Here is a 72,089-nt window from a genome sequence, read left to right on the forward strand (position 1 = left end):
TCCAACATCATAGCTCAAATCTGGCCTGGTAATAGTCATATAAATCAAACTTCCTACTATGCGTCTGTACATAGTAGGGTCTTCCAGAAGCTCACGTGCATCTGCACTCAGCTTCACATTCTGCTCCAAAGGAACTGAAATAGGCTTACAGCCTGTCATCCCATATTTGGACAGCATGTCCAATCCATACTGCCTTTGCAAGAGCCGTATCCCACTTGGTGATCTAATCACCTCAATGCCCAAGAAATAACGTAGCTCTTCCAAATCCTTCATCTCAAACTTCTGCTTCAATAGCATTTTCACATGAAGGATATCTTCATTACTATCACCTGTCATAATCAAATCATCAATATAAATGACAAGTAGCATAATACCTTTCTCTGTTTTTCTCACATAAAGTGAGAAATCTGCCTTGGAAATCTGAAAGCCAATAGTGACAAGATATTATCCTATCTTGTTAGACCATGCTCTAGGTGCTTGCTTCAAGCCATACAAGGCTTTCTTCAACCTGCAAACAAACTCAGGATGAATAGCATGCACATAACCTGGTGGCTGCTCCATATAGTCCTCTTCTTGCAAATCACCATGCAAGAAGGCATTCTTTACATCCATCTGATGTAAAGACCATCCCTTTGATGTAGCCATAGCAATGATTGCTCTTACGGTTGCCATCCTTGAAACCAGACTGAATATTTCTTCATAATCAATGCCATATGTTTGTGCATACCCCTTGACTACTAATCTTGCCTTGTATCTGTTCACAAAACCATCTGCATTGTGCTTCACCTTATAAACCCACTTACAACCAATTGCATTCTTATCTTTAGGCAAAGGTACCAATTCCCATGTAGCATTTGCTTCCAAGGCATCAATTTCTTCATCCATGGCTTTCTCTCATTTTTCTTTTCCCATAAAGAAGTGGGTTCTGGTTCCTGTATCACTTTGACCATATAGGTATAGTGAATGGTTGTAAATCCATCATATTTTAGCCTATCCATAGGATACCTAGCTCTGGTAGACCTGCGCAAAGTAGGTTCACTCCTAGGTGCTCTCAAAACAAACCATCCACATAAGAGTGACCTACATTCACATCAAACATGGGCTGATCTACCTTCTCTTTACCTTTTCGTGAAACCTGCATACCACTATCTGCATTGCTTTGAGGAGATTCTCCTTATCTCAATCTGCCTGTCCATGGCGAAGAATGTGAACCATTGCTAGAGGACACTCCAAGTCTACTAATCTTTTGTGACTGCTGCTGTGAATTCTATGCAACATTACCATTTTGTGCATCTACATCATCAATCACATTTACTGGTTTATACCAGCTACTCATCTCATCAAAAACAACATCTCTACTCACTGTAAACTTACGAGTAGAAGGGTTATAGCATCTATACCCTTTCTGCTGTAGAAAGTAACCAATAAAGATTCACTTCTCAGCTTTTGGATCCAACTTGGATCTCAACTCATCTGGCACATGAACATAGGCAATGCAACCAAAAAATTTCAAATGAGAAATATCCGGTTTCCTACCAGTATACCTCTTCTGTGGAGTCATGCCATGTATTGCTGCAGTGGAAGTCATGTTCATTATGTAGACTGCTGTAGCAACTGCTTCAGCCTAGTAAAAATTTGGCAAGTCTTTTTCGTTGAGCATGGCACAAGATACCTCTCCAATATGCCTGTTTTTCCTTTCTGCAATTCCATTTTGTTGTGGGGTATGACTGCATGACTATTGTTGCTTTATGCCATGCTCCTGCAGGAACCTTGCAAACTCATTTGAGAGGTACTCTCCCCCTCCATCTGATCTTAGGCATTTTATTTGCAGACCTGTTTCTTTTTCAACCATAGCTTTAAGAGTTTTGAAATGCCCAAACACTTCACTTTTCTTTTTCATAAAATACACCCAAACTTTTCTGCTATAGTCATCAATAAAAGTGACAAAATAATGATAGCCTCCAATAGATGCAGCTTTAGTAGTCCACACATCATAGTGGATTAATTCCAATGGCTTCTTACTCTCTTGAACATGTCTAGGAAATGGTTTCCTTGCCTGTTTTCCAAATTGACAGGCTTCACATACCTTATGCATTTCTGCAACCTTGAATTTAGGCAATCCTGCAACAATATTTTGGGCCTGCATTGATTTAAGTCGTTGTACATTAACATGACCAATACGTTTATGCCAGATATCAATATCTGCAACTACACCGATCCCATGTGCAAACATTGCTGCACTCAATTCAGGCATGTCTGCATCCAACGTAAACATTCTACCCTTTTTCTTTCCTTTTGCTATCAAGCGACCTTTATTTTTCATATCCTCAACAAAGCATCCATGAGGTTTAAATCTGACCTGCAAGCCCTGCTCAACCATCTGACCAACAGAAACTAGATTCTTGGTGATATTCGGGACATGAAATACATATGACAGGTATTTCTTTTTCCCATCTTGCATAGACAAATGAATTTTTTCAATCTGCACAATAGGATGTGCAGTATCATTACCAGTCTCCACAAATCCTAGTTTTTTCATTTTCCTTGTATCCTGCATCCATTCTGCATGACCTGTCATGTGGTTTGACGCACCTGAGTTAACATACCACACTTCGTTGCTTTCTTCTGCACTTGTCACAGAATTATTCATGTGCTGCACCATAAACAAATGCTCATTTCTGTCATCACCCTGTCTACTAGAAGATGCATAATTCCCTTGTTGTAATTTTCCATTCATGATGTCATTCTGCTTTTTATAGCAGTCTTTAGCTATATGACCCATTTTACCATAGTAGTAGCATTCAACATTGCTGCTTGCATTTTGGCCTCTTTGCCATCCACCACGACCTCTTTGGCTCCCCCTGCCTCTAGAGTTACCACGTCCTCCTCCATAGGACTGGTTTTCTTGAGTTTGCTACATATTCTGATTTCTACCACGGTCTCCAGATCAGCCTCCTCTACCTCTGCCTCTACCTCTTCCAGCATTTGAGTAGAAGACGGTTTCTTTTGAAGTTCCTCCTAAAGAAGATGCACCACCATTTCTCTGCTCCTCAGAAATTAGAAGAGCAATCAACTCCTCAAAATCAGGAAATCTTTCACGGACGGAAATGGATGTTCGGAATTGTGCATAATCCTTTCCTAGACCATTCAAGGTCACAGAAACTAAATCATCATCTTCCATTGGCGACCCAATGGAAGCAAGTGCATCTGCAATCTTCTTCACCTTCATGTGGTAGTCATTGATGCTCATACTTTCTCTTTGCACATTGTGCAACTCTTGCTTGAGCTGCATTTTCCTGGCTTGTGTATTTGTGCTATACATTTTTGACAAAGTATCCTATGCCTCCTTTGGCATACTTGCATCCTGAATATGCACAATCATAGAGTCTGAAATACTGATAGATAGCCAGTACATAACTTTTCTGGCTCTCTCATGGCATCCTTTAAATGCCTGCATTTGCTGTTGATTGGGAACATCAGGAAGAATTGGTTCTTCTTCATTTCCTGCAACAAATTCCCAATATCCTTTTCCCATGAGGAAATTCGTCATTCTAAACTTCCATGCTTGGAAGATGTTCTTGTTAAGCTTTTCAGTGACAATCTGTGAAAGAGAATCAAACGCCATTACAGAACACTGCAAAAAATTCTGTCACTGCAAAAAACACAGCTTCAGCCTCACAAGGGCAAATCTGCAAAACTGACGAAAGTGGTATTTGACCACACAGTTACTTCCTAGTGACGATTTTGCATCAACAGGAAACAAGGATGATTCTGTAACTCCCAATGTCTCTGCGCACAGACATACGATGCAATTTCTACGGTAACTTTTCATTGGCATGTAGAACAGTGGTCGCACAGCAAAAAAAAGGGCCTTTTCCTAAGTGCGTGCCGAAAACTTCCACTCCAAAATAGGCCCCGAAATGGCCTTGAATAAAAAAAAATAGGGCAACCGAGGGCTAAAGCCCTCACCCCTAGCATATACTGCCCTCTTGCTATACCGCGAAGGGCGTCTCAATCTGAGACAATGCACTCTTGCACTTTCCGACTGTGCTACCTGCAGAGACTTGCTCCCAAACTCGAAAAATGAAAGCAACACTGGTCCTCTTACCAGAACACCGCGAACTTGGTTTGCTTTCTTGAGCTCCTTACCACGAACCAGGCTCTGATACCGTGTCAAGATTGTGGGAGAGAAGGAAGGAGTCTCACTTGTAGCTTTCTCACTTACACAATGGGGGAATACACACAAAGATGGAGGCTGAAAACAGTTTTCCTCTTCTTAGTTGTGTAAGCCAAAAAGAACTCTAGTACAAAGAAATAGAAGAACCCTATATATGGGTCTCAAACCAAACTCAACTAACTAAGGTGGCATACTAACTGAGCCACGAACTAGAGTAGATAAGGATAGCTGTCATCTAGCTATTATTCATGGGCGGTGTACCAACCGCATCTGCAGCTAACAAGTCGGTGACATAAATGTACAACTGTCACCCTGGCATATCACGAGTGGAGCTCAATATTTCAACACTCCTCCTCCTCCGCTACCACTTTCTTCTTCTTCTTCTTCTTCTTCTTCTTCTTCTTCTTCTTCTTCTTCTTCTCCTCCTCCTCCTCCTCCTCCTCCTCCTCCTCCTCCTCCTCCTCCTCCTCCTCCTCTGGGTGGAGAGCCACCCCTCCTCCTCCAACCCACTAGTTAGTAACTAACCTAACCTTAGTCACAACAGTTAAACTAACCTTAGTTAATTTCACCTTGGTTAACTAACCTAACCCTAGTTAGTTTCCCACTAACCCTAGTTAGTTTTTCCACTAACCCTAGTTAATTGACCCTAACCCTAATTAGACTAACTAACCCTTAGTTAGTCTAAACTAACCCCTAGTTAGACTAACTCACCTAGAGTTAGCCTACCCTCACCCCCAGTTAACTTAACTTACTCCCAGTTAATTAACCTTACTGTAGTTAACTTAACTCACCCACAATTAATTCACCCTCACCCATAGTTAACCCACAGTTAATTAGCCTACCCATAGTTAGCCTAACTTAACACTAGTTAGTCTAACCTAACCACAGTTAGCCTCCCTAACCCTAGTTAGATTAACTTACCTTTAATTAGACCCCTAACCCTAGTTAGACTTACTGAACCTAGTTAACCTAACTAACCAGACTTAACCTACCCAACTAGACTAACCTAATTAACCTAACTAACTAGACTAACCTGATTTAGTGGACTTAACCTAAGTAACCAGATTGACCTAACTAACCTAACTTAACCAACTAACCTAACCTAACTAACCTGATTGATTTACCTCACTAACCTAACTTAATCAACTTTCTCCAACTAAGCTCACTTACTTCACTTAATCTACTCAGTTAGCCCCCATTTCTTCCTTTTCTCTTCCGTTGTTTTCCTGCTGTGTACGGGTGTGCTAGCGGGCGTTCACACGCGAGGACATGCTTCCGACTTGTCCATGCCGTGGAGTATTGCAGTCACCCGTTCACACACAATCATCCTTCACTGTTCACACGTAGCCCGGGTACCACCTTTTATTTTCCAACCCACAAATACATCAAGATGCATAAAAATAAATATAAAACGCATAAAAATTTCAAAAATTCATTTAAAATTCAAAAAATTACATAAAATTTCTAAAAAATTACCAATATTGCTAAAATTATTTGGAATATTTTTAAAGTGAAAAGGTAAAAAAATATATTACAGATATTTCAAAATCTGAAAATTCCTTCAAAATTACATGTAAAATGACTAAAAATTATTAAAAAGTAGTAAAAATTTAGAAAAAAATTCAAAAAAATTCTAAAAATTTCCACAAACCCCCTTACCTCTTTTGCCACTAAATTCTCAAGTAAAAATTCTTTCATAAAAGGAAACAATATTATTTGAAGCCAAAAACTCCTAATTTTAATACTATATTAACACACATTGTTGACACTTGCTAGATTGCTGAAATTTTACTCTTATACTTTATAACATATTCATATGTCATATATTTTGATTTATTTTTTAATTAAAAAACAACAAAAAAAAACCAAAAAAACCAAACCAAACAATATACACAAAACATAAAATACAATTGAAATTTAAAAAAAAAACCATAAACAAATAAAATTTAAATAAAATAAAATAAAAATCAACACAAACATTAAGGTGCTTTATTTTTTCCAGTAAGTGGTGTTTGTTTTTGTTTGACTGGATTTCTTGTATTTGGGACTACTCCGTGCGCCTTCAGTCCATTGCATACACATCCCTACCAAGTATTTATTTTGTCAGCTTCATTTATTTTTATTATCCCTTAACCACAATTAATTGCTAAAATGAATTATTTTTTTCACCCACATTTTTCATGCGCATTCGCGCTGGACACACAATTTCGAATAATTTAAAAATCAACCACCCGTTCACTTTGCATGCACTACGTGCGCTTAAGAGGCACCTTAATTTTTAATAAAAATGAACCAGCCATCATAAAAAGCACGCGCTAGCAAAAAAGCGCTCCACATCACTATTAATTTTTAATTAATGAATTTGCATTTAGAGACCCAGTCTGGGAATTGTAGTCTGGGTTCCGATAAAGCACCGTTTCATCCTAATAAATTGTAATTAAAATTTTAAGAAGGAACCGCCGTTTTCTTATTAAGATTTATAACCTAATAAAATGTCACCCATTGTTAATAATTTCTTAAAATGAACCCTTCATTAAAATAATTTCTCCTTCACTGCACTTTTTTTTTCTTTTTAATAAACACGCTTCGTGGGATGGGCACGTAAAGTCCTCTTAGTTGAACTTGTTGGTCAAGGTTATGGTTAGGTCCTGATTTACATTTTTATGGTATTATGGTTTGTCTATGTGCTACGATTACGGGTACGGTTTGTAGTTTTTTCTTTCTTTCTTGCCCGATACGGGGTTTTGGGTGCCTGTTTGTTGCATCGCATGAAGTTTTCGGTCGCATATGTGTAGAGGTCATGCCGAATTTTTTCTAGGATGTGGGTTGTTTGGGGTGGTAAATTAGTTAGTTATGTCTGTGTGTGTGTCCTTACTTTGATTGATTTCTTTTTTATAGCCCTTTGGTTGTTTTGCAGGCATTCTTTGTGATTGTCTGTGTTGTGGTGTGTGTTTTCCATCTGAATGGTGCCTCATGCTTCTTCTCCTATCTAGTATGTCTTGCTGGTCAGTAGGGATTATTCTTCCCTACTAGATTTTGAGCCTATAGCGAAAGCCGAACTTGCAACTTTCGTGGCTGTTTCATTCCCACTAATTCTAGATGATCCATCCCTATGTGATGAGTTCCTTGCCTCATACAGTAAGAAGGTGGGCCTGGTTCATTGTGCTTCCATGATATTGACACCCCGAGGGTTAGGGAAGGCTTTGTCTCTTCCCTACAAAGGAGAGCCCTTTGTTATAACTAGACAATTATTCTCCAACGATGAGATTTTCAAGCTGTTACAGAAGTAGACCAAAGAGATTCTGGATGTCAAGAAAGTGATAAACACTTCAAGAGTATCTTTTTCCATGATCATTGATCCCCTTTGAAAGTTAGTCTGCCAGTTTCTCCAAGACAGGTTTATGTCTGCCAAAACACCATCCCATTACTTGTCCAAAGAGCTCTTCACAGCTCCAAGATGGTGTTAAAAGGAGTGACTATTGATTGGAGTACTTACCTGCTTACAAAGATGGACCAACATTTTGTCAAAGTAACCAAAGGAAATGTCACATATGGATCCTACTTGTATGCTTTCTTGACATACTCAGGCCTAAAGAAGGGTGTGCTACCACCTCCTCCATCTGATCCAGTACCTCCCCCTCCACCTTCAGAAGAGTCAGAACCTATTGACATAGAGGATCTTGATTCCCCTCCTCCAATGGTCATTCAGCGGAAGCGCTTGAAGCGTGTGGCAGATAAAACTCCTTCAGCTCTTCCTTTAGTCACAATTCCTGCTACATCTGGCAGTGACCTCCCTGCCTACCTCACATGTAACAATTTGTTCATGGCACATAGAGAGGGTTCCTTGGACATATCAGTCCCTTCACTAAACAGTTTAGTATCGGGAGATGCCATTCCATTCCTCTGTAAAGACATCCAGAGTTCGATTGAACTTTCAGTGCTCAACAACTGTATGCTTCTTTCTATAAAGAATTGATGCAGTCCAAAGACTAGTTGCATAAGGCAACCTTAGAGTTAGCCTCTGCTAAAGACACACTTGTAGATCTGTTTAAGAAGATGGAGCAACAAATCCAAATGATTGAGACTCAAAGAGAAGAGATATCTTCTTTGAAGATTCAGTTAACAGAAGCTTAATTAGAGGTCACTAAAGTCTCAGAGGAGAAAGAGAGGATGTCCAAAGAAGCTCAAGAGTTTCAGACTCTTTTAGATGCAAAACTCTCAGCCTTACAGACTGCTCATGACACAGTGGAACCACAAGCTTCCAAAATCAAGCAGTTGCAAGACCAATTGACGCAATGACGGTCTATTCCTCCAGGCCCCAATGTTCCTCTGATTCCTTCTATCTCTAAGCAGGACTTGGTAGTTCTCCAGAGACAGGCCACATTGTGTCCCTTGTTTCAAGATAAAGTGGAAAGATTGCAGTCCAGGATGGATTTTCTATGGTCGACATTTGAGCACTTTCAAGAGTATGTTCCTCCAGACCATTCTTTCTTTGTCCACTATCAATTGCAGTCCAGGATGGATTTGCTATGGTCGACATTTGAGCACTTTCAGGAGTATGTTCCTCCGGACCAATTCTTTCTTTGTCCACTATCAATTGCAGAAGTTGTCCTTTTATATGAAGCTTTCAACGATGGATCTTCCTCTTCCAGAGGATGGTTGGAGTGGGGCTTGGTCTCCTAAGTTGCTGACAGAAGTGGTCCATATGGTGTTTGAAGATTCTGTGAGACGACGGATACCATGTTGCTGTCTTACATGTATCTGCGAGGTGATCTGTTGATTCCAAATGAAGTAGATATGGCTTGGTATATGGGGGATGTGGTTTTGCAAGCTATCTTGTATGTCAAGTATTTGGAGTTGCGGATAGATGACATGTTCTAGTGTTATGCTTCAAAAATGGCTACTTGCCCTGACAATTCATGGCATTCAATGATTGATTCTGTGATCCTGAATCAATGTCAGAATACAGCTTTTATCTATGTACAGAGCACTAACCAATTGAGGGTGAATCTCTTAGCTCATCTTTCTAAAAACCATCCATTTGATTCAACCTTTTTTTATGCCCATCAAAGAAGATCTGTCTTAGGTCCCTCTGTTCCTAGCCTATTGTACTACCAACAAATGGCTCATTGCTATGATACCTATCTTTTCCTTTATCAAACCAATTCAGCAGCAATCTTACCTCTTCTTTTCCAACCTCAATCTTTTCCTCAAATTCCTATATTTACCTATTGCTCTTTTATTGAAGATAGAGTATTTTCCCCTTCTCCACCATGCCATTCACCATCTATCCATATACCTTCTACTTTTCCTGTTTATCAATTAACACCTTTCCTAACTGATTCCCTTAAATTTTCAGCCACTCCTTCTTTATCTTATTCCTCCTTTTATGATTTTTCCTACCCCTCTCTTCATCCTCTTTTACTTATTCCACTTCCATCTCTTGCCACTTCTATTTCTCAACCCCCTTAGTTGGTTAGTGAGTACAAAGGGTTTGATCAGCAGATTCCTAGAAGAAGAGGATGGAGCTCGACTGATTCTCTTACAGGATCCTAGATAAACTGGCCAATAATTCCAGGAGATTGGACAACTGCCAGTCAAGCATACCAGAATTACCTTCATTTTGCTCACCAATATTCACAATCTCTAGATCCTTCAGTGAGATTGACAGCTCATTTTGCTTGGTATCTAGCATACATGCATAGGCATTCCCATAATGATCAAAAGGCCATTCCAAAGCTTTGTATGAATGTCAATGTGAACATTGACTCCCACCAGTTGGATGTCCTATATTTTCATGCCCTATGTCTACTTAGCAGATACCTTGTTTTGCTAGAAAGGATGTGCTGCCTGCAGTTCTTTCAAAATCCTCCAAAGACATTTGTAGATGAATCCTTCTCCATGGATTGTTTTTGAAACCACCAAGCCTTCAAAAGGGATCATCTTCATTGATGCCTTTGCAATGTATTTTGGATGATTCTTAATTATATATATATATCTCTTTTTGAAGGTGTCATTCAGATGGTTGTGCTCGTGTTTGTGTGTGTAGTAATAATTGTATGTGATGGGTTCATGCTAATTGAGAATAATTTGTTCGAGAGCTCTTTTCAAACTATTGATGGTGGATGGAAGCCTATGGTGGAAAGCTGAAGAAAAACCTCTCATATCCTTTACAAATTTGTTATGGCTTTTAAATGATTATCAGATGAGTTAATGAATAACGAAGTTTTCCTTTAATAGGTTTTTCTGTCAGATACAAGTGATAAGTTGAGGTCGTGGTTTGGTGAGATTATTGAAGATCCTACGGAAGATAAAATTGAGCTCTTTAATGAGCTTATATTCTTCTTTTCCTTAGGTCGCGAGGATGCTTCCTTTCAAAGTTGGAGATATGTTGAGAGTAAAAAAGATTGAATTTTTGATTGATTTTTGTTGTTTTTGAGGTCTGAATGAGTGATTTTTTATGGATTTAGAGTGATGTATGGTTGTTAATGAAAGTATTTGAGAGTGTTTTGGATGATATTGATTATTTTTTGGAAGTTCATGATGATTCTCAGTAGAGATATGAAGCTCTGTGATGTTCTGATAGGTTCTGTTGAGGTTTTGATTGGTTCTGTATAGCTTTTATTTTGTTCTGATTTTTCTTCTGTATGAAGCATGGATTGATGATTGATGAAGATTGAGATCTTTTGGAAGCTTATTGAATAGTTTTTGATAGTTTGGAATGGTTTGAGTATGAGTTATGAGGTTCTGATGACCTTCTGATAGTTTGGAATGGTTTGAGTATGAGTTATGAGGTTCTGATGACCTTCTGTAACCCTCTATAGAGCCTCTGTCTTTGCTGTGTCTTTATACTGTAACTGTACTGTACTATTCTGTAGATCTTCTGTAAGTGTTCTGTATAATGTATGCGTGACTTTGGAAAATTTTTCTAACTTTTGGAAAGGGTGAATCTAGGTTCAAAAGAGCTAAAACAAATGGAAGAAGCAACTGCTTGCTGAAGACTGAAGAGAAGATCGAGTGACAGTGATAGTAGTGAGCTGTGAAAAGACACTGTAGTGGTTCTCGTGACTCTTCATATCAGACATACCTCTTGGGAGGTGCATCCACGACCTAAAAAGGATTATTGAGAGTTATTATGAGAGTGTTGTAGTGAGGATATGATGTACTATTGATAGAGAGAGAGAGAGAGAGCTAGAGATAGTCAAATCTATTAGAACAGTGTAACTGTATATGAGAGATTGAGAGAGAGAACTATGAAGACATTGAAGATGAATACTGTGTGATTGATTTTCATTCAAAGATGGTGTATTCTTCTATGTTCTTTGCTATATTGATGGATTCTATGAAGATGTTGAAGATCATGGTTGATTCTATCAAATCTGTGAGAGATATCTACTATGATGCTGCATAAAGATTTGTTATTTTCTTTGTTTTGATGATCAAAAGAATGAAATAAAAGCTTGTTGATGTTACAAGATAGATTTTCTTGCAATAGAATCCCCTTTTCCTTGGTGTTCCTCTTGGGGCTCCACATGGTGGCGGTGCATTTGGTGTCGAGAGTCCACCACGGGGGTAAGAGACAACAGAGTGATGGTAGATTCAAGGAGAGGAGTAGACGGAAGAGAAGGGGTTCGAAGAAATTGAAGTTGCAGAAGAATACTCCAAAAAAGAATTAGAAAATGTAGAAGAATACTAACAGAGATGAAGCCTGTCAGTTTATTCCTACATTATGAGAAGATTAAACTGTAATAGACAAAAGCGTGTATAAAATAATATCTTCCTCTACGCTACTCAAATCGCCAATCTCATGCTCCCATTGGCTCCGAAAGGGAGGTAAAATATCAGCACACCTAGCCATAATTCTACCACATCACTCCTTCATTCCACTTCGGAGTGTTGTTCACTGCTTGAAAATAGCGATCGCGCATCGCACGATTTTGCTAATCTTTCTTTTTACATAAAATCCTCTCAAAATAGCTAAAACCTACATGCTTTCTTTTACATGTTATCCTAATCTAGAAGTTGTCTACAGTTTTATGAATTTTTACAAGTGGTAATATCTAAAATATCAAAAATTGGCAAAAACTTGTCCAAAAATCTAATATTTTTGAACCATGGACACTAACACTAATGTCTAAAATGGCATTGGCTCTCTAAATCAATAAGAAAGCCACACTCTAGATTTTTTTACAGGGTGTGCGCATAGTGGAACGACAACATCTTGAAGACCATAAAATAGATTTAATCCCATGTTCTCAACCACCATGTAAAGCACCTTATAGACACAATCAGATTAAACAAAAAGAAATCCAAACACAAGTTAAGAAAGAAGGACTCATTAGGCCTAGTAGTTCTCCTTTTGTTGTACATATCCTGTTAGTTAAGAAGAAAAGTAATACCTATAGGATGTGCATTGACTATCGTGCCCTAAACAAAATCACTGTTAAGAATAGATATCTGATCCCTAGGGTAGATGACCTCATGGATAAACTACAAGGGGCTATTGTTTTTAGCAAGATAGATCTCAAATCTGGATATCATCAAGTACGCTTGGATATACTTGAAATTTTCAAGACTGCATTTAGAACTTAGTTTGGTCATTATGAATTTCTTGTTATGCCTTTTGGATTGACCAACGCAACAGCTACATTTAGTCGTATGATGAATTGTATATTTTTGAAGTATCAGAATTGTGTGATTGTTTTCTTTGATGATATTTTGGTTTTCAATAAGAATGAGAATGAGCATTGTGAACATCTATCTTTAATTTTTGAAAGAGAATCAATTATATTGTAACCCTGACAAGAGTGAATTTTTCCAAACCCAAATTGAATACTTAGGTTACATTGTTTCTTCTGATGGTATTCACGTTGATCCTAAAAAGATAAAGGCAAATTTGAATTGGCCAATCCCTAAAAATGTGTATGAGTTATGTTCTTTCTTAGGCATTGCCAGCTTTTATAGAAAATTTGTGAGAAATTTTTCATTGCTTGTATTGCCTTTTATGAAATTGTTAAAGAAAGGTGTTGTGTATCATTGGTCTAAAAACCAGCAATTTTTTTTTGATTTGTTGAAACATGCTTTAACACATGCACTTGTCTTGAAATTACTTGATTTTAATCGACCATTCTTCCTAGTAGTCACTGATGCTAGCAGATTAGGAATAGAAGCTGCCCTCGTGCAATATTCACATCCCCATAGCCTATTCTAGTTGAAAACTTAAACCTTCTGAATTGAAGTATTCCACATATGATAAATAATTGTTAGATGTAGTACAAGCTTTACATCAATGGAAACACTAACTGATGGGATCCGAATTTATGATTAAAACTGGCTAGCAAAGTATTAAACATCTCCTTAGTCAACCACAAATTTTTGACTATCATATTAAATGGGTTGCTTTCATTCAAAGTTTTCATCCACTTATTCAATATCAACCAAGAAAAGAAAAGGTTGTTGCCGATGCCTTGAGTAGAAGACCAAGTATCCATAATACTTTCGTTCTATCTTTTGATTCTCTTACTCCTATGAAGGATACCTATGACTATGACCCCAGTTTTCGAGTTGACTGGAACAAATTAGTCGCTAATAACTAGATTCCAATTGATTCTTTGTCTTCTTTTGGTGGATTTATGTTTTATGAGAAAATATTGTGTGTCTTTGTTCAATTTAGATTATTTGTATTGCACGAAATTCATTGTTCTCCATATAAAGGTCATAGAGGTATTATTTTCACTTTAAGAATATTGATTGAAAATTTTTACTAGCCGTAAATGGAATCTGATATTTCTAACTTTGTTTTTGAGTGTTTAATTTGCCAAAGAGTCAAGCGATACCATGGTAAGCAATATGGTTTGTTAATGCCTTTACCGATTCCTGACCGACCATGGGAACATATTTCAATGGATTTTATAATAGGTTTTCCTAATACACAAGCTAATCATGATATGATTTGGACTATAGTAAATCGATTTAGTAAACAAGCATATTTTCTACCATGTAAGAAAATATTAACTGTATCTCAAGCTACACAATTATTTTTGAAAACTATTTTCACTAATCATGGTTTGCTAAAAGTTATTATTTTTTATCATGATTCTAGATTTTGTAATAATTTTAAGACTACTTGTTTGCTAATTTGGGTGCTATGATTGATTTCTCATCTACATTTCATCCTAAAACCAATGGGCAAATAGAAGCTACTAATGGTACAATTCTAGATCTTTTGCATGCATACACAATTTCAAAACCACAAATATGGTATACACATTTACATCTACTTCAATTTGCATACAATAATACACCACACACAGCTACTCATAAAGCACCTTTTGAAATCATTTATGGATATATATTGCCTACACTTGTCGCATCATCGTCAAACAAAGTTAAAGCTGCTAATGATATTGCCAATACACATGCTATTATTTTTGCTCAAGTTAAAGACATGATTGTGAAAGACCAAAAATCATACACTAAATAAGCTAATAAGAAAAGACAAGCAATGAGTTTCAATATTGGTGATTATGTTTGGTTACGCATTGAAAAGAGAAGATTGCAAAGTGTTGAGAAACACCCTGTTGTTAAATTAGCACCTAGGTTTTATGGACCTTTCAAAATAATTCACAATATCAATGAAAATTCATTTAAATTAGAACTATCCAAACATTGGAAGATCCATAATACTTTTCACATCAGTTTGTTACAACCTTTTGGAGGCGAATTACTTGTCCACCCTGTCTATGAAAACCCTCCTTTGTTAGAAGAAGAAACTGAAATCCTTGAACTTGAAACTATTCTAGACATTGACTTTATGACCACCAGAACTGGCTGTAGATATTCTAAATATTTAATTAAGTTTAAAAATCATCATGTTGAAGAGGCCCAATGGATGCACACCTACAACCTAAGTTCTTACCCCTCACTGCTCGCTCCACATTGAGCTAATAGCAATCGGCGACAATTGCTATCCCACCCCATGGGTATGATGCCAGGAGGCATATTCCACGGTGGATTCTATGATTATATTTATTTGATGAGGCTCGTACACAAGGTGGATTCCTTGTGTGAGAAGTTGACGGGGATGAATGTCCTTTTCGGGCATCAGATTAATTTAATGTGCACATGGGTGATTCCATAGCGCACGATTCTGTAAAATATATATTTAATTAATATACGCTTACGAGTTTAGAGTGCGCACTCAAATTAAATTAAGGTTAGGATAGAGTTTCAAACTACTTAATTATTTTGTAGCTGAAGATTGCTAGGTATTCACTTTTATTGGGTTTTATTTAATTATTTTCTAACAATTGTGAATGCTTTAGTTGATGTGTAGAGTAGGCGGCGGTGGCGTTGGGTAGCACCAAGTGATAGTGTGAATGCAAATGCCTAGAAGAATTAGTATTTTTTATGGACACATGCCTTATCACTAAAGGCGTGGTGCCAATATTTATTTAAGTGTGCTTATTTATTAAAGCACTTGACAAAATATTTATCATATTGAATGCGCATAGGTGCTCGGTTAAATATTTCATTATTTGATATTTTTATCTGGGCATAGCCCTACTTTTGGATGCCCAAACGCCTTACTCTATAATTGGGCAAAGGCAAATACAAAAGTAAAAGTATGCTTTTTGTAAAGTGGGCTTTTTTTTAGCTTAAAGATAAATAAATCTATAAATACATGCCTTGTGAAGCGCTCACACAAGGCATGGGAGGAGATTGTACCCAATTTGTCTTTTTTGTCTCATGTTGGGAAAATTCTCTTTTACTTTTGAAGGTTTTGTAGAGCTCTTTGTTCTTGGGGACCTTCTGACATTTGCTACGCATACATACAACATCTGATATGCACACCATTCATCTTTTAGTGTCACTGGAAAAGTATGCAACTTTTGGTCATCACCCACCATCGCATTTGCTACACAAGTAACCTCGAACCTTTTCATATAAGCATTGGGATTTTCATCCCACAATCCCCAAATCGGGTAAAATCAACTAGTCTTATAGGATCACGAGCCATTGTTTCTCTAAATAACACCTGTAGCCCGAAATCTTGAGTAGAATCAACCCACATAGGTTCTTTGGGCGCCTTAATTAGGGATCTCAACCCTAGATTAGCTATGACTTGCAATAACTCTTCTTGGTAGGGAATTCTAAATAAGAACCGTAATCCTAGATCTACTTTCCACTCTATATCTACAATGAGGCCTCTACCGACTCTTTAAATAATTGGCGAAAACTGAAATTTGACTCTAAGTTCCAATCAATGGATGATTCATTACTTTCTATTGTAGCATTAGCTTCACTTTCTATACTTTCACTATTTTGTCTACTCCTCTTCCTAGTGGGACTACTAGTACTTGAGAAGAATTCTTAGTTCCATTGATATGAATCTTCTTTGCCTTCTTGTGATGGGGTTCCACATTTGAGCTTGACATAACGTGTATTCCCAATTTCAGTAAAACATTCACCCTTTCCAGACTCTCCAGCAACCAAGCCTCTTGTCGAGCTACTCGCTTCCTTGCATGTTGGTCTTACGCTTTAGTTTGTTGTTTTTGTCTCCATCTATTGAGCCTACAACTCTAGGAGCTCAACAATAAGCTATCACTGACTCCCCAACAATGTTAAAATCTCTAAGGAACCCATCCCTACATGGGGAAGAGCCAAAGTTATCAAATACCTATAATACTACACAATCCAATGTAGAGGAATCCAAGAAGGAAATGAAAAAAGGCTCAATCATTGATGTAATCAATAGTTAGATCTAGGTGACAGTCCAATTGAATGCCCCAAGTCTCCTAAGTCCAAATAATTTTCACCTAAAAGGAAAAAGGAAACAAGACAACAACCAAATCATACTGCTACTAAAGCTGCTACCATGGATCCAAAGGTGAACAATATCAAGCAAGTAGACATGAAATAGAAGAATTCCAAGTATATTCCCAAATGCTCCAAAAATAATCAAACATAAGAATATTTCCAGTGAGTCCTGAGTTCCTATGTTGTAGTTGCCCATAATTGCCAATGTAGCAAAGTCCATTAACTTCATAGCTACTACTTCCCAACCTAAAGTGGAATTAGAACAATTTCACACACTTTGGTAGCAACAACTGAGAACTTTGTCCAATAACTAATGCTTCAATGAAATAGGATACACATATGAATATTGACAATGCCATTGACCTAGCTCTTGTGAAATAAATACTATTCTTGGCCAAAACCTCTTGTGAATTTGAAGCCTAAGCAAAAAGAAAAAATTATTATGGAAATGGACAAGGAAAATATGCAGAAGGAGAATCAACCAATGATTGAATAATATCATCAAGTTGAGAAAAATATAAAATTATTTTCATGTGCCACTACCCATGTGGACATTGGAACATTAGCTAATGAGTACCACACTTATCTATAATTGCCATTAACATGGAACAAGCAAGAACATATTTTTGTGTGCTACCCAAAAGCGCTTAACTTTCTCACATAGCATATGTTTAAAACTAATCGAGAAGATATTTGCTTGATTCTTTCATACCACATTGAAATTTTCAAAAGAAGCATGGAGGAAGTATATATCCTCAAGTTGAAAGCCCAAGCACAAAGTGATTTTGACAAAGAATGGTCCATTATATGAGCTTCAATAGCCAAATTTGGAGCTCAACTAATGACTCTCGTTGAGGAAATATAGGCAATGTGAAATTCCAAGAATGATCCAACATACGTAGCCCCCACTTCTCTCCAAGTACCCTCAATTGTGAAGGATAGAGAACTACCAAAAGTAGTGCTATTCAATTACCCTCTATTGAACAAACTCCTCATAGAGGAAGAATTCCACATTGCTACTAGATTAGGTGAAGTAAGTTTGGTCCTTGACTTTATTTCTTACGTTAATGATTTTTGAAAGGTACCACAATTTCTCCATGCTATGCACTCCAAAATGACATCAATTCAACAAATGGATTGTTTCTCGAACTGAGTGATGTTATACTATAGCAAATTGCATAAATAAATAATCTATTGCATTTTTTTGTGTAAATGACTCTAAGTAGAAAATAGAAAACCCACATACACAACAAGAACCACACCTTGCAATACTTGGAAGCATTGCAATATCTTTCATGTAGGAGGGGAGGTGTGGGAGGGGAGGGGGGAAGCAACCAACAAGATAAGCCATTAACAAGATGGTACAAAGTGGTATTTGGAGATGGCATTTCTTCCCACCTTCATTAACAAGTTCATTGCTTCATTCATAGAGCAAGTCATTACAAAGAAGCAATAGAGCCATCTTCCCACCTTCACCAACAAATTACTTGCTTCATCAACCAAGGAATCCCAAAGAGCCAATAGAACTATCTTCTAACTAAGTAAATACTTACATATGCACATGTAATCTATGCACGGTTTGGGTCCTCCAGTGTACAACAATAATCTAGGTTTTCTTGGAGTTTGACCCATCTCCCAAATGAATAGATGTGTCCTATGCATGAGAGAGAAGACTAGCAATTCTACTAGGGAGAGAACATACTAAAGAGATTATCTATTACAAGTACAAAATATTGTGAAGATTCTTATGCCATCACCTACAACCCTAACTCTTCCATATTCCATAATCTACAATTTTGTTCCCATGCCCACTCTAATCTATCCATCAAGGGTAAAACAACCAACAACTACAAGCTCATCAACAACTCTATCACTGACCACCACCACCAATTATTAAGTACTAAGCAACACTCCTCATTAATGAATACCACCACTCCCCCTCGGAAAAAAATCTAGTTCCCCAAGAATTTCATGTCTTTGGCGCAAGCTGAAGCCTACTACCTATGACTTGAGTGCCAGAGGATTGGCACTTGTATAGGAGGGTGGTAAATGTTAAGTGCTAATGGCAAAGAAGGATACAAGTCAAGTGAAGGTGTAAATACAATAATATGTCATATAGATGCAATGGCTCAACTCTATGAGAGATAGTGCTCAAGTGTGAATGCATTGTGTATAAGGAAGTGATTTGTAACGAATGGGATACATGGGAACTAGGGGCTAGACACCCAATCACAATGACTGGGGTATATAAGGTGTAAGAGTTCTAGTTTAGGGCATCTAACTATTATCAAGAACATACTCTTCACCTTCATCTTCAACTTCCATGGCTCCTTCCTCCTTTCTCCCCTCTTTTTAGTCTTTCTCTCTACTCTTCTAGTCTTTCTTTCTCTTCTTCCTTCTCTCATTCTCTCTCTTCAGCTCATTCTCCTCTCTCTTCTTAGCTTCATTCATTACAAGTGGTATTAGAGCATCAGTCTTTGGTCCTTTTCTTCTTTCCTCTTTCTCTATCTAGTTTCCTTTTCAAATCTGAAACCCTAGTTACTCAGGTCACAAGTACAGGGTACAGTAGGAAGGACCACAATTAATTTCAACTTTTTGCAGCAAGCAAGAGCTATGCTTGGAGACTCAAACATATTTGGAGGTAAAATGGCTAACTTAGCAGGTCACCGCTCCTTTTAATGCAAATGTCAAGGATTCTAGAGCCAAGGTTAGAGACTCGAGAGTTAGAAGATGAAAAAATCTTAGTTACTTTTTGCATCAGCCCTCCTCTCTCTCCTCCTACAAGCTCTCATGGTTGCTAGTTCCTATAATATCCAAGAAATTGCTCCAGCTTCCCCAAAACACCAGCCAATATTGGAGCTCCATCCTTGGCACTTTAAGATTCAGGTGGTAGTGGAGTGGGTGGTTGCTGCCTCCTAAGGCATGCATGGCAACCTCGCAATTTTTGGTGCAATTTGTATTGTTTCCCCTACTCTCCTCCTACCCCTTTGCCACTTCAATCAACCTCTTCCTTGGCCTCCCTGATCCGTAGATAATTGGATGAAGCTCCTAAGCAAGATTTTGACCTTCTCTCTCACACACATTTGAGCTCCCGCATGTGAAAACCTTGATATACACTATCTGGAGTAGTCATTGAAGCTCAACCCAAGCTCTCAAATCAGCCCACAAACTCTAGAACCTCATCCCTCTTCAACCCCTTTTGCCCTGCAGCCAATCCTCCAGTGAGGCCCTCTCCCACCATTGGTAGAATCTAGCATGGCTATAATGGGTAGCATAGGATAAATACACAACATGGTATGTATGGACAACAAGGTATGTATGGCCATCATGGTATGTATGGACAACAAGGCCCTCATGATCTCTGTGAGACAAGATTGTTCTCACTAAGTACAATGGGCAATCTCCCTCACCATCAAACTTGGAAGAATGGACATCCAAATTAGTGTCCTACTTCAATGTCTACCTCCACATGGATGATCAAAAAATTATATTTACTTCTCTCCACTTGGAAGGATTTTCCCACACATAGTGGTGCTACATCAATTAAGAGAATCATCAGTTCATTGATTGGGAAGACTTTAAAATGCATATTGTTCAAGTATTTGTATCCCCCATGGAAAGAAAGTAGTTGACAAAACGATGATACACTCTTGACCAACATAATTTCAATATACAAGAGCACATAAATTAGTTTATGAACTTGATCATGTATGTGGAGAGCATTAGTAATGATGCCAAATTTCAGAAGTACACCTATGGGTTGGAACCAAGCCTATTGACGGATGTCATGGCTTAAAACCCTACCACACTATTTGATGCAATTGAATTGGATGAAAGATATGCAAGAAAGTACTATAAGAATGAGAGTTTTTAGCAAGGTTATGGACAGCCCCGTATTCCATTGAATTCAGTCCCATATGGGGGTGGTTTTAGAGGCAATTCCATGCCTAATAGCAATCCCAAAATACCCACTTACCCCAGCTTTCGTGCTAAAAGAAAACATGGCACTTTTGGGATAACACTTGGCTGTAATGAGAGTAAAAATGTTGAAAATAGATACTCCACTACATCGCCCTCCAATAGCTCAAGTGGCCAAAGGTTCATTTCCTTGGATGTTGACGGCCTCCTAAGAAGCCCCCAGATAAGTAGGAAAGATTACTATATGTGAAGTCATTGTGTTAACTAAGGATTGGAAGTGGAGAAATATGCCTCCTTTACCCTCAAATTATCAGCATAAAAGTCATTATATCATTTCGTTCCCAGTCCAACTATCAGCCTATCTAACAGACTCCCTTAACATACTTGCAATCTCTTAAATATTGCTACTTAACCCTTCATTTTGAACTGCAACCCTTAGCATGTTAACCCTAATATTCTCAACATTTTAACCAAAGAAATAAATCATTTAAAAACTCTTAATTCACCCTTAACTTCTACTAATACTTCAATACAACCATTAATATTCACTAATCATTACTTCTACCCCTAAATAGCATTTTACAAAGAAAGTGTAAGCAAATCAACTCCATTATCCATGAAAATTCAACAAAAAACTCTAAAAATAAAATAAAATATATCCTTTTCCATTTCTTGCACTAAATTCTTCATTATCAAAAGTTATTAATATTTCTATATTACTACTCAAAAAAATTAAAAATATTCATAATAATTATATCTGAGCATAAAACATAAAACCCTATTAATAAGATATTTTCCATAATGAACGTAGTTTGTGTACCATTTTCCATCAATAAATTCTTCCATTTGTCATTAATATTCACTAATTACTTCCTAAAAATACCCAAAATTTTATATTTTTACTCTTAAAATTTATATAATTTTAATTTTAGAGATCCATTTGAGTTAAGAATTGATAAAAAATCCATCATGATTTCATTCAACTCTATTTTAAAGTTTCATCCTTAATAACTCATTAATATTCTTAATTTTTGCTAATTATGGTAAAAAACTACCATTTTTGTGATTAAAATGCATAAGTCTCTTAATAGATTCATCTACAAAGGCTGAAATTCCATTCCTAGGTTCATTTAAATATGTTTTAACTCTATTTCAATTTATTTCTCATTAATGGTATCCAAAATTCTTAATTTTTCTTAATTATGGTCTAAAAATGCAAACTTTTGGTCTATTTCCTATCATTTCTTTATCAATTTGATGCATCCAATGCAAAGAATAAAAAATTTTCCATTTATTTGACACTAAAAGATAAAAAACTTAATACATTCAACCATAAATCATTCAAACTATGCATATTTCGCTCAAATTTTGATGGAAATAGACATACCCAATTAAGGAGATAACAAAAGATCTTCAGCCGTATTTGGGGGTGCTGAGCTTGTTGCTCCTCTTCCTTCATGCTCAGAAATCTTCAAGTCTTCTAATCTCTCATTTTTTTCACTAATATGCACTAATCTTCCCATAATCCTACTTAAATTTCCTCTCTCTACACTCAAGAATGCTCTCCAAGCATGGTATGAGGATGGAGATAAAATAGATTATCATTTGCAACCAAAGCATGCTGAAATTGTGTCCAAAATCTATAGCAAACTCATCAACATACTCATGAATGTTGGCACCGTGTTTTCTTGTTGTTCTCTCTCTTTCCTCAACTCGTCCTTCACATGACACACGGGGGAGTCACTAGTAGTAATAAGGAGGCATCACCTGCGTGCAATAAATATATGAAAATACCCCTTATCTACCCCCTATTTATGGAACCTTACCTTATAAAATGTACCTTCCTTCCCTTAAATAACCCCCCTCCATTACACTCAAGTGGTACCATACGATAAACCCTAGTGGACCCCCCGGGACATGACATCCCCCCCTCCCTCAACTTCTTGAATAACCCCTTTTCAAATTTAAAGGTTTTTCCACTTGAACCAGAATTTTTTGACACATTTTCACATCTTTGGACTTATTTTCTCCCCACCACGGCTTCTTGATCCAAACTCCATGTATGCATGCTATATTATATCCACATTTCTTCTGGTCTTCGAGATGTCTACAGTTTTTTACTAAAAATCCTTCCCTGCATCCGCCTTCTATCACTTATTATTTTTCCACTCCCTAAATTCTCCATCGAAAATATCCTAACTCTCTACTTCTAATTCGACCTCAGCAAACAGGCCAAATACAGCTTTATGATCTTATTTTTATTAATTTTTTATGAAAAACAGTACATAACACAGAGTCAAATCCCTTCAATTTGCATGAAAATAGTGTAAAAATAGCTCAAAATAAGCAATTATCATTCCTCTCTCACCAGCTTTAGTGAGCTCACGTAAACTAACAAATAGATAACTGCTCCAATAATTAAGAATGACAGCAACAACTTTAGCATCCATCCAGCCAATTAAGTTGGGAAAAGTAATAATAATAATTGCTCTCCCCCTCCAAGCCACAAGCATCCCATGAGCACATATACATCTCCAACCATCCTACAAGGAACACAAAGGAAACCAATATATTCCAACAAATAATAATTGTTTCCTTCTATAGTTAAGAACTAACTTAATGTGGCAATAAAACTAGTTCCTAAACCACTTGGTCCACTAACGTGCATGGCATTGCAATTTCCAAGTAAGAATCCAAGCAAAAAGAAAACCATAAGAGCTGCTAAGAAACAAAAAACCTCTCAAAGCAAAGAAATGCTATGCTACTCTCCTTCTAGATATCCATGACAAAGTCTTTGCTTACTCTTGCAAGACCAATACTAGACCTCAGCAAAACTAATGTAGGACACTCCACAAGATAGAGTCTCTAGGGCAGAACTAGTAACCCTCTATGAAATAAGAGACAATGTATCTAGCTACTAACTGGTTATAATATATAATATAATTATTATTATACCTCTATCTCCTTTTATCATAGGTTTGTTTGTTTGTTTGTTTTTAAAATATTCGTTTTCAGCCATGCTCAAAAGGTCCCACCCCAAAGAGATACTAGGCATTGGATGTGAAACCCCTATAAGTGCCTACCAAGACCTCAAAGGCAATGGATATCTTCTTTTGAGAGTTTTTTTTTTCTTTCTTTCTTTCCTTCTTTCTTTTCATGGCTTTGTTTATTTTTTCTTTCAAGTCTTGAGTTTGTTGGGTTAAGTATATTTTGAGTTTTTTTTTCCTTGTTCATTTTGGTGTTTTATTTTGCTCTTTTGGGGGGAAAATTTTTAATGGGATGCAGGTATGGAGATTCTCTAGATGGATGCTCTTACTCCTCACCCTAATGTTGATAGTCTTGATTCTACTCATGCTCGGACCTTATAGTATTTCACGATTTCAAACACATGATAAGTGTTTTATGCTCCACGGGGTGAGGCATGTTGTGGTACATCTTTTGTGGTTATCTTTTCTTTACAGTACCATCCTCAATTTAGTTTTCGGCCTTGTCAACGGCATCTTTATGTTCATGCCTAGCTACTATGTTGGAAGTGTCACACTTATTTTCGATGCTATGGTACCAATGTCATGCAACAAGCTATTGGGTATATGTATTAGCGCCACGACTATGATAGTGTATTTTCTCCTAAGCGTGGCATTGCCCAATATAGGGTGGATCAAGAGTAGTAAGAGTTTGTTCGCTATCAAGGTGTTGTTTATCGTTTGACTCCCTCTTATCTATATCTCAAGTTGAACAATAGTTGTCCATAGTGGGATTACATTTGTGCTCACATGGACTTAATTGAGGATAACACCTTAGAAAACCTGCATGTGCTATTTTTACACTATTTTTCATGCAAACTAAAGGGCTTTGGCTCTATATTATGCACTATTTTTCATAAAATTTTAATAAAAATAAGATCATAATGCTATATTTGGGTTGTGCTAAGATGGAATTAGAAGTAGAGAGTTAGGATATTTTAGACAGAGAATTTAGGGAGCGAACAAATAATAAGTGATAGGAGGCAAATATGGAAAATGCTTTTTAGTAAAAAAATCATAGACTTCTTGGAGACAGGAAGAAATGTGGGTATAATTTAGCATGCATATATGGAGTTTGGGTCAAGAAGCCCTGGGTAGGGACAAAATAAGTCCAGAGATGTGGAAAGGTGCCAAAAAAATCTAATTTGAGTGGAAAAACCTTCAAATTTGAAAAGGGTTTATTCAAGAAGTTGGGGGGGGGGGGATGTCATGTGAAGGAAGAGTTGAAGAAAGAAAGAGAGAGAACAACAAGAAAACAGAGTGCCAACATTCATAAGTATGTTGATGAGCTTGCTATAGATTTTGGACACAATTTCAGCATGCTTTGGTTGCAAATGATCATCTCTTCCATCCTTATACCATTCTTAGAGAGCATTCTTGAGTGTAGAGAGAGAAAATTTTAGCATGATTATGAGAAGATTAGTGCATATTAGTGAAAAACATGGGAGATTAGAAGACTTAAAGATTTTTCAGCATGAAGAAAGAGGAGGAGCAAGCATTAGCACCCCCAAATACGGTTGAAGATCTTATGTTATCTCCTTAATCGGATATGTCTATTTCTATCAAAATTTGAATGACATATATACAGATTGAATGATTTATGGTTGAATTTATTAATTTTATAATCTTTGAGTGTCAAATGAATTGAAAGGATTTGAGTCCTTGCATTGGATGCATCAAAATGATTTAAAAATGATAGAAAACAAGCTAAAATTGCATTTTTAAACTATAATTAAGGAACATTAAGAGTTTTGGATAACATTAATGAGAAATCAATTGAAAAAGAGTTCAAAAACATTCAAATGATATTAAGAATGAAATTTTATCCTATAGAGATGAATCTATTAAGATATTTATGCATTTTAATGACAAAAATGGTAGTTTTTGACCAATAATTAGTGAAAAATAAGAATATTAATTAGTGATTAAGATTGAAACATCAAAAAAGAGTTGAATCACATCATGATGGATTCTCTTATCAATTATTAGCTCAAATGGATATTTGAAATTAAAAATATATAATTTTTAAGAGTAAAAATTGTAGTTTTTTGTGTTTTTAGGAAGTAATTAGTGAATATTAATGACAAATGAAAGAATTTATTCATGAAATTTGTACACAAACTACATTCATTATGTGAAACATTTAATTAATAGGGTTTGATGTCTTATGCTAAAATATAATTATTATGAATATTTTTATTTTTCAGTAGTAATAGAGAAAAATTAATAACTTCTAATAATGAAGAACTTGGTGGAAGAAATGGAAAGAAACCATAGTTTATTTTATCTTTAGAGTTTTTTGTTGAAATTTCACGGGTAATGGAGTTCATTTGCTTATACTTCCTTTGTAAAATGTTATTCAGGGCAAAAGTAATAATTAGTGAATATTAATGGATGTGTTGAATTATTAGCAAAAGTTAAGGGTGAATTAAGAGTTTTTAAATGATTTTTTTCTATGGTTACAATGTTAAGAACATTAGAGTTAACATGATAAGGGTTGTTGTTCAAAATGAAGAGTTAAGTAGCAATATTAAGAGATTGCAAGTTAAGGGAGACTGTTAGATAGGCTAATGGTTGGATTACATAAATAAAGGATAGAATGACTTTTATGCTGATAATTTGAGGGTAAAGGAGGCATATATCTCGACTTCCAATCATCAGTTTAACACAATGACTTCACATATAATCATCTTGCATACTTATCTGGGGGCTTCTTAGGGGACTGTCATTTTTTGTGTGTTTGCAGGAATTATATTGCTTGGAAGGCAATATAATGTTGACACAATTCACGTTTCATGCCTTTCAAATCCGCATAGGTCCATGTGAACACATGAGAATATTTCTTAAGTACATTATGTAACTTCTCCAAATCTAAACCTTGTAATTGACTACCCAATAGTAAAAATTTGTTAGGCGCCACTTCAGAACGCATCATTTCAATTTCTGAATTGCGTACATAGGCTGTTTGGACCCTATTAAGCTTGATAATCGGTACATCAATGGATTTCATCATGGGTACATGATATAACCGATTACCCACTCCCATATTTTGCCCATCATTAACTTCAGATGGTGGATATGAGATGGTGATTTACAAGATGTTTGATACACAACTAATGCACTGGAAGGCTTCTCTGGTGGAGAAAACTCAGTGATCTCAACCATATAATGATCTAACGCATCTTGCTTCCCCATTAATGCTTGCAAGTCCTTTGAACAATACCATGCACTTTTGTTTTTAATCTTACTTCGATCATGTAAATCTTGGCGATAACGTCACAAACTATGATTATGAAACTCAAGGCATTGTTGATCCTGGAAAGTCCACTTCAATCTCTTACGCTTCAGCTTAAGTATCAACAAGTGAAGATTTTCATTTTCTTCTCCTTGTATGCGACAACCTAAATAGTGAATAATTCTCTTTAGCTCTATGAAATTTGTTGGAGCCATTGGTTCATGCCATGAGAAATGTGGTTCAACCCCATCACCATAAACGGTAAAGTCCATAATCTTTTCAGTTGGATGTGATAAAATATTTTTCCTACCACACTCTCACTTATGCATGAGGATAAATTTTCCATCCTAGATCTCAAAGGCACTCCCCATTTGGGATTATCTATTCAATGTAGTTGATGATAGAGCCAAGGGACATTTGTAGCCCCTTGTCCCCTAACAATAGACACTAGGACTCTTTCACCTTTTCTCTCTAAAGACAAATTGTTACTAGATGTCAAGCTCGCTCCTCCTTGCAAAACACTGATGGTTGCATCCCTCATAGTTAATTGTTCCATCAATTGAGATTGTACTTGCTCCATATGTCGCTTCTCTTGTAACACTTTCTCGGCAAAATTATTAGTTTGACTTATAATATCTTCTAAATGATTTATCTCCTCGCTATGATATAATTGTAAAGATTGAGCCAATTTCTTAGTCTTTAATGCTTCATGCTCTACAATAGCATTATCTATTTGTAGTTTAGTGATTTTATTCAGCAGCGGTTGAATGAGATCACTTTCATTTGCTATCTCATCTTTATTACATAAAATTGCCTCCTCCAATGCATATTGAGTAAGATACATTTCCTTGAGACATCTATATGGCTTTATTGTGATAACTAAGCTCATCCCCCCACGTCTCTTCCCAACCTATCATGGTAACATAACAAGAGACAACTCCACCATTAGGAGAATCATCATCATCTTCTTTACAAGATAGAGACTAGAAAGACATACAACTCCTATTACCATGGGATTCTCGTATTCTTTCTCTCCAATAATGGAAGTAGAACTGTTAAATAGAAAAAGATAATTGATCAAACCCAAATGGAATCTTGTCCATCTCCAAAGGAACAAATGTAATGGTGGGTAGATTCTTTGTTTCCATTTCATTAACCTCCAATATTGTTGTACATTCTTCAATTGATGTTTCATCGCTTGTCTCCTCTATTCCATCCTGTGATTCTTCTTCTTGCGTAATGGCTCGAGAACTCAAAGAAGAAATCTTGGAAATGATCGTGCTCTTGTATTTCACTAACATTTGGTCTCAGACTCTCCCTCACTAAGCTTCTAGCATCTAAATTAGTAATCTCCCATTCGTCTCTAGCACTTTCCTCATCCACAAAAGCTACCAATAGATAAAATAAACTACTATCAAAGGTGGTCAACCAGTTAGCTATATCGCTATCACTATCATCTTCTGAAGAATAGTGCACAGAATATTTTCCCATTCCCAAGGGTTTTGCCGCATTCTTTTGGTGCACCATATGACTATTATCTTATCCCTGTCTAATGAGATGCAATGACACAAATCTCTATATAACCTAGCATAGTTTTTCTTAGTCTCTGAGATATCATTGAATTTTTCCTTTGTTCTAAGGGCTTCAAATCGATTCGTATCCGTACTCTCCTCCATAAGTTCATGCAAAAACTCCCTAGCCAAACCACAACTCTCAATTGTACCCTATCATGGTTGGTCCTATTGTTATAATGCCTTTGTGCCAGCTTTGGTCGAACATCGGGATTGCAACAACCAAGGTCTGCCCAAAAGAAGTGGATATGAAGTAGCTCCTTGGATAGGTCACACTACTAGAAAATTACTGCTAAATTCCAAACCTACAATCATAGTTGGAATTTGACATAAGAGACCTAAATGTGTCACTTTTTGTTTATCAACTAAACTTAGAACAATACTTGTAATCTCATTATTGTTTAATCCTAACTTAAGTATTGTCTCTTCCATCATTAAAATCACTACTGCTCCGCCATCTAGCTGAGCCCCAAATATCATGTGCTTCATCACCCTCATATCTACCACGAGAGCCCCTGGATCCAAGAATAAATCCATGATTCTTATAGAACAAATGTATGTATTTGTATTAGTATTATCGCTTCTTGTATTTAGCAAGACACTCATAGGATTTCTCCTTTTAGCCCTTCATCATACTAATCTATGATATATATCTATTCTACAAGTAGGAGAAATTTCAAGAAATTGTCTCAAATTAATAGACAAGTGTAAACTTTCTAGTTCATCCCATGCATAACAAGATTTTATCCTTGTGGATAATGGTAGTACTCACATTTTTGTGAATAAATCAACCATTGATTAGTTGAAATGCACCCCTACGGAATTATAGGACTATCCTTGTCATTATCTTTAGTTGCTTTTGATCCCTCAATCTTTGAGGAAATGGAACCACTCTCTCTTTAATCTTTGGAGAACTTAAAGGAATGGGAAAAATGGGCTGATCTTCCAAATTAGGTGGCAAATATGTCACTTCATGTTCTATGTTATGATCTTCCAAGTGATTTGGTAAAGGTTTCTCATTAATGAAGTCTCGGTCTTAGCACTATTAGTTTCATTCAACCCCAACCCTATTACTTCTCTAAAATAATTGCTGGATTTGATTGTGAACGCGTGATTGTCCCAATCATTACATCCGAGTTAAAAGTGACCTATTTTTTATTGATCGGTCTCACTTCCAAGTCCTCTATGATTTCTACTAAGTTTGCCACCGAATCAACAATGCTTTTACCCTTTTCTTGGCTTTGTGAAGATGTACTTCCTCTTGGACAATCCTTTTCATAATGACCCTCACGACCACACTTGGCACACAAAGGAACATGATCCTTTCTCTTCTACTCATTTGGAAAAAATCTGGTCACATGTCCTTAGTTATTGCTATCCCCATGGAAACACTTGATCCCAACTTATTCTCCTGAAGGTTTTGCACGCTTCTCTATAAAACCAATCATAATGTTGTTGCACACCAATGGTATTGAGTTGGATTTCATCAACTAACTTAAAATGTGATTCTAATAACATGGTCCCCCTTGCTTCATCTTGGAATATCCAATTCCAAGTACACAGTTGATCAACATCGACCCACAGCTGGGGTCCAAAGTATCTTCACCAGTCCACTAGGCAAGATGACTATATGTGAAGTCATTGTGTTAACTAAGGATTGGAAGTGGAGATATATACCTCCTTTACCCTCAAATTATCAGCATAAAAGTCATTCTATCATTTCTTTATGTAGTCCAACCATCAACCTATCTAACAATCTCCCTTAACTTACTTACAATCTCTTAAATTTTGCTACCTAACCCTTCATTTCGAACTACAACCCTTAGCATGTTAACTCTTATATTCTCAAAATTTTAACCAAAGAAATAAATAATTTAAAAACTCTTAATTCACCCTTAACTTTTGCTAATACTTCAATACAACCATTAATTTTCACTAATCATTACTTCTGTCACCTCAAATAACATTTTACAAAGGAAGTATAAGCAAATGAGTTCCATTACCCATGAAATTTCAACAAAAAACTCTAAACATTGAATAAAGTATAGTCCCTTTTCATTTCTCCCAACTGCATTCTTCATTATAAGATGTTATTATTTTTTTAATATTACTACATAGAAAAATAAAAATATCAGAGCATAAACATCAAACCCTATTAATCAAATATTTCCCATAATGAATGTACTTGGTGTATCATTTTGCATCAATAAATTCTTCCATTTGTCATTAATATTCACTCCTTAAAACACCCAAATATTGCTATTTTTACCCTTAAATTATATAATTTTAACTCCAAGGATCCATTTTATCTAAGATTTGATTTAAAAATCTATCATGATTTGATTGATTTTTTTTTTTGAGGTTTCATCCTTAATCACTCATTAATATTCTTAATTTTTATGAATTATGGTTAAAAATTGTCATTTTTATCACTAAAATGCATAAATCTCTTAATAGATTCATCTTTAGATGATGAAATTTCATTCCTAGGTTCATTTGAATGTGTTTTAACTCTGTTTCAATTTGTTTCTCACATTAATGCTATCCAAAACTCTTACTTTCTCTTAATTATGGTCTAAAAATACAATTTTTAGCCTATTTCCTATCATTTCGATGCATCCAATGCAAGTCAATTTCTTTCCATTCGTTTGACACTTAAAGATCAGAAACTTAATACATTCAACCATAAATAATTCAAACTATACATCTTTCATTCAAATTTTGATGGAAATAGACATACCCAATTAAGAAGATAACAAAAGAACTTCAACCGTATTTGGGGGTGCTGATGCTTGTTGCTCCTCTTCCTTCACACTCAAAAATCTTCAAGTCTTCTAATATCTCATTTGTTTCACTAATATTCCCATAATCCTACTGTAATTTCCTCTCTCTACACTCAAGAATGCTCTCCAAGCATGGTATGAGGATGGAGGAGATAAAAGATATTATCATTTGCAGCCAAAGTATGCTGAAAGTGTGTCCAAAATCTACAGCAAACTCATCAATATACTCATGAATGTTGGTGCATTGTTTTCTTATTGTTATCTCTCTTTCCTCAACTCGTCCTTCACATGGCATCTCCCCCCCCCCCCCCCCCCCCGCCCCCCTCAACTTCTTGAATAACCCCTTTTCAAACTTGAAGGTTTTTCCACTTGAACAATATTTTTCTGACACATTTCCACATCTTTGGAATTATTTTCTCTTTGTCCACCATGACTTCTTGATCCAAACTCCATGTATGCATGCTATATTATACCCACATTTCTTCCGATATCCAAGATGTCTACGGTTTTTTACCATAAATCCTTCCCCGCATCCACCTTCTATCACTTATTATTTTTCCACTCCCTAAATTCTCTGTCTAAAATATCATAACTCTCTACTTCTAATTCCACCTCAGCAAGCACAGCCTAAATACGGATTTACAATCTTATTTTTATTAAATTTTTATGAAAAATAATGCATTGTTAACCCTCAAACGAACAAAGGTGGAAAATCTGGAAAAGCTAAAGCAGAAGACAAAGACAAAGGCCAAGGCAAAGAGAAACGGAAGACAAAGATGCATAAGGAGAAGAGTCCTAAATAAGGGAGAAAGGCGCACAAGGAAAAGCGCAAGTCAAAACTTTTGTAAACGAGCGCAAGCGCATTATGGTTTAATTCAAGGAGCGCCGGGCTCTCACCCGTGCAATTTGTAAATGTAGATGGGCAGTGGAAAGGAAGCTAGGGAGAGAGAAGGACAATGGAAAAAGGGGCCTAGGCTACGGCTCGCCATGTAAAAAAGGGAAAAAGGGGATGACTACCCAAAAGGGATTCAGGGTTTTGTATATAAAGTTGAAAAGTGAATGAGAAGCTCATTCTTGTGTGTGGCCAAAAGTAGCTCTCCTCTTCTTCTTCTTCTTCTTCTTCTTCTTGTTTGCTTGAGCTTGTGCTTGAGAGAGGGAGTGTGAGAGTGTGAGGGAGTGAGTGTGTGAGGGTGAGGGACCGAGGAGGAGAAGCTCTTCATCTTCTCCTCTCTTCTTCTCTTCTCTTCTCTTCTCTTCTCTTGCTCGCAGCAATGGAGCTTGGAGCGTGGAGCTTGAGGATGGAGCTTGCTTGAAGCTTGCACTTGGATCATGGAGCTACCGGAGTGCTCGGGAGAGGAGGTGACTAAATCGGCATGGAGGTAAGCTCACTACACCCGTAGATATGGATGGCGCGTCGGCTATGTGAGAGGTAGCCATTAGTGCTCGGCTTGGAACACTTGAAACAATAAGCGGTCCGTGGGTCTGGGCGGTTGAGTGAAAGCTCCCACATTTTGGTTCTGTTTGCCGGGACAAACGGATTCAAGCCTTGAGTACTTGCGCGCTTTGAATCGAGCATCGAAGTAAGGGCTTTCCCCGAACCGGTGCCTGAGATAGGTAGGAAGGGAGAGGGTTGAAGATGGTATTTGATCTCCTTGGCAAGTAGATTTTTTGCCTTTTTGAGATTTATGTTGTGCGATGGAGTAGTGTAGGTATTTACTTTGTGATTTGTATGCATTTAGGATAGGAAAAAACAAAGAAAAGGAAGCAAACAGTAGGGTTTTTTGTTGTTGTATAACAGGCTAAAATAGGAAAATAGGGGCACAAAGCCTTGGAGTGCCATTTGATTCGAGCACCATAGTGATTCCAAGCGTGTCTAGCATTTCCTTGTAGTGTTTTGCACCTATCTGGAAGGCGTTGGATGATTTGGTGAGGTAGACGTCAACCTAGAGGCATCGCGTGCAACTCACGGGCCGTCGACTGCGTAGTTAGGCCGTCCAAGTCCCAGAATCGGACCAGTCCCAAATCAGACCAGTCCATAATCGGACCCCAGTCCAGAATCAGACCAGTCCATAATCGAACGCTCGACGATCGGACCAACCTGCCTGACTTGGACACTCGGACTCGGACACTCGGACGCTTCCAAGTGTCCGAACGGACCAACCCGTCCGACTCGGACACTTGGACTTGGACACTCGAACCGCTCGAACCAACCCGTCCGATTTTGGAAATCGGACCACTAGGATCAGACTACTCCAAAAATCGGACCACTTTGAAAATAGGACCACCCTCTTGGTCTGATTTCCAGAATTGGACCACTAGGATCGGACCACCAGGATCGAACCACCAAAATCGGACCACTAGAATCGGACCACCAAAATCGAACATTTTGGAAATCGGACCACTCGGACACTCAGACTTGGACCACTCGGACCATCCTCTTCGATCGGATGCTCGTCCGATCGAAGCAATCGAACCACCCTGTCCGATTCGATTCCCAGAATTGAACGTGGCCAAAATCAGACCACTGGGCCGATCGGACCACCCAAAATCGGACATCCGATTCTGATAATCGGACTCCTAAAAATCGGACGTCTGAGAATTGGACTGAAAATTGTCAAAATTGGACAGGTATCTAGAACACAAATTTTGACATAGCTAAACCCCAACCCAAAGGCTATGTAGAGCCAAAGGCACATCACAGGTCCATCACTAGGCTGAAACTTAGAGCAAGTAGTTCAAAATTTGGCTATAAACGGTCCTCCAAATCTCACATGGTGTTTATCGTAACGGCCCTGTGGGCCGGGGGGGACTGCCCCCCCTCAGACCCCTGCAGAGGGGGACTCTGCCCCTTCCGCACCTCCCCCAAGTAGATTGGAGGGAAAACGCGCGCCGTGACAGGTCCTCCAAATTGGACCCTCGTGTAGTAATGGCTCTACACGAGCATGAATTCTCACTTGCAAAAGAGCAACCAAAAGCCCATACCCAAACAGAGAGAAACAGAGACCCTAGAACATCAATGGGCCAATCTAGCCATCAAGGGCAAAAAGGCCACATCATGAGAACACAAAGACATTGTGTTCAGACCATGTCTAGTCAGAGCGGAATGCAACATTAGCAAGCTAAAAATGCCAAGATGACTAGACATGACACTCTTGATGAGAGATGTACCTTGAGCAACACTGCCCAAACAACCCAAGACATTGGTGGAGAATCCACGTCTGGTCATGTAAGTGGGGACTCAAGGGCATTTGTCAGAAGGCTTAAATTTACAAGCCAAGACCCGGAAGATGAAGACATAGTACCACCTGCTTATCTTGGGGTCAAACTCACCGCAAAAAGAGAGCATAGTGTTGATGCTCTCATTGATGAAGGAGCAGATTTCAATATCTTGACTTACGAAGCATGGACCCTACTAGGCCAACCAGAGCTCACATCGACTAGTGCAACTCTTAGCCCTTATGGGGGACACCCACAAGCACTCATAGGGAAGTGCAAAATCCTTGCAATAATTGAAACGGAAAGCTTGCCTATCCTATTTCATGTTCCTCCAAATAGTGCTAGCTGCAGGAAAGAAACCCTCCTAGGAAGACCCTTCAAAAGGGCGACTAAGTGTGAGGCCGACTATGTAGCACAGAGGATACACCTAACACTACCGGGTTTGAGGATAGTTACAACCTTTTGCAAGGGTGACCTCAGCAAACCTCGAGGGAAAGGAAAGGAAGGTGCTGACGTAACAGTCAAGCCTACTAACGAGAGCAAGGACTTGTTGGAAAAATCGATACAAGCACAGGTCGAACAACGAGAACCAGTGAGTGAGGCCAGGCCTAAAACAAGAAGGTCGAGAGACAATGCCAAGGATGGGCTTTGGACTTTCAAATATCGTAGAAGACCCCAAAAGTAGCCCAAGCCTTATAGACGAAGGCATCGATGGAGGGTTAGCACAACGCCGCGATGGATATCCAAAGCATTGCTACGTGCTCAAGGGTACTACGCAGGTAACCAATGGATTTGGATACCGAAATCCCCTGCTAAACCGCCTCTATCAGCTGGAGGCCAGAGTGTATCAAAAGCAATGAAGCACATGAGGAAATCTAAGAGAATCTCTAGGTCTCAAGGCAAGAAACCAGTCATGATTGTTCAAAAGAAAGAGTCTCAACCTAGCATGCTAAATAGACAGATGTCATATGTAGCCATTGAGCATGCACAAAAATCATTAGTGCCCAAAGAGCCTTTGATTTTTCAAGGGGAGAAGAAGCATCATAGGCACAACAATGCTCAGGTTGAGGCTGATTGCTCAACAAAGCTAATGACAGAATCATCTAACAATCACAAGCAAATTCTTCAGGCAGTGCCAAGACCACGTAGGAGCTTCAAATCTCCTATATCCTCTTTTCCCAAACAGACACAGGAAGCACTACAGTAGTTGTCAAGGGTGACTGCTCAATTCCAATCTCTATCTCCATCTAAGCTTCCAAATGTCCAAGAGGTGGGACATGACGCCACCTGTAGCTCTCGACCCAAGGATATGCTTGAGCAACCTAATGTGACTAGATCAACTCATGCTCGATCTACACAAATGAGTGCTCAAAGGGCAACAAAAGATACGACCACTTCCGATCGCCCTAGGGACTTGACACCACAATCCACCAAGGGTAGCCAGCTCACTAAACTAGCTGCTACTACTTCCAATCAGGGATCACAACAATCATAGCCCTTGGTCGTGACAATATCCCTTGCGGAACGTGTCCTTAGCAGTTCACCTAAGGACGAGGTGCTGCAACTAGTGTCCTTGACAACTGCAGCACTTTCAAAGTGTCAAGATTGTGGGAGAGAAGAAAGGAGTCTCACTTGTAGCTTTCTTGCTTGCACAATAGGGGAATACACACACAGGTGGAGGCTGAAAACAGTTTTCCTCTTCTTAGTTGTGTAAGCCAAAAAGAACTCTAGTACAAAGAAATAGAAGAACCCTATATATGGGTCTCAAACCAAACTCAACTAACTAAGGTGGCATACTAACTGAGCCACGAACTAGAGTAGATAAGGATAGCTGTCATCTAGCTATTATTCATGGGCGGTGTACCAACCGCATCTGCAACTAACAAGTCGGTGAGATAAATGCACAACAGTCACCCTGGCATATCACAAGTGGAGCTCGATATCTCAACACTCCCCCTTGAGCTCAATCCCAATTCCTGCATACCAAGCAGGTCTCTGAACTTGCGCAGCTTCTTTGCGCCCAATGCCTTCGTAAATATGTCAGCTACTTGATCCTCTGTGCTGACATAAACTAGATTAATAAGACCTAGTAAAACCCTCTCCCGCACATAGTGATAATACACCTCAATGTGCTTTGTTCTAGCATGATAGACTGGGTTATTTGCCAAGTGTATACTACTCATGTTGTCACAATAAATGACAACTGGCCCATCTGTAGGCTGATGTATATCATAAAGTAGCTTATGCAACCAAGATACCTCACATGCAGCCATTGCTACGCCCCTGTATTCAGCCTCTGTGGTCGACAAGGCAACTGTAGGCTGTTTCTTGCTGCTCCAAGTGATTGCAGCACTCCCAAAAGAGAACACATATCCATTGGTAGATCATCTATCAGAAATACTACCATCCCAATCAGCATCAGTGTATCCATGCAACTGTATCTGAACCCCAGTCTCATAAAGTAGTCCATACTGCAATGTAGACTTCACATACTTGAGTATGCATCTAGCCGCATCCAAATGTGGTTTCCTTGGAGCCTGTATAAACTAACTGTAATAGTCATATAAATCAAACTTCCTACTATGTATCTGTACATAGTAGGGTCTTTGAGAAGCTCACATGCATATGTGCTCAGCTTCACATTCTGCTCCAAAGGAACTAAAATAGGCTTACAGCCTGTCATCCCATATTTGGACAGCATGTTCAATCCATACTGCCTCTGCAAGAGCCGTATCCCACTTGGTGATCTAATTACCTCAATGCCCAAGAAATAACGCAACTCTCACAAATCCTTCATCTCAAACTTCTGCTTCAATAGCATTTTCACATGAAGGATATCTTCATCACTGTCACCTGTCATAATCAAATCATCAACATAAATGACAAGTAGCATAATACCTTTCTCTGTTTTTCTCACATAAAGTGAAAAATCTATCTTGGAAATCTGAAAGCTGATAGTGACAAGATATTGTCCTATCTTGTCAGACCATGCTCTAGGTGCTTGCTTCAAGTCATACAAGGCTTTCTTCAACCTACAAACAAATTCAGGATGAACAACATGCACATAACCTGGTGGCTACTTCATATAGACCTCTTCTTGCAAATCACCATGCAAGAAGGCATTCTTTACATCATTCTGATGTAAAGACCATCCCTTTGATGCAGCCATAGCAATGACTGCTCTTACGGTTGCCATCCTTGCAATCAGACTGAACGTTTCTTCATAATCAATGCCATATGTTTGTGCATACCCCTTGACTACTAATCTTGCCTTGTATCCTACATTGTGTTTCACCTTATAAACCCACTTACAACCAATTGCATTCTTATTTTTAGGCAAAGGTACCAATTCCCATGTAGCATTTGTTTCCAAGGCATCCATTTCTTCATCCATGGCTTTCTCCCATTTTTCTTTTTCCATGGCTTGCTCAAAAGAAGTGGGTTCTGGTTCCTGTATCACTTTGACCATATATGCATAGTGAATGGCTGTAAATCCATCATATTTCAGCCTATCCACAGGATACCTAGCTCTGGTACACCTGCACAAAGTAGGTTCACTCCCAGGTGCTCTCAAAACATCCTTGGTCTTCCTTACTCCAGGTGTAACAATAGAAGGAATACCCAACTCATCATCAATGCTCTGTTCTGAGCCACTGGATTTACCATCCACATAAGAGTGACCTGCATTCACATCAAACATGGGCTGATCTACCTTCTCTTTTTCTTTTCGTGATACCTGCATACCACTATCTAAATTGCTTTGAGAAGACTCTCCTTATCTCAATCTGCCTGTCCATGGCGAAGAATGTGAACCACTGCTAGAGGACCCTCCAGGTCCACTAATATCTTGTGACTGCTGCTGTGAATTTTGTGCAGCATTACCATTTTGTGCATCTACATTATCAATCACATTTATTGGTTTATACCAGCTACTCATCTCATCAAAAACAACATCTCTGTTCACTGTAAACTTACGAGTAGAAGGGTTATAGCATCTATACCCTTTTTGCTGTAGAGAATAACCAATAAAGATGCACTTCTCAGCTTTTGGATCCAACTTGGATCTCAACTCATTTGGCACATGAACATAGGCAATGCAACAAAAAATTTTCAAATGAGAAATATCTGGTTTCCTACCAGTATACCTCTCCTCTGGAGTCATGCCATGTATTGTTACAGTGGGAGTTCTGTTCATTATGTAGACTGTTGTAGCAACTACCTCAGCCCAGTAAAAATCAGTCAGGTCTTTTTCATTGAGCATGGCACGAGATACCTCTCCAATATGCCTGTTTTTTCTTTCTGCAATTCCATTTTGCTGTGGGGTATGACTACATGAATATTGCTGCTTTATGCCATGCTCCTGCCAAGAACATTGCAAACTCATTTGAGAGGTACTCTCCCCCTCCATCTGATCTATTTGTAGACCTGTTTCTTTTTCAACCATAGTTTTAAGAGTTTTGAAATGCCCAAAAACTTCACTTTTCTTTTTCATAAAATACACCCAAACTTTTCTACTATAGTCATCAATAAAAGTGACAAAATAATGACAGCCTCCAATAGATGCAGCTTTAGTAGTCCGCACATCAGAGTGGATTAATTCCAATGGCTTCTTACTCTCTTGAACATGTCTAGGAAATGGTTTCCTCGCCTGGTTTCCAAATTGACAGGCTTCACATACCTTATGCATTTCTGCAACCTAGAATTTAGGCAATCCTGCAACAATATTTTGGGCTTGCATCGATTTAAGTCGCTGTATATTAACATGACCAATGCGCTTATGCCAAATATCACTATCTGCAACTACACCGGTCCCATGTGCAAACATTGCTGCACTCAATTCAGGCATGTCTACTTCCAACGTGAACATTCTGCCTTTCTTCTTTCCTTTTTCTATCAAGCGACCTTTATTTTTCATATCCTCAACAAAGTATCCATGAGAATTAAATCTGACTTGCAAGCCCTGCTCAACCATTTGACCAACAGAAACCAGGTTCTTGGTAACATTCGGGACATGAAATACATCCGACAGGTATTTCTTTTTCCCATCCTGCATAGACAAATGAATATTTTCAATCTGCATAATAGGATGTGCAGTATCATCACCAGTCTCCACAAATCCTGGTTTTTCCATTTTCCTTGCATCCTGCATCCATTCTGCATGACCTGTTATGTGGTTTGATGCACCTGAGTCAACATACCACACATCATTGCTTTCTTCTGCACTTGTCACAGAATTGGTCATGTGCTGCACCATAAATAAATGCTCATTTCTGTCATCACCCTGTCTACTAGAAGATGCATAATTCTGCACCATTGCTTCCACCAAAGTCTTGCTTCGCTGGTAAGCTTCAACTTGGCAGGCATTGCTTGGTTGGCAGATGCAGTACCTACTACTTCGAAGTAATCCTCCATGGATTCGATCCAGATTTCGGCGTCAAGTTGGATGGTCCTTTCCTTGCCATCAAATTCTGGTGGCTTGATTTGCTTGAGAAGAAACTTCTTCTCCTGAATCACAGCCGTACTTGGTATAGGGGTCGGCGGACTAGGAATCTACACTTGAGGTTGTGCTTGGGCATTGCAAATTCTTTACTTTAAAAACTTGCTAAATGTTTCCCACATTTTATTAACATGCCCAGCTCACCTTATAGTCAAGTGACCTAATCACTTAACTTCTTTACCAACACTCACAGCCAAGACAATCATTGATTAAAAAATTCTATTTCATTCATATGGGCATAGCCCTTTTGAGTACAATTATTTCTGGGAAGATGGAACAAGCTGATACATCAATTTGGGGACAATAAGATTGTGTTACATTTAGCTATGGGAACTGAGTAGTAATATGGATTGGGGTCATGGATTTTCAGGAATCGATAGGTCATAGGAAGATTAGGGTATCCTTTCCTTTGATACCCGTTCTTTTCATAACGTCCCAACACCTTGATTCTGTTGGCAAGGATTATTCAAGTCACTTCCTCGTACACATACGTATTCTGCTTGACCTTCTGACCTCCAACATGTAGGGTTGCGTTTGTGTGAGCCTCAACAAAGATGAACAGCTTCACAATATTTAAGTCCTCCATCCACTTGATTCTCTTCAAGTTGGTCTGAAGGTACGCAAGTCGGTGGGCAGCTATGTAATAAATTCTTGAATCACCCGTCCATCTCTGTTCCACGTACAAGGGTGAAGGATTGTAGATGCGGTCTAGGATATTCATCATATCTGGCCTTCGACGATAATCTGAGGCACGCATCACAGTCATAAACATAACCTAGAATACCAAGAATTTGTTCCATGCTTCGCGACTCTGCAGGCCAGCATTGGTAAGTAAGTAAGAAAATGTTCTTAATAGCAACATTTGCTCTACTTCTCCTCATTAAGTTTCCTTGAAATTATTAGATCTTGTTGGTTCGCTCTGATACCAACTATAACGTGTCCACCTGTTCACTCGTAGGACACGTCTTAGTAGCCCATCGGGAAGAGAGTCCAGAAATCGCCGCCCGGCACTCCCACAGAATGTTACGTCGTTTGCGATCTAGGTCTTCCCGAGTCTGCCATGAAGATGAAGCATTCCGGCCGTTCCTACTTAGGATCGACCTGAATCAGGGTTTCCTAATGGTCAAGTTCCTCAGAGATAACTAGCGTCGCCCAGACGAACTACTTTACGCAGAAACATCAAGGTCGAAGAAGATTTATACTACACTTGGTTCAAGGAGAATGGGAAACAAGAGGGATGCGAAGCTCAACCTCTCTGCCCATAAGGCATAGTCCCATTTCGTTCCCCTATTTCGTTCCCCTAAAATAGTATAAATCGGGACTCTAGCTTTCTAGATTCTAGGTCATCATTCCTTGCTATTGATTTCCTTCGAGAAAAGTTCCCGGCCAACCGGGACCACCCTTCCATAGGACGGACCCATGGTCACATCCACCGCACTTTCTTCAGGTTGCTTTAGTTGTCTAATTACCTATCACATTTAGTTTGACACGCAAAAATAGCTTCCTTAATTTGCCAATTAATCACCGGTTCCTTCACGTAACTTAAGCACTGACATAGAAAACGATGTCAAGCAAGTTCCTTTTCAACAATTGATCTTATTTATCAGTCTTTGGAATACATCATATAATCCAGCTCGAAGGCTATTCCATAATCCACCCGAAGGCTAATCCATAATCCGCCCGAAGGAAATTCCAGCAATCCTCAGGGATCGCTATTCCAAGTTTTTGCCCGTAGACTAGTATGCGGGCCTCAAGATCCAATCCCGACTCATGTCGGCCTCTTGTGCAGGACCTAGAGGCAAGGGATTTACGGCAAGAGCCCTCCCTGGCACCCAAGCGTCCTCCTGCTCCAAGTAGCACCCACGGAGAGACCTCTCGCAACGGGTTCGGTCCACATACCCGGCACGGCTAACAACCCCCTTGGATAGGGTCAAGCATATAGTCGAGGGTAATTGATATTGCCTCTCCCTCCAGGCCTTCAACCTGAAGAATTAATTATTTTTCCATCTTTAGTTCCTTGAGCAAAGAATTACAAACAATGCTCCTAATTATACAAACACAATCAATCCCGTGGTCTTTGTTTGGCCAACTGCTAAGGTGTGAATTCCTTTTCTCCGAATGCATCCAACATTCGATTTGGGATCAATTGCGACTTGGCAAGATCCCCAAGGGTTTCGCATGATGTGTTGCTAGTTTACCCTTTTTCCTTAGGCTAGGGTTTATACCCAGTTAACCCATTTTAACAAATACCTTAGGTTTCCTTATATTAAGGTCAATAAATCCTAGACATACCTCGTAGTCCTCACTTGATTGATCAATTGCTTGCTAGGCAATTCATAACTTCCCTAACTTGGTAAATCAACCTTAAGGAAGGGTGATGTAGCAGGATGACTACTCATCCTCTTGCAAAATTAGACTTGTGCGAAGAACTTGCCAACCTTGTTCTAAGGAGTGGCAATTCTATTTTGTGGTTTAACACAAAACCATGCGACGTTGCAACTTGTTGCATAGGTGTCGCACCTATCTTGTGGGATCATTTTTCCCATCACACGGTATTACTTGGTCAAGAATACATTTGGGTCAAGATGTAGGATTTGGGAGTCCTCTTGACCCAACCCAACCCTAACCCTACTAGGTCGACAACGTTTGGCCCTAGGGTTTCTAAATTCAAACGGAAGTCTAGTATTTGGCCAATTGATCCTTAGGTTAAGAACCCTAGATCATTCTTACATGGGCGTTTAACTAACCTTAACATTCCGTGAATGTGGGTAGGATCTTTGGGATCAAAAATCTTGACTTGGCATCCCCAGTGCGATACTAGGCAGAATTTTTATCGTAACTAAACCCTACCTAGCACTTTGAGGTTTTCGTCGTACTAACTATTTATGCTTTTATGAATCCCATGTGGGTTATGCCATTACAAGCGATTGACCTAAATTGATCTAATTGTCTTGCAACAAGAGGTGCTCTTTCCTTAAAGATGCTAATATTTTTCCTAAAAGATGTAAATAATTGCAAGATATAACATTCCATGCAAATATGTGTTTCATAGACTCTTTTCCTCTATGCAACTATAAAGTGTACATTCAAACGAAAGTCTAGTATTTGGCCAATTGATCCTTAGGGTAAGAACCCTAGATCGTTCTTGCATGGGCGTTTAACTAACCTTAACATTTCGTGAATGTGGGTAGGATCTTTGAGATCGAAAATCTTGACTTGGCATCCCCAGTGCGATACTAGGTAGAATTTTTATCGTAACTAAACCCTACCTAGCACTTTGAGGTTTTCTTTGTACTAACTATTTATGCTTTTATGAATCCCATGTGGGTTATGCCATTACAAGTGATTGACCTAAATTGATTTAATTGTCTTGCAACAAGAGGTGCTCTTTCCTTAAAGACGCTAATATTTTTCCTAAAAGATGTAAATAATTGCAAGATATAACATTCCATGCAAATATGTGTTTCATAGACTTTTTTCCTCTATGTAACTATAAAGTGTACATTGACCATTTCTTTTCCTTGCCTAAACTATCACGATTGACAATTTAGGGCTAACTCGTATAAACCCTACGTTGGTTTACATCAAGAACTATGCCTATAAACCTTTCATTTAATGCAATTGAATTCAAGCTTTAATATGACAATTTCATCCATTCTCAAATCCAACTTTGATAAAAGAAGTCCATGCATGAATGCCATGGGACCATTATTGATTTGATTCATCCTTCAATACTTAGCCCAACCTAGGATATTGTAATTTTCACCGCATGCAATTTGCAAGGTACGTAAATCCCTTTCATGCAATGCAACTACTTGGACAACATCTGATGGATGTCAATGATTAACTCATACGAATCACAATTAGGAGATTATTATCTAAATGCATTATGCACTGTTCTTTTTCATGAGGAAATCAAGGATGCATTTAAACAAATCCACCTTTTAACCTATGCAGAAGGATTGCGACTTGAATGTGCAAGCAATTTCAAATGCACCTCATGCAACTAAATCTTTAAAAATCGGGCGATCAATTAAAATTTCCAAATGTAATTAAACTTGCCTACAAGAATTGGACATGCCTAGTGCATTCTTTTCATGCGGATTCAACTTTTAAGAACCTGGGCATTGAGGTTCGGGGTGTTGTCCACACGTGAACTCGGGGTAGAAGGTCCCACGTGTGCGCATCGCATCTTTTGTTTGGGGGCCATTTGACACAGTAATTTTGTTCCAGCAATTCTCCTTTGGGTTACTTCGAGTGTCGAATCTACTTTTGTCCGATATCTCCTCCTTCCGCGCAGGACACAGACCTTAGGGATTGGATTTTAAAATTTCCGGGGAAACACGAGGGAACCAGGCCTATGGAAGCCTTTAGTGGAAGCTTCCAAAGAAGCTTCTAAGCTTCTGAACAGTATGTCAGAAGTCGTGGGAAGAAAAAAAACGTGATGATGGAGAGAATGACGACGAAGAGGATGAGGATGATGATTATAATGATGATGGCGATGGTGATGATGCAGGTGACAGCCTGGCGAACATCACGGCGGCGATGGCGGCAGCACGGTAGCTCCACAACCTGCTCTCTCTTCTCTCCTCTCTTCCCTTATGCTTGAGAGGGGGGAGGTCTTATAGGATAGGGGGGAGAGGGTAGCTATCCAAGTGGTGGCCAGCATGATCCCCTCCCCATGCTCCTCCACCACATAACTCCAGCTCTTCCCACACTCCCTCTCCCCGCCATGCATCGGCTAAGGGGAGGGGGTTATTAACAAAAAAAATTGCCACAATTTTAACCATTATCCATTTGCCTTTTCCCGTGAAGGTTATTCTCGTGCGAACTACGGGTTTTGAGCCTTGGCCTCCTACGCTTGATGCAGTGAGGTGTTTATTGAAGCACGCATGGTAAGCACTTAGCCACCAACATTATTCTGTTGCGGGAGATTACTTTGCACTGCTTTTGCACGAGATGTGCGGGGTTTTAGGGTCGATTAATATTTCAAGCGGAAATATTACAGAAGGTATCATTTAATATATCCCTAAGGCAATCATTGGGCAATGAAATAAACACTTAAGATCTCAATCCATAATGGACAACATGCTATCCCTAGTCTTTACCACCCATTTTCATTGTAATGTGGCTCAAAGTACTACTATGCACCCCAAATCCTTAAGCCCATCTATCAATCCCCCTCGAATTGTCTTTTATTTTTTAGGGCAAAAACTTGTAACGAGTAGGATACATGGAAACTAGGGGTTAGACACCGAGTTACATTGACCAAGGCATATAAGGTATAAGAATCCTAGTTTAAGGCATCCAATTATTATTAAGAACATATTGTTCAACTTCATCTTCAACTTCCATAGCTCCCTCCTCATTTCTCCCCTCTTTTTAATCTTTCTCTCTCATCTTCTAGTCTTTCTTTCTCTTCTTCCTTCTCTCTTATGAGTCTCTTACTCTCTCTTCTCTCCTCTCAGCTTCATTCATTACACGACTCTACAAATGCAAGGGTAGTTATACCTCTTTGATCAAAAGCTATGGATCATTGCTCATAGGTTCCAAAAGTAACTAAGGGAAAATGCCTTAAATAGATTATTTGAACCACTCATTCTTGATTTAACAAAATATATGAGTCCATAAGTGTATATATATATATCATTGACCTCATGTGATATGGCTTTCCAAAATATTGGGCTCATTCTTGATTTAAGAATGAGCCACCTAGGGGCCAAGCCAAGAAAACTGGTGGCTCATGTATGTCAAGTGGGTAGCCAAACTAGTGGCTCAAGTATGCGAGGTGGGTAGACAAGTTACTGGTTTGGCCTAGTGTGTGGCGTGGGAGACGATTGTCGCCAAAAAGGATGAATGGACCAAAGTTTACGTGTGACAATGGGAATGGGGGCAATTATAGGCGGCTAGGTGGCCAAGAGCCATATTGGCAAGGCCACGACTGTCAAGAATCGCGTGGTGGAGGGGATTGCTCAAGATGCTGCACCGAACACACACAGAATGCACAAGGAGAAGCTCACTCAAGAGAGAAGAAGAGAGATGGAGGCCAAAACGTTTTCTTGCTGATTTCTTCTTCTTCTTCCACACTCTTTACAAATGTACACAAAGTATAGATAAGATACAACATAAAAGGAAAGTGGCCTACTAAGTCAAACAATGCATAACCGACTACACTAGTCGAATGGCGCTATAACTATGCCAGCTGTAAATAGGTGTAACAACCTGAATATAATAAGTAATGAGTCAGTGGCCATGTGAGAGTCATAATGACCACCGACGTGCTAAGTGTAGACGTGTGGACCCATCTAACCAGGCGGTCCATCATCCGTGTCCACATGTGTTGAGCTTGCCATCTCAACACTCCCCCTCAAGCTCAACTGCATCTCTGCAACTCCAAGTAAGCTTCGAAACTTTTGAAGCTTCTCTGTACCCAATGCCTTCGTGAAGATATCAGCTATCTGATCCTGTGTGCTGACATACACCAAGTCAATCTCATCTGCTAGTACCTTCTCTCTCACAAAGTGGTAGTGTACCTCAATATGTTTTGTCCTGGCATGGAACACAGGGTTCCTAGCCAACTGTATACTGCTCATGTTGTCACAATAAATGACAACTGGACCTTCCACCTGCACATCCAAATCAGCCAGTAACTTTTGCAGCCATACTACCTCACATGCTGCAACAGCAGCACCTCTATACTCAGCCTCTGTACTCGACAAAGCAACTGTAGATTGCTTTTTGCTGCTCCATGCAACTGCTGCACTACCAAGAGAGAACATGTATCCGCTGGTAGATCTTCTATCAGACATACTACCAGCCCAATCTGCATCTGTGTATCCAAACACCTGTACATCTGTACCTGCCTCATAGAAAAGCCCATAATGTAATGTGGACTTCACATATCTCAATATGCGTCTCACTGCATCCAAATGTGGCTTTCTAGGTACTTGCATAAACTGACTCACAAAACCAACAGCATAGCTCAAGTCTGGCCTTGTAATGGTCATGTAGATCAAACTCCCCACTATCCTCCTGAACATAGTAGGGTCTTCTATCTCATCCCCAACATCAGCACTCAGCTTTACATTCTGCTCCAACGGGACTGAAAGTGGTTTGCATGCAGTCATACCATACTTGGACAACATATCCAAGCCATACTGTCTTTGGGACAGCCATATACCATCATCACATCTGATCACCTCAATGCCAAGGAAGTACCTTAGCTCACCTAAATCCTTCATCTCAAACTTCATCTTCAAACAGCCCTTGACTTCAGCAATCCCACTATCACTATCACCTGTAATAATCAAGTCATCCACATAGATGACTATGATGACCAAACCTGTATCTCCCTTTCTCACATAAAGTGAGTGATCAGCATCAGAAACATAAAAGCCAATATTGACAAGATACTCTCTGATCTTGTCAGACCATGCTCTAGGTGCTTGCTTGAGTCCATAGAGTGCCTTCTTCAACCTACACACATACGTGGGATGCTCTAAATCTTCATAACCTGCTGGCTAATCCATATACACTTCTTCCTGCAAATCACCATGCAAGAAGGCATTCTTTACATCCATTTGCTGCAACCTCCAACCTTTGGCTGCTGCCAAAGCAATCACACATCTGACAGTTGCCATCCTAGCAACTGGACTGAAGGTTTCATCATAATCTATGCCATATGTCTGGGCATAGCCTTTTGCAACCAGCCTAGCTTTGTACCTGCTAATAGAACCATCTGCATTGTGCTTAATCTTATAAACCCACTTACATCCAATAGCTTTCTTTCCCTTTGGCAATGATACTAGATCCCAAGTGTTATTGGCCTCTAGTGCAGCCATCTCCTCATCCATTGCTGCATCCCAATGAGCATGATCAACAGCCTCCTCAAAACATGTGGGCTCAACATCCTCAACTAGTTTCACCATATAAGCATAATGGTGAGCTGCATAACCCTCAAAACCAAATCTTTTAACAGGGTATCTCACCCTGCTAGACCTGCGTACCACTGGATCACTCAATGGAGTCTTTGCATTAACACGTGCTCTCTGCACACCTGGAGTCCTCACTGAAGGAATGCCAAGCTCATCATCCAAGCTCTCTGAGCCACTGGAGTCTCCATCAAGAACTGCATCAATGCCTTCTGACACCTTATTCTTTCCTTTGTCTTTACCTGTAGTGCTACTAGATGCACCCGAAGATATAGAGGTACTCCTTAGTCTCCCAGACCAAGGACTACCAGATGATGTCTCTGGTCCACTAAGAGTCTGTGATTCTTGCTTTTCAGTCTACACATGAGTATCATGATCATCATCAACATCCAATGCATCACCACTAGATGCATACCAACTGCTCATTTCATCAAAGATGACATCCCTGCTCACTCTGAACTTACATGTGACAGGGTTGTAACAACGATACCCTTTCTGCTCTAAAGAGTATCCAATAAAGATACACTTTTCAGCCTTTGGATCCAGTTTCTTCCGCAACTCATCTGGCACATGAACATACGCAATGCAGCCAAATACTTTCAAGTGTGAAACATCAGGCTTCTTACCTGTAAAACATTCTTCGGGGGTCATACCATGAACTGCAGCTGTGGGAGTTCTGTTCATAATATAAGCAGCAGTATGAACAGCCTCGGACCAAAAATGCTTAGGCATATTCTTTTCAGCCATCAAGGCGCGTGCAACTTCTGCAATATGCCTGTTTTTCCTTTCTGCAACCCCATTTTGCTGTGGGGTATACCTGCATGTGAACTGTCTCTTTATCCCATGAGACCTCAGAAAATCACTGAACTCATTTGAGAGGTACTCTCCCCCTCCATCTGACCTCAGGCACTTTACTTTCAAGCATGTTTCTCTTTCAACTGCAACCTTGAAAGTTCTAAAGTGCTCAAAAGCTTCACTCTTTTCCTTCATAAAATATACCCACAGCTTTCTAGAGCAATCATCAATGAATGTGACAAAGTATGAACTGCCTCCAAGAGATACATTTTGTGTAGGCCCCCAAATGTCTGTATGCACAACATCAAGGATATTTCTGCTTACATCTCTGTCATGTGAAAAAGGTTGTCTTGCCTGCTTACCAAACTGACATGCTTCACATATCTTCTGAAATTCTGCAACTTTAAATGTAGGCAAACCTGTAACCAACCCTTTGGACTGCATTAATTTCAGCCTTTGTACATTTGCATGTCCAATGCGTTTGTGCCAAATTTCAATGTCTGCAACAACACCTTTTCCTTTGGCATACATAGCCGCATTCATAGTAGGAATTCCAGCATCTAGAGTGAACATACGTCCAACTCTACTTCCCTTTGCTACCAACCTGCACTTGTCATTGAAGTCTTCTACAAAGCAACCCTTTGCATTAAATCTGACTTGCAGCCCTTGCTCTACCATTTGACCGACTGACACCAAATTCTTTGTAATAGATGGCACATGTAATACATCTGAAAGACTCTTTGTCTTACCATCATGCAAGGACAAGGGAACTTTTCCAATGTGTGAAATTGGGTGGCATGAATCATCACCCGTCTGCACATAACCTGCATTATGCAAATCTTGCATCTCTCCAAACCATTCTGCATGGCTGGTCATATGATTGGATGCACCTGAATCAACATACCAAATATCTTCATGTGTTCCCTTTCCTGTAACAGCATTCAGCATATGCTGCATAACGAACAAACGTTCATTTTTGTCTTCATTCTGTCGTGAAGACGATGCATAGTTTCCTTGCTGCAACTTACCACTGCGGATATCATCTCTCTTAGCATAACATTGGGCTGCAATATGACCTGTTTTGCCACAGTAGTGGCACACAATACCAGAGTTGTTAGAACCTCTGTTCTGCCATCCACCTCTTCCTCTAAAGCTCCCCCTGCCTCTAAAGTTACCACGACCTCCTGAAACCTGCATATCGCCAAATTGCTGATTCAATCTGTTTTGCTGGTTATCACTACCACGTCCTGTACCACGGCCTCTTGAAGAGAACCTGCCACGTCCCCTTCCAGAACTGGAGTAGAAAGCTTGGACCTGTTCACCACTTCTTTTAGATGTCTCACTCTGCATGTTGATCTCTTCAGTGATCATAAGAGAGACCAATTCATCGAAATCTGGAAATGGCTTTCTGACATATACGGAAGTTACAAAAGACTTCCAAGCCTTTTCATTGTTAAGTCCACCCAAGGTAGACGACACCAAATCATCATCATCGGGCATTGCATCAATCGCTGCCAATGCATCTGCAATGCTTCTTACCTTCAGTGCATACTCATTGATAGACATCTTCCCTTTCTTTAATGTATTCAACTCTTGCTTGAGTTGAATCTTTCGTGCCTTTGTATTTACAGAAAACATACTTTCAAGTATGGTCCAAGCTGCATATGCATTCTCTGCATTTCTAATGTGTCCCAGCATGTTATTGTCAATTACTGCAGACAACCAATACATGACATTCTTGTCTTTTGCATTCCATTCCTTTCGTGCCTTTGTCTCTTCTGCAGTTGGAGGATCACTCACCTCCGGCTCCTTTTCTTCACCTGAAACGAACTCGTAGAGGCCTTTTCCAATAAGAAAGTTCGTGACACGGAACTTCCATGAAGGGTAGTTGTTCTTGTCGAGCTTCTCAATGATGGGGGCTTCCACTATTCTCTGCCATTATCACAATAATAATACCAAACAGCAAGCAAATCTTCTGCAACCCTCGACCTGTAGTACACAGCAATTCACCAGACAGCCTTTTCCACTGTCTGCTCAACAATACATGCAATCTGCAACCAGTTTGCAGATAAACCTTGTGTTTACTCACTGGTAAACACCTTTGAACTTACAGATCTGAAATCTGTAACCTGTGCACCCACGTTCGGTCAATACAGTCGAAGTCACAGTGTACCCCGAAACTGCTGTCCGCAACCTTGCGGCTCTAAAACGGGCCCTGAAACGGCCTCAAATGCCCAAAATCTCTGCGGGATAGCCCTACAGGGCTTATTTGCAGAATATACAGCGCTCTTCGCGCACACCAAATCTCACTGCAATCTGAGATTTTTGCTCTGCCCTGCTTCCGGTGCCTCCACAGGCACTATCCAAGAGAAGGAGTGGAAGAATGGGAGAGATTCTTACCCGTAGCTTGCTTGCTCGAACCTTGCTTCTTCTCCTTCACTTCAACCTTCGAAATCAGCCTCTCTCAATGGCGCGGCTCTGATACCATGTCAAGAATCGCGTGGTGGAGGGGATTGCTCAAGATGCTGTGCCAAACACACACAGAATGCACAAGGAGAAGCTCACTCAAGAGAGAAGAAGAGAGATGGAGGCCAAAACGTTTTCTTGCTGATTTCTTCTTCTTCTTCCACACTCTTTACAAATGTACACAAAGTATAGATAAGATACAACATAAAAGGAAAGTGGCCTACTAAGTCAAACAATGCATAACCGACTACACTAGTCGAATGGCGCTATAACTATGCCAGCTGTAAATAGGTGTAACAACCTGAATATAATAAGTAATGAGTCAGTGGCCATGTGAGAGTCATAATGACCACCAACGTGCTAAGTGTAGACGTGTGGACCCATCTAACCAGGCGGTCCATCATCCGTGTCCACATGTGTTGAGCTTGCCATCTCAACAACGACGATATGGGAACTGGCTCACTCGAGCTATGTGGACGCGAGACCAAGGAGTGGAGTGTTGAGCCTCAGCCTTTGGGTGGCCGAGTCAAGCAACGGCATGTGGGTTAGTGATGAAGGAGCCGAGTTAGCGTGGCAGCAAGAGCAAGGATGTCGCTCGAGAGATAGCGGGCTGCGATCACTGGCATGCAAGAGCGCTACGACTTGTCGGCCGGGGGGCCGAGGGAGATGAATCCGAGCAGACTCCGACCGGTGGGCCAGCTAGGCCAATAAAGGCCCCATAGCCTAACGAATTTGCAAGGTGGCCTAGGGGGCAGAATCAAAGAGCATGGCCGCAAGCACCTGACCACAAAATCATTTTTTCCCTTAAGCTTAACCCTACAATAGCAATGGCTAGCAAGGGTATAGGGCTGCTACCCAAGATGGATCTCTACCTTCTGGAGGCCTTCTTCTTATTATGACCTTCTTCTCCACCGCTTCTCTTCAACTATGGATTGCTCCTCTTCACCAATCTCTCTAGAAAAGCAAAGCATAAAGCAATGGTGCTCTTTGCTTTTCTCCAAATCTAATATTAGCCTTGGTCCTTCAAAGAAGGTACAGCTTTCCTCACAAAAAGAGTAATCCACAAATAATTGAGCCTTTCTAAACATGCTTTGCCTAATTCTCCTTTCCCTCAATGTCAATTGATCAACATTCAAAACCTTAACCCCACAATCTAGGCTCCAATGATGCTTCAACAGAGACGAATAAAAACTTTAAAAGTTGAACGTTTAACTGTTTTTAACATTTTTCAAGTCTTTTTTTCTTTGGGATTTTTTTTCCTTCTATCCTACCTAAATCCTAATCTACCACCAAAAAATCAACCAAAACACCAATGAGAATAGATCAATACCCTCTTGATCTACTCCTCCTAATCTAAACCACACATTGTTTCACAATACGAGCTCCTATTCTATTGCATAAAGAGAGTGTTTGTCTCAACAATCAATTTTTTCCTTTGGTCTTGGCAATGGAACCAAAAATATCACATCTTACGATTGCAATGGTGGGACATTGGGCGGAACTCTTATTATTCAAGAGCTTTGAACTACCTTAATCAAGATACTTCTCACATAGCCACTATAGTCTCTCATACTAATTCATATGCTCTCCTTTGATCCCACAAAGCAAGAACTATAGGTTGATAATGAGGTGTAGTAAGCTCACCTTTTTACCTCCATATTTTGAATCCACAATTCAAGTGGTGTGAATGCATTATTACTCTATTACGTCCATGCCAATCCCATGTAAACTGCATGGACAGAGGAATGGAGGAGGAGAAGATGATGAAGAAAAAGAAGGCAAGAATGAAGAAGAGCTTCTTCCCCCAATTTCCCACTATATATATATATATATAAAGACACACACACACACACACAAGAGGATAGCAAGCAATAAGTGTTACACCCTTGAAAGAGCAAGATAGAAAAGCCAAAAATTTTGAAAATGGAAGACAACCCCAAAGGTGAGAGGAAAATGGAGGAGAAAGGTACACTCAAAAAAAATATGAAGATATGAAGTGCAGGAAAAAGTCTTGAGTGTAAAAGGAAGCACATAATAATAAATGCACCATGATATAATAGCAAGAGAAGTGTCGAGCGTATTGTGATTCATTTTGTAAAAGAGTAATGTGCTCTCTCTCGTGCAAATTGTAAAGAATAAGAGGCACAGGTTGAGGCCTATGCAAATAGGAATGAGAAAAAAAAGAGAGTAGAGGAATGGATAAAGGCCAAAACAAAAAGGAGATGGCTGCCCAAGAAGGGGGTAAGGGCATGTATAAGAGTCAAGAAATGAATAGAGAAGCTCATTCTTGTGTGTAGCCAAACTTACTCTCTTCTTGCTTCTTATTCTTATTCCTTCTTATGCATGAGAGAGGGAGAGAGAGTGTGTGAGTGTGTGTGTGTGTGAGGGACCGAGGAGAAGCTCTTCTTCTCCTCTCTTCATCTTCTTCTTCTTCACTAACCCCTTCTTACATGTACATCTATGGAGACTGAAGCTTGGAGCTTGGAGCTTGGAGATAGAGCTTGCTTGATGGCACATTTTAAATCATAGAGCTATCATCAGATTTGAGGGAGCAGATACTTGATCGGATTCAAAGGTAAGCTCCCTACATTGGTGTGTGGAAGAGTGTGCACAACTATATGAGAAGTAGCCATAGCTCTCAACTTGAAACACTTGAAGCAATAAGTGGTCTGTGGGTCTTGGTAGTTTACTCGCAAGAGCAAAAACTTTTTGGTTCCATTACTAGGACCAACAAATTCAAGCTTGAGTGCGTGCATGCTCCAAATCGAGTGACAAAGTAAGAGTTCATCTCTGAAACGACACTTGGTTTTAGGTAGGAAGTAAGGGAGTCAGAGACCATTCGATCTCTTTTGTGGGTTAGTTGGTTTAATAGGAAGCATTTTGTGCATTACTTAGATTAAGAGATGTGTATTTTAATCAGATTTGAGACATTAAGGTTTGGGAAATAAGGAAAAAGAAGGAAAAGATAACTCTCTGGATAACCAAGAAACAAGGGAAGAAGGGAAGAGAGAAAATAGATTTTTAATATCCAGGAAGGAAAACAAAGTGTGAGGGGAGAAGAGAGAATACAAAAGGTGAAAAAGGGTAAGAGAGAGCTCATTTGCACTCAGTGACATTGAAAGAGAGCTATTGAGAGAGAGGCAAGGAGTGATAGGTCTACAGGCACCAATACCTATGATCTTTGCTATTGATACATCTAGGCCTTCCAAGTATGCTCTGAGTCCTTATTGTTGATTATTGCATTGCCCTAGAACCATGGGTGCATTGAGTATTAATTATTAAGACATTACAGTGGATATTTGTGACATTCGATGTGTTATCATGCCTCGCTCGGGCAGCAACCACCAGCCTCGGCAAATGGCTGAGTCATGACTTGGATCGGATGTTCGAGCCACTTTAATTGAACCACTCAAACATCCCACTTGGACAATAGTTTGACCATTGGGACTCTGACCTAATTTGGGCCTCAAACAGGTAACTCAAATACTTGAACGGGCACCCCTCGTCCGAGTTTGAGTCTCATAACTTGGACAATCATATACCTTGAGGAGCCCAACTCGAACAACCGAATCTGTGACTCGAACGGCTGAGTCTAGGACTCAGATGAGTTATCCAAAACCCTATTTTTGACCTTTTTCTGGACACTTTGAGACCTCTTAGGACCTAACTGGCCACAAACCAGGTTGAAATCCGGACCAATACGTGAAACCAGAGAATTGTTGCACTCAAAAACTTTGGCATAGTAGTTTGGGGGGGCCTGAAAGAATTGGCAATTGGCTTTTACACTAGATAGAGACCTAAGTTGACTCACTTGGCTACTCACTTGGCAAACTACCTGGCTGACACAACCCATGGAGGACCCAATTTCAACTATTAGGACTAATCTAAATCCCCTCCAAAAGCAGCAATGGTAGGAAACTGATTGGATGATGTTGACTCCAAAAGTTACACTCAGCATTGTAGACATTTAAGCACATGTGAAAGCTGGAAATCATGATTTCACACAATGCACATCATCGCATTACATTGCTAACATGTAAGTGTTGTACATTTGCAAACTGTCAAACTAACAAGGAACACACTAATGGAAATTAAGCTAAAAACGAACACACCGTTAGAAGTACAACCCCAAGAATCAAATGAGTGACCCAAGATACCAAGAACAAAGACATAGAGAAGACAGAACCATCAAATTGCTGGGAGAAGGAAAGACTAGCCAAGATTAGGGACACAACTTTAGCTGGCCTAGTTGACCTCATAGAAGCACTAGTGGGTTAGCAGGCAACCACTATGGTAGGCACCATCTCGAACAAGAACAATCTCAACCTTGACCTTGACCTTAATGTGACAGAGTACCCGGATGACATCTGATAACTTGTTACACAGTATGACTAACAGTAGTAGCAGACAAAGATAGTGCACCATGGAAGACTAGCAAAACCAATATCATAGTTGAACTAGAGAGGAGAGGATATTGGTAAGGAGCATATTGCAAGTTATAGCCAGGATAAAAGGGCTTTGAGGTTGCACTAGGAGAGAGAGCTCAATGAGATTCATAGGATCATATCCATCTCAGGTAGGAACAGAATAGAAGGCAATGCCGATAGGGAGAGAGCCTTAGAAGCCAACCTTACAATGAAGGAGCTACTCATGATAAGATTGCTAAACAATACCGGCACTAAGCAAAGTGGAGAAACCTTGGCAAATCATTCTTACCGGGCTTGAAGTTACCCCAAACACCAAGAGTGAAACAAAAATGCCCATAGTTGCAAAGCAACTCGAAAAATACCAAGCATGCAATGACCCTTATAGCTTCATCGAGCAATTTAAGCGGGTGTGAGCGGCTAACAACCTCATGGACCCTACTCAATGAGCACAAGCATTTGGTCTTTGCTGGGGAGACAAGGGACAAACTTGGTTTACCACTCTAGACAACGCCGAATGCAATAACTTCACTCAGTTCTTGAAGAATCTCTTCATCAAGAGATTCTCAGAGGCAAGACACTCCAATAACCTTATTATTAAGCTAATAAATGTCAGCTAAAAAGACAAAGAGAACATACAAGCCTATGTCATACATGTGATGAGTCTCTATAAGAGGATACATGCAGATGAGCGAACCAATGAGAGAGCACTCTCTACCATATTCATTAACGAGATCCGCAACAAAGAACTCTATAAGGCCTTGGCGAGCAACTTGAACATGCAAAGGGATGCGCTTGCAAGAGTCTTTGACGAGGCCATATGGGTAGATAACTTGCTCAGAGAGAGAATCTCTCAAGCTACATAGCATCATGGGAGAAATGCATTTAGGAATGTTGAGATAACTATAGCAACTAGCGAGCCAACTGTCCCTAATGAGCAAGAAAATGGAAAGAGTGTTGACTAGACTCAAGCTATAGTTGACCTGAAATCAGAGCTGGCCAAAGATTGCAAGAGTCAATATGAAGGCCAATACGTCCTAACCTATAATGTGTGCACTATGGAGGGAACCACCTGCCATCTATGTCTCAAGGGCCTTGTGCCGATTGCGAAAGATTTGGGCATGACACCATGCACTACTACTGGTTTCCAAGGCAATTGCCTTCTTTTGTGTCGAGTCACCTGAAAACAATACTACACCTATCCCCATAAATGACATGATGCGAGCTTAAACAAAGCAGGTAGGTATCTCATTACCTGGATCTAGCAACCTAGATGCATCCTCTATAGGGAAGAAGAACTAGTGAAGGAGAAAAAAGAGGACTGAGGCAAAAATAACGCTCAAGAAAGGAAGTGAGACCATGTTAAGGAAAGAGAAACATGTCACTGATGCTGAAGCAAAAACATCAACTCCTAGGACGAGAGAGAAGGGAAGCGCTAGAGTTGAAGAGTACTCTAATCCCAGCTAAAAACTAATGGCTATAGATAAGGTCAAGTAATGGATAAATAAAGCATAAGCTCATTTGCAAGAAGTTGACCCTATCATTGAGGATGGGATCAATGAACTATCAACCATGAGCCCACCAATCTCTCCCACATACCTAAGAGCAGGAGAGGCAACACCACAACATCTACATCTGCATAGGCAGAATGAGGATGCTACAAATAGGCAAACAACTCAAGAGCATTGGCAAGGAGCATATGAATTTGAAGAGGGAAAGATGGATGGTAAATTTCAAACCACATTAATAACAACTCATGTGACATTGTCATTGGGAGAATTCCTTAGGCAAAACTCCACACTTTGGCAAGAATTGAAGCAATGGTAGAACACAGTAATAAACACAAACCACAAGACTTCTCAAATGATGGCATCATGACACACATACCAAACCTAACACTGAATCCAATGTCTAAGTACCCAGAAGTGAATTACTTTTGGGAAGGCACTGAGATGCATACAATCTTACCTATCATTGTCTCAGGAGATACTATGAGAAAGGGGATAGTAGACATACAAGAAGAGGTTAGTGTACTTAGTCACACAGTCCTGCAAGCTTGGGAAAACCCACCAATGGAAACCGCACGGTTCAATGTCACTCTAGCAAATGGGATGAAGGTTAGACCATGCAGAGTGAAAAAGGATTGGCCTCTAAAGATAGCAAGAATCTAATTCTTTGTGAGCTTCATAGTTTTTAAGGGAGTGGATTATGATATCATGCTAGACGAGCCTTGGATGAGGAATGCAAGAGTGATAAAGGGTTGGATAATGGCTTGGTATTCTTGGGCAAAAGATCAAAAGTAGTCTGTGCACACTTGGAAAACCTCACTACTGGTCTTAGTATAATGGCCTAATATTCTTGGGCAATAGATTAGAAGTAGTTTGAGTAAAGATGGGCACTTGAGAAACCTTGCAAGTGGACTTAGATACCATCTCTACCCTGCTAAAGGGTGACTCGAGGGCTAGAAGTGATTATGGATCTCTAACTAGGTACATTCCTTGCACTAAGGATGAGTGTGATTAGATGCACGTGTTGGCAAACCATTGATCTCCCATTCTTGGAGGCTGAGGATGAATACATGCAAAAAGCTATAGACTCAACTAGCAACCTTAACAATGCCATCGCTTCTAGCCTAACCACGGTGCCCTTGTGCATGATAGCAGAGAGTCCCATCAGCCAACCAATGCCAATCACATATCATGTCCCAAAACAAACAAATTAGAACTTCACAAAATCCTTGAGCACTTATCAAATGAGCTAGCTGGTGACCTAGCTACCAATTTAAAGCCCCTCAAGGATCTTATGGAAATCACATAGTGGCAATGGACTAAGGTGCACAACTTAAACATGTCATATAACTGGACTCTCATGACAAGTGAGACAAAGCTTGAGAGTAGAAACCCTAAAAGCAACATACAGTCCCAGTACAAGGATTTTGACAATGCATACAAAGCTTGCTTTTCCATCAGTGAGGAGAGCGAAAAGAAAATAAAGACCATAGAATATGATATGAATGGAAGAGTGATTAAGCAAACCAGAGCAGACACACTAAATCCCGAGAGGTCAATACATGTCGAGTGAGCGAAGGAGTTGCCGAGGTAGATTGTGATCAAGCTTGGCTAGAAGGCCTAGAGGTGGTAGATTATGAGCGAGCGAGACTAGTTCAACCTTGCACTACACCATTATTTGGAGTGGAGTTAGCTTTAGAGTTGCAACCACCAAGAGAAACAGCCTCTTCCATTAAAGATGGCAAGTACAACTCCACGTCAGAGGTGAGCTTTGATAGTGACCTTGAAATTCCCCAACCACCTAGAACCAAACACACCAAGGGGAACCTCCCAATCCACCTAAGATGTAGGAGGTTTAAGGAGGAGAAAATGAAACAATCAAAGTCTTCAGAAGTTGAACAGCAAAAGAAACCCCAGGACCTTCCCAAGTACTTCACGGAGTACAAGAAGGGTGATCGAATACTAGTGTTAGTGGGAGCCAAATGGAAAGGGCAAGCAAGTGAATCCATTGAAGGACCAGCCAAGGTTAAGGAGGTCAACTTGGCGAGAGGGGAGGACAAGCCTCGACCCATGTATATAGCAAATGACCTAACCAAAGAGGAAGAGAATTCTCTCATAAATCTCTTAAGGGAATTTGCCAATGTGTTAGCATGGTCCTTAGATGAGCTAAAGGGAATAGATCTAAGCATAATGACTCGCAATATTCCTATGTCCCCCGAAGGAGTACCTATCAAGCAATGACCATATGGAATGAATCCTTAGCATGCACACTCAATAAAGGAAGAGATCAATAAGCTATTGAGGGCAGGATTTATATACAAGATAGAGCACACGAACTAGGTATCATCCATAGTCATAGTCATGAAAAAGAATGGGAAGATTCGGGTGTCGCAGCTACAAAGAGAGACAACTACCCGTTACCATACATGGAGCATGTGCTACAGAGAGTGGCAAGAAAGGAAGTCTACAATTTTATGGATGGCTTCTCAAGCTATAACCAAGTGCAAGTTCATCTGGATGATAGACACAAGATGGATTTTGCCACCAAATGGGGGGTGTTTGCCTACATAGTCATGCCATTTGGATTTAACCAATGCTCATGCCACCTCCCAATTCCTCATGTGTGCCATCTTCAAGGACATGCTCAAAAAGTGGTTGTAAGTTTTCATCGATGACCTATGCGTCTAAAGCTATGAATATTCTTTGAACGGTATCGACAATACAATCTCTCACTAAACCCCTTAAAGTGCCAATTTTGGGTGAAACACGGTTGTATTTTAGGGCGTTTTGTGTCAAGAAATGGAATAGCCATAGACTTTTTTAAAATCAAGGTGATTATAGACCTTCCCCCTTTGACCAACTTCAAGGGAGTTCAATGTTTCTTAGGCCACATAGGATACTACCGACGATTTATATTGAACTATGTGTTGATTGCCAAACCTTTGTACAAGTTATTACTAGTATTCGAGTGGATCGAACAATGTTAATAGGCCTATGAAAGGCTTAAACAAGCTCTAACTTCAGCTCCTATATTAGGAGCCCTAGATTGGTCCATTATCTTTCACATGCAGATTGATGCATCAAAATTTACTTTAGGGGCAGTGTTGTGCCAACCTTGCAAACATAACCTAGACTATCCTATGAGCTTTGCTAGTAGACAACTCACTAAGATAGAAATTAATTACTCTTGGGTTAGTCATGGTGTTCGCCATAAAGAATATTAGACATTATCTTCTACTAGAGCGACACCCTTTTCCTTCTTTGCAGATAATCAAGTATTGCTTTATCTTTTAAATAAACCCTAGGCAATAGGACACATTACTTGATGGTTACTTCTATTTTTGAAATTTGACTTCATTATGGTCATACGCAAGGGAAAATAGCATTATATGGCAGTTCATATGTCATGCATACCCATAGAAGAAGCCACATGACAAGGAATCAATGATGACCTACCAAATGTACATCTTTTTAGAATGTCCAACGAACAAGATTTGTTTAGAGAAAACCTCACACCATATTGGCCAAATGACATAGTCTATATCCTCAAGAACAGGTTGTTGGAATAACCCATAGAAAAAACTAGGTTAAAAATACTAATCTTGAAATTCCAACCCTATCAATTGATTGCAGGACAACTATATTAGGACAAGACGAACTCTCGAGGAGATGTATCTGCAAACATGAAATGTATAATGTGCTCAAGGAAGCACATGGCGGGATTGCTGAAGGACATTTCAATGGAGACACTATAGCACATAAGGTACTTCAGTCTCAATTGTGGTGGCTAATGCTATTCTACCATGTAGCTAAGTTTGTGAAGTTATATGATCAGTGCCAACAGACCAAAGTCCCTACTCATAAAGACAAAATGGAGTTAACCTTAGTGATCGCACACTAGCCATTCGAGAAGTGGCAAATCGACTTCATTGGTCCAATCAACCTTGTAGCACAATACTCCCATGCCAAGTACATCATTGTTTCCATAGACTACCTCACAAAGTGGTCGAGCAACTTACAAAAATGATGCTAGGACTATGGCCAAGTTCCTTTGGGAGCAAGTAATTTCAGGGTTTGGTTGCCCCATAGAGTTGGTTAGTGATCAAGCACACACGTCATCAAGGAAGAGATCGCTCACTTGTTATCCATCTTCTTAATAATCCACAAAAAGTCCTAACCATACTACCCTCAAGCCAATGGTCAAGCCAAATCCACGGATAAGATCTTGGTGAGTGTTCTAACAAAAGTAGTCTCTACTTCATGCACCAACTGGGACAACAAGCTCATGGTGACTTTATGGGCATATAGGACGGCCTACAAAACAGCCATAGGAGAGACTCCATTCAGATTGACCCACGAAACCGAAGCTATTCTATCAATGGATTTCTCTATTCTAAGCTTGAGAATCGTAGCCCAAGAGTGATGGGAGGGCCAAGAAGCATGGATAAATCAGCTAGTCGAAGTTGGAATGCCTATTTGAGACTCATCTCATTGCAACCCATGCTCTAATCTGTGAAAAGGCATGCCATAACTATTGGTTTGACAAACAAGTCAAACAGAGAGACTTTGGACAAGGAGACCTAGCTATGATGTACTTTGTCAAGGGACACAAGCAAAAAAATCAAATTCAGGGGATTGGGACCTTTCAAGGTTCACAATATCAGTAGAACATGGAATGTGGAACTTGAAACCCTACAAGGAGAGGGCATAGGTTTTTTCAATGGAAAGTCACATAAAAAAGTATTATGCTCTATCACATCCACTTCATGAACCTTCGATGATAGAACCACTGACAAATGTGAGGGTTGCAACAATCACTGAACTATAGGAGGAGAATGAGGAAGCAGTCACACCAACCTACTTGAGAATAACCATAACCACTCGAAATGCATACATCCTTGATGTGCTAATTGATATTGGAGTCGACTCAAATATCTTAATGCATGAACATCGAACCGAACATTAGGCTACCATGGGTCAATCCCAATTGCAACCAACCAATGAAAAACTTAGCCCATTCGGGGGGTAATCCTATCCACTCTTATTAGGGAAATGTAAACTAATGGTTTCTATCAAGACTAAGAGACTACCCATTATTTGTTACATGATGCCTAACAAGCAGGTAAGGAATCATTGATGGGACGTGTGTTCAAAAAATGAGCTCATTCTAATATTGATTATGACTCGCAATGTATCCACCTTGCCATTAGTGATGTCAGCATAGTAACGACTTTTAGCACAAGGGTACCATGGCATAGTTTATGTGCCTCAAACTCTAGGCTAAATGGTGGAGTTGGCTCTCCTATAGTTCACACGTGACTGTTGAGGAGTGCTAGGTTCCAAAAGCCCTACTAAGAGCCCAATGCTACTATGAAGGTAACAACTTGATGTGGCTGCCTAAACTCTCAAGTGCCATGTATAATCCTCAATCTCATGCCCCAAAAACCAAGGCCCAAAAATGTCAACCAAAATAGGGGAGGAGAACAACCCAAAGGAGGGGTGCTCAAATAGTCTATCCACCCAAAGTCCAACAATAAGTCCATGAGCAACCACTCATGAATGAGCTCCTGCCTAATGACTCTAAGGTCACCACCACTAGAAAACACGATGACACAACCTTAATTGAACTCTAAGCCTATCAAACCAAGCTTGTCACATCCATTGAGAATCCCCAAGTGGAAGTACCATGCATCAACTTATCCAATTCAACTAAACCCAAACCACTAGCAGGCCTTAGGCCATCACAACCACGATAACCCATTCTTGAAGTGGCTTCCAACTTGGCCATGGACATAGAGGATGACTTAGTAACGTTGTTGTACCACTACACGTGGACACAGTGTGAAAAAATCTAGAGTGCACCGTTGTTTATCTTTCTTATTGATCTAGAGAGTCAATGCCATATTACTCATTAGTGTCAATGTTCGTAGTGTGTGGATGGTTCAAAAATACTAGATATTTGGACAAGTTTAGCCTATTTTTGATACTTTGGATATTACTCTTGTAAATATCCAAAAGTTATAGACAACTTCTAAAATAGGATGACATGTAAAAAAGCAAGTGGCTTTCAATCATTTTTGGGGGATTTTATGCAAAAAGAAGGATTGACAAAATCACACGACACGTGATCGCAGTTTACAAGCAGAAAACAACACTCCAAACTGGGAGAAGAAGGAGTGATCAGGGAGAGGTCTGAGCAGGTGTCTTGCTATTTCACCCTCTTTCAAAGCCAACGGAAGCATCAGATTGGCGATCTGAGCAACAAAGAATAAGTTGCTGTTTGATGCACGTTTTTGGTCTACAAGGGATTTATCTTCTCAGGATGCAAAAATAAATTGATAGGCTTCACCTCTATGAGTATTTATTCCACATCATCAATTTCTTTGATCCTCTTCTCTTTCATCAATTTCTCTCCCTAAATCTCCCTTCACCCTATTGTCTCTTACCTTCATGGTAGACTTTCAACCCCAAACACTTTGACAATGGGTGAACCTGACGTGAAAGTCGGCAACATGTGTATAAAGATGGGGGATTTTACAGGTTTAGGTAGTGGTGATGCTTTACAAAAGATGATTGCTTTGTTGCAGCAACAACAACAATAGCAGTTGTTACAACAGTAGATGCAAACTCGGTAGGAAGCAAAAAGAATTGATTCCTTAGCTGTGAATGCATTGCAGGAAGTGGGATAGGAATTGAAGTAGTTTAAGGGTCAACATGTTTCAGCCTTCATCCAGTTGTATGAAGAAAATATGTTTTTCCATGGGTTACCACAGTATGCATGGAGTCGGTATTTCTCTCGTTTGGCCATACATGCATTGTATGATCATATTAATGGGTTACATAGAAGAGATGCTGATTGGGCAACTTTTAAGAAATCTTTGAGAGAAGAGTTTTTCTTGGAAGATCAGGATTGGTAACTAAAAATTCATTTACAGATTGGATTGAAAAGCCCAATAAAGGATTAGTTGCTACAGCTTTGCTCCGTCAATTTGAAAGTCGATATGTGCAGTTGGATGCCAATGAGCAACAATTATTGGAGAGTCAAAAAATGGATTTTTTTAAAAAGGTTACAGATCCTATCTTGCAAGAGAAGCTGACTGATCGTTTAGAATATGTCTCTTTTGAAACAGGGCTGAAATTAGATTGGGCTAATATAATTGAGGTAGTGCATATGTTGGTAAAAAGAGAGCGGATGAAATTAAGATAGGGTACAAGCACCACACCTGCCAATGCTCAAAAGGGGGTTAAAATTGCATCCAAGGCGCCTGTGGCCATGGCAAAACAACCAACTATACCTATTGGTCATGCTCTTAAAGGTGATGCTATGGATGAATTAATCAAAGGCATACGCGATTTGAGGCTGAATTTGATAGAAATCTATACAAAGGTCAAAATTTTTGATGTTAAGGTAAAAGAGAAGGGTCAGGCAATAGCCCAAAGACCGTACAAAGAAGGATACAAGAGGTGATGCATTTGGTGTGACAGTTTACAGCATGAAAAGTGAGACTATACAGCCTATCGTGAAGTGGAAGCAAAAAGGTTAGTCTTTTGAAAAGATGAAAAAATGCATGCAACAAAAAGTAGTCTTCCAATAGAGCCAAATTTTGGAAATAGTGACATGCAGAAGAGGTTGGAAGAGATGGCAGCAAGGACAACATTTGTTCCCATAGATGTAGCCACATATGGGTTGAGAATTGAAAGGACAAAAGAAGCTCCTAAAGGAGGCATGGCTAAAGCAAAATCTCACATTTGGATATAGGCATTAGATTGTATGGAAAAAGGCAAAACATCAAAGTCTGAATTAGTTTATGCAAGTCAAAGTATACGAGGGAGAACAGGATGGAGTACACCAATGGATTCATTTTCAGTCTATGCTTATTTGGCTGAGGTTCATTATCAAGAAGCTCTTGTGGAAGAAAAGAGAAGAAGAGATGAGGACATTGCTGGTCCTTCCTCTTTAGGCCTATCTAAACACATAGCACGAAGAAAAATGAAGCAACAAAAAGAGGCTCTTGTGGAAAAAAAGAGAAGAAGAGATGAGGACATTGCTGGTCCTTCCTCTTTAGGCCTATCTAAACACATAACACGAAGAAAAATGAAGCAACAAAAAGAGGCTGAAAAAACCATACATGAGCATGTTATGGAGGATGCATCTCAAGAGAAGAAATAAGAAGGGAAGAAAAGGGGCAAGCAACCTGGTTATAGGTTACAATTGGATCTTGAGACTGCCGCACACCTTAAAAAGGTCTTGGAAGATCGCATACTTGGCAATAGAGTGGAATTCACACTTGGCAAAGTTCTTGGAATCGCGAAGCGTGAATTGCATGATGCAATCATTGATATGCTAAAATGAAAAAGATGGTTTGATGGTGAAGTTTTGCAAGCATTGATGCAAGTTGACAAAGACATAGAGAAACAACTTCAGAGGGAATATGATGATGCATGTAATGCTGATTTGGAGCAGGTTGATGTTGAAAATGGGTTAAATGGGAGTGTAGACAGCAAGCTTATGGCTGAAATTGGTCTAATGGGTAGCAGTAAGCATAGAGAAAAGGCTATGTATAATGAGGATGTCCATCAACAAGTACATGAAAAAGAACATGCTCATTTTATTCCAAATAGTCATTATTCACAAATGCATTGGGCTCGAGCTACAGGAGAAAGAGAGACACCTTGCATAGCTCTCTAGGATCATAGTTCTGAAATCAATGTTATGGCACGCAGCTTGCATGAGAATGGAGGTTGACCGATTTATGTAGATCCGGGACAGCACATGCAAGTAGCAAACAATTCATTAGGAAATCTTTATGCAGCTTGTTCGAATGTACCCGTGACTATTGAAGATATTAGGGATAAATATCATTTTTTGTGCAGGATTCATGTAGTTATCCGGTGATTTTGGGGCAGCCCTATATTTCAGAATCAAGGGTGGAAACAAAATCCTTGGATGATGATTCTTCTTATGCTCAAGTTCGGAGTAAAGACAATACAAAGGCGATACAATTTCTCAATGTTTGCGTAAATCATCCCCACAATCATGATCGTTTGCGGGATAATCCCATGCCACCTAATGCACAAGATTTTAAGGGTTTTTAAACGGCACTGTTGTAAGTGGAGGCTATGGCAGTGCCTCTAAGAAGATAATTATGGCTCCAAGAAAGAGGAAAATTGTGTTTGTTTCTGGATTGCAGGAATGGACAGCATGTAGTCTTGGCAGTTTTTAGAATATTTCACACATATGCAGGGCTGAAAAGAAATATGTAGGATGGACTGAAAAAGAGTTGAAGACATATGGTTTGATAGCTTCAAATGAAGGTATTTCAGGGTTTTTTTCAGGCTAGCTAATGTTGATACTGTGGCTGAAATTTTTGTAGCAATTAATGTTGAAAACAGGGTTAAAAAAGAGGTTATTTATGTTGAGATGCATGAAGTCATTCAAGAGTTTACTGAGTATGAATATTATGGGCTACAAAACAGGGCTGACACAAGGGTGGATACAAAGTACAAAATAGTTGCAAAGAAGGTTAAGCCTATGGCTTTGCCTTTACTGCCTAAAAGTGATGGCTTGGCTGAAAAAGTGACTCAACAGTCTAGTTTATGGGATCCACATGAAGTAGGACATAAATTTACAACTGAAATTTTGCAAGAGCTGAAAATTGATTATACAACTTTCTTTTGCCTGCTCTGCAGAAAGAGCTTGTTTCTTGCAGATCTTGGTAAGGCATGGGAAAGCCTTTGTGTTTCAGGCAAATGAAATTGGATGTGTTGATCCAACCTTAGTTGCACCTATGATAATCTTTACAGTACCTCATGTGCCATGGAATTTAAAGCCTTTCTAGTGCCTCGAGCATATTTGCCTAAGCTGCTGGAACTTTTGAATAAAGAGTTCAAAATGTGGATTTTTGAGCCTTCTTTAGCTCCATATTCGAATTGGTGGTTTATTGTTCCAAAGAAGAATGGTGCTTTGAGATTTATACAGGATTCACAACCAATTAATAAAGTCACCATAAGGAATGTTGGATCATACCCGATAGTGGATGAATTTGTAGAAGCATTTGCAAGCAAGGCAATTTGCTCTATGGGTGATTTATATTTAGGATATAATCGGTTCTAACTTGCATTGGAAATTCAGGATATCACTACCATGAAGACACTGCTAGATTGGTTAGGATGTGTATGCTTTCACACAGACCAACCAATTAAGTGGCACATATGATGAATGATATACATAAAGTTTTGAGGGAGTATATTCCTCAATTGACCTTAGCCTTTCTTGACGATGTGCCGATCAAAGGATGTGATATCTATGAGAAGAATGAAGAGTTGAATGAGCATGGATGTAGAAGATTTGTGGGCTGATTGTGATAGGATTTTGAGCCATCTTGAAGAAGTGCATTTGACTCTCTCAAGAGAAAAGTCAGTTTTTGGAGTGGAGGAAGTATTAGTTGTTGGGCACATGTGTGGACCATATGGGAGAAAGCCCTCACCAATAAAGATTGATGCCATAAGCAAGATGTGGGAGACATGTTCGAATGTATCCAAGGTGAGAAGATTTTTGGGTGCATGTGTTACCAAGCGGAACACGTGGCAAATCTAGCAAATCAAATCTCAACCATAAACAACTTTATGGCACACATAATAGAACTTAGTGGAAAAATCTAACAAATCAAACATCTCAACTATTAAATACAAACAACATTATAATACATAAGAGGATTTGAATAACTCAATAGATTGAGAAAGACAAGAGAAAAATGCACAATTGGGTCCAATCTCTCCCATGGTAAAAGGCATGGTTTGCCATCCTCAATTATATATTATAGTTTTACATGGATATTTGCATTCATATCTTACATATAATTACAAAGAAAGTACAAATATCAATTGAAATACAGAATTTTAAGAGTCAAGAGGTATCCTGTAACATGCTACAATTGCTCCAGAAAATTCTGTGCTCTGAATCTTAACGTTTTGACATCACCATCGCGTCTGAGCATGCCAAAACTCCCCTAAAACGACGCTTGAAGCTTTGAATTTCGATTCCGAACGAGGGACAAACGAAAAAACTTAGTTTTTACCCTATTCTCTTGTTTTGCACGCAATCCTATTGCTTTTATAAAGAAAGCTAGAAAAGCCTTCTAAAACTTAACCACATTAAGAAAATAGCAAGGTATTCCGTAAAGAAAGCTTATTTCAATAAAATCATATCTTAAATCTCATGTTCTAAAATAATCTATATTAAAAATAAATTAATTAATAGTACTAAGAAAAATGATCTAATTATTACTAAAGTTGTTTAAACTTATAACTTACAAATATAGTAATAATTTTAATAATACAATATCATATAAATACATAATATTATATATTATACTTAAGATAACTAATCATAATTATGAAATTTACGCTTGGACTTACGCTAATGACCAGTGCTACCCAAAGCTACCGCTACTTGCTCTACACATCAATTGAAGCATTCACAATTGCTTATAAATAAAATAAACAAACAATAGTGAATACCTAGCAGTCTTCAGCTACAAATAATTAAAATAGGTTGGAACATTGTCCCCTAATCTTAATTTAATTCGAGTGCGCACTCTAAACTTATTGGCGTCCATTAATTTTATATGTATTTTGCAGAATCACCCATGTGCACATTAAAGTAATCTGACACCCGAAAAGGATAGGTGCCCCCGTTAACTTCTTGCACGAGGAATCCACCTTGTGTATGAGCCCCGATTAACAAATAAATTTTACAAAATCCATCGTAAAATCTCACGGAATCCACCACGACTATGTCTCCTGGCATCAACATGTGTCTTTTACTTGATATGGATTCTGCATTTTGCTCATGTGGCTAACAGTTTATATCAGCTATATTGAGAAAAGTACAAAAGTTTTGGTGGGGTAAACAGCATACGAAGGTAGTTCAGAAGCTAAAGAGCTTATTGATTTCAGCCCCAACACTAAAGAGAGCAAATTATGAGAATGGGCAGTCTATTATTCTCAATGTGGATACAAGCCCAATTGGCATTGGTTGGGCAATTGCTCCAATGGAGTACTCAAGGACTTGCAATCTAGCATACCATACTTGGTTAACATGTCTTGTGCATATTTTTTTTGCAACAACCAAGTACCATGAGGTATAGAGACAACCTCTATCCCAAGGAAATACTTCAATTCACCCAAATCTTTGACTTGAAATTCAGCATGTAACATTTCCTTGATCTCTCCAATTCTCGTGACATCATCACATGTAATGATCAAGTCATCCACATAGATGACTAATATCACATAACGAGCCCTTGTCTTCTTTGTGAATAGGCTATAATCAGCCTTGCCCATAGTGAAACCAAGTTTATGTAAGCATGCACTTATCTTAGCATTCCAAGCTCTAGGTACTTACTTCAACCCATACAATGCTTTCTTCAATCTATACACACGTGTAGGAAAATTTGGATGGACATATCCCTCGAGCTAATCCATGTATACTTCCTCAACCAAATCACCATTGAGAAAAGCATTATTCACATCCATCTAATACATACTCCATCCTCTAGATGCTGCCAATGCAATCACTATTCTCACAATTGCCATTTTAGCAACAAGGCTGATGGTCTCCTCATAATCAAGACCATATTGTTGTGCATACCCTTTTGCCACAAGTCTTGCCTTGTATCTTTCCAATATGATGTCATGTGATTTTTACTTCACCTTGTATACCCATTTGTAACCAATAGGCATTTCGCCATCAGACAAGTGTCATTTTCAATCAATACTGAATATTCCTCATCCATTGCCTTACACCAATGATCATTCAAAATAGCTTCAGAAAACTTTGTGGATTCCTTGAAGCTAGTAACGTTTGTCATATATGCATAGTGACTCACTACGTAGCCGCTATATGTAAGCCTATCCGCATGCTTCTTGACTCTTTATTATCTCCTCAACTAAGGTGCAGTATGAGACTCTTCTCTCTCATGAGGTGGTACGTATCTATGTCTCACACCAAGAGTCACAACTGATGGAATACCAAACTCACTATCCAAGCTATCAGTGCTAGGTGAATCATAACAAATGAGTGGACATGTAACATCATCAAGTTTGCCTTTGCCTTTATCCACATTTCTCCCTCTCACTGACATACCCGTGTCAATGGACAAAGATGTTGAAGTCCTCAATCTACCTGTCCAGATGTAGTAGCAACTTTAGAAGGCCCAGAAATTTCAGCACTCATTTGTACCTGCATGTACATAATTCTCCTAACAAACATCATCATCATTCATCAAGATGGTCTTCTTCTCATGCCATGATTTCAACTCATCAAATACTACATCTCTTGAGACTCTTGAAACCAATGTCTCATGAGTAGAAGGATTGTAACATTTGTAAGCCTTCATATCTTGTGCATGCCCAATAAAGATGGCCTTTTCTACCTTTGGATCAAGCTCCTTCCCCTTTTCATCTAGAATATGTACATATGTCAAACATCCAAAGACCTTAATATGGCTAATGTCTAGCTTTATCTCATAAAGCCTCTCATGAGGAATCACCTTATGTATCCCTGTTATTGGTGTACAATTTGTGACATACACGATAGTCATTACAACCTTTCCCCAATATGCATTTGGTAGGCTCTTCTCATTCTACATGGCTCTAGCCGGCTCACCCTATTTTTCCTTTCTACCACACCATTTTTTTGTGGTGTGTACTTACATATCAATTGTCTTTTTATCCCATGGGCTACCAAGAAGTGATCAAAGTCTTTAGAGACATATTCTCCACCACTATCAGATCTCAAGAATGAGATGTAGCAAGCCAATTCTTTCTCCACATGTCTCTTGAAGTCCCAAAAAGCATCCATGACATCACTCTTGTGTTTCAATACATACAACTATGAGTACCTACTATAGTCATCTATGAGTGACACATAGTAATGCGATCCCCCAAGGGATGCATTCTATTAGGGTCCCCACACATCAGAATGTACAACCTGTAATGGTCTAATAGTAATGCTTACATGCCTTATAAATGAAAGCCTTGATTGCTTCCCAAATTGACATGACTGACATATATGCCCCAGTTCCATATGCTTGAACTTAGGAAGTCTAAGTACAACTTGTTTATGTTGCATATTCTTCAACTTTTGTACATTTACACGACCAATCCTTTTATGTCATATCTCAATGTCCCTTATTGCAACATTGTCATGTGAGTACATAACAACATTTAACGCTGAAATTTTCATATCCAATGTAAACATCCTGCCATTTCTTTTGCCTTTAGCAATGAGTTTGCATCCTTGACCATACTCTTCAATGTAGCATCCATCTCTATTGAATCTAACTTGTAGATTCTGTTCAGCCATTTGTCTCACAGAAAGCAAGTTTTTTTTTATGGAGGGTACATGTAACACATCATAGAGACTCCTTTTCCTATCACCATGCATCATCAAGGGAACAATACATGTATGCTTAATGTCATGTTGCATATCATCCCCTGTGCAAACATATCCATGATCACCTTCTACCAATGTATCAAACCACTCTCCACGAGGAGTCATGCAGTTAGATACCTTTAAGTCTATATACCATACATCATTTGCTTTGCCTTGTGCAAACAACCTGTCATCCTCCTGTATACCACTAGAAGAGGCATAATTATCATGTTTCCTCCCTCTTGCTCTTTGATCATTGTGCTTCTTGTAGCAATCCTTGGCTACATGC

The sequence above is a fragment of the Lygodium microphyllum genome, chromosome 14 (assembly GCF_053477565.2).
Source record: "Lygodium microphyllum isolate KBCC chromosome 14, Lygodium_microphyllum_v1.1.10, whole genome shotgun sequence".
Classification (NCBI taxonomy): Eukaryota; Viridiplantae; Streptophyta; class Polypodiopsida; order Schizaeales; family Lygodiaceae; genus Lygodium; species Lygodium microphyllum.